Genomic DNA, 71,032 nt, shown 5'->3' on the forward strand with positions numbered 1-71,032 from the left:
CTTGAACTTTAGATGGCTCATTTCTCCTTAACAATTGTACCTACCTGGGGAGAAGACCCTAAAGTGTCCCTTTATAGATTTTTTTTTGTTTTGCAATGGAGATGGGGAAGCCATCTCCCTGTGGTAGAAGGCCCATCCAGGATTTGTCCTGTCATTGCCAGGTGCTGGTCTGTTTTTAGTAACCCCTTTCTGTGGTCCAGGAGCTGTCTACCTGTCCATATCTGTGAGATTTTGGACAACAGTGGGACAGAAGTGACCTATCTTTAATTTTCAGTGACCACACAAAAGATACCATTTCCCCAACCCCTTCATCTCCATCCTCCTGGCCTTGGTGCCAAATCACTTTTCCTTTGTGGTGCTTTTAAAAATGTAGCAAATTTTTGTGGGACCCAAAAGAGTCCATACCAGGATCTCTTGGCAACCACAGCAGTTTAAAAGAAACTGAGAAGACAAGCTTCTTTCTGTTTAAACAGCTTTCCTAGGCAGGTATCAGACCTTTCTGTTTGAATGCAGCCCTGCTTTGTGGCCACAGATGATATCTGGAGGCCTGTTCAGTCCTGGACACTTGCCCTGAAACTTGCTTCATGTCAGAAGACTTGTGTTCTTATCCCAGTGACCCATCAGCTTGGATAACTGTGACTGGGGTTTTCTATCCTTCCCCCTACCTCACAGGCCTATTTGGAGGCTGACAAAGCTAGTGCCTGTGCAGTACGAATTGCCCTTAGGAAAATTGTAGAAATGTGTAGGTTATAGGGGACCAGTCTTAGTGGAGGCCTTCGTATTACTCTGATATTAAGTCTTAATCTGAGAAGTCAGTCTCCTGCCAGTTGACCCTTTCTGTCTACTCCACCCTCCCCTGAGAGCTCCCTAATGCCAGAGGTGCTGACCAGGGTGGTACTCCCAACTTTCCTTTCTTCCTTTTTTCCTCCCTCTGGATCCCTAGCACTACACTTCTACCCTTCCTCATGAAGGCATTTTTGGCCTAGAAAGCTCCTGCTTTTTTCATGATGGAGCCAAGAGTCAATCCTATTTGGCCATGTTGGAGGATGTTGGGAAGCCTGAAACTCTGAGGCCAGGCCCTGCTCTCCCAGCATTCCCTTGGACAGGAGTCTCTGTGTGACCTGGGAGAAGACACTTACTCCTATGTGTTTGCTCTCCACTGAGCAGAGACTGAGGCATGGGCCCCAGCAACCACAGCCAAGGAACATCTACTTCCTTTGGCGTCTGCTGAGCCATTCCCTGTTGAGCTTCCAGGTAGTTTGCAGGTGGATGGAGACAGGGTAGATATGGAAGGAGGAACCTGGCCCAATGGAGGGAAGCACGTGTCCTCTAGGCACTAAGCACAGGCCTGTGGGGAGAGCTCATCAGAGGCAGTTCCTTAAGACCCTGTGCTCTCTGGTTTAGGTGCTTCACAGCATTCTTATGGGTGCGGTTGCCCCCATGGTCTCTGGGATGTTTCTTGCAGTATATTGTAGAAAAAGACTGTACAATCCACAATTGTCATTCCTTGCGGTGCATATTTGGCTTTTACGAATGCTCTGTACATATCTTTCAAACTCTGTCTTTGTATGGACATTGATTTGATACAATGTTAACGCTGCAGTAGCCACATTTTTGTTGTTTGTGGACTTGTGTGTATATGTGTGTGTATGTGTGTATACACTTGTGCACGTTGCCTTTTCTCACATGCTTATCTGAACAATAGCTGGTGTGTAGCTATATTTATACCAGGAAGGAGGGTTCCTGCCTGAAGGGAGGAGTGTTCCCTCCCAGGGCTGGGCAGCCTGATGACAGGGCCCTGTGTGAGGAAACCTGTGATTTGCTGTTGTAGCCCCCCAAAGTTGCCACCTTTTGCCCCCTCACAAAAGGCTTTGAAGAAAATGAAGCAGCTCCATCCTGGGGGCCTCCGCCTGCTAGGACCCCAACTCACATGTCCTTTTCATTTGGTGTCTCTGGCCTTGGCTCCTGTTCTATGGGTGTCAGCAGCTGGAAGAAATCTGAGCACTCCTGAGACTTTTTATTTATTTATTTTTTTAGGTGGAAAGATGTGTGACCGTCGACTTTGGGAGTGGTGGGACTAGTTATTATTTTTCATTAAAAAAGAAAGGCTTTAAAATGTCCTTGAAATATGATTGTCACTTGTTTTCAACCAAACACGTTCTAAGAATTTTTAAAACAGGAGTTGCTATCTTGTCCCTCCATGCTGCTCCCCATAGTCCAGAGTTTTCAAAACGGAAGCACAAGAAAAAGAGTGGAGCGCACAGACACCCAGTGTGTGTGCGCAGCATCAGTGTTGTGCCCTGGCTGATAGAAATGCAACATGGAGCAACTGAAGGCCAGGAGCCTCTTGTTCTACTTGCCAATCCCACTGCCATTAGTGTGAATTCTTTAGGGTGCTTAGGAAAACAGGAATCTGCCTGATTTGTTGGATGTTGTCTTTTTTGTAGCCTGAATATAAAAAATTCAGGACAAGAAACTGGACTGGAACCAGATGGTTCCTCTTTGGCTGGTGTTTAATCTTTTGACACCCAATGGCATCCCAGGAGAATAAAAAACAACACTGCCTCTAGATTGTTCTTTTATCCGAGAGAGGTCATCGGGAGAGACTCTTACCTGTGCTCTATCTTTCTAGGAGTATGCGCTTATGTTATGTCTCATGTGGGTGCCCTCACATTGAAGGCCAAGATGGACAGCTGGGCAGCAGAGCTGCTGATGTAGGGTGCTTTTCAGCTTAACAAGTAATGAAACTCCACCTTAGGACTCCATTGTTTCAGAAACAAGCACATCCTCCCCACTGAACTCTCATCATACTAATTAGTTTAACTAGTTAATTTAACAGTACTGTAATCAGACTGCCTGCAACTATGATAAACACCCATTAACTTGAAGCCCACTAATTCAGAATTTAGAGAAAAGTCACAACTTAAGGTAATTCACAGTATATGCGATCCTTGCTTCATAGAAATAGTTGAAATACTTTTCCCTTTAGTCAGTTTTCAGGGTCATATGTGTAACAGGGATCTAGTATAAAATGAGTGCCCTTTTCAGATAAAAGGATCAAGATATTAAGGATCCCTGCACCGTGCCTTCAGCTTTGGAGTTCAGCAATTCTCATATGTAAGGTTCTTTCTGTACTGGATGATCTCTTGTTCTCTCTCCATTGTGGGGATGTTGGGTATTGCACCTTTTCATTCTCCTTTATATATCCTAGGAATAACAGATTTTGTGAAGTAGACTGCAATGTAAAGTAATATAACTCTGTATATTGCTAAATATTCTGTAAAGCAGATGTTTTGCTATCAGACTGGCCACTCCTATCTATCATTTGTTCCCAAATATTCAAACGTAGGTAGTGGTTTTTGTTGTTTGTTTGTTTGTTTTTTTCTCACAGGATGTGGGCAGTTGAGTCTCTCTCTAGCAAGAATTTCTCTGACAAAGATATCCAAACACAAATCCCTTCGGGTTCAATGCTTCAACAGTTGTTCCACTATACTGAGATATCTGCCTGTTGAATAGTGCCTGCCCTTCTTCACCCCCAGCTCAAGCATTAAGACAGATATTCAAGATTGGGACAAATCCCACAGCTGCTTTTGCCTTCAAATCCATCTCCTCTTATGGATGCCACTTTCCCAGGCCTGAGCACACCTGCTGTTTCACTTTATGATTGTGAATTTTTGATAGTGGAAACCCTGATATGTGCAAATGAGCTTATAGACATGAATACTGTGAAATGGATTAATTTTGGTACCACTTTAAACTCATATTCATGTGTTCATATTCATGTGTTAAACCATGTCAGCTGGGGAATCTGCACTCAGTAACAGATCAGAATTTCACTGGAACCTGGGGGCAACAAACAAACAAACTTGCTTCTAATCTCTCATTGTAATTATTGAGTTAAGCTGTTAAATTTTGTCTCTTTCTGTATAAAATAATGAATAATTATAAAGAGCAAATATTATTTACTTGTGTCCTGTCCTCATCTATTTTGGATCCCCAGACTTCCATGGGTCATACACAGTTGTGGGCCAAACTGTTTTTTTTTTCCAAAAGTCAGACTATATATGAGGAAACAGCCCAAACCAGTTTGGAAGCAGGAAGCAGAGATTTCTTGGGTTCTGATGTTTGTCTCCATGTGTGTAAGATGATCTTCTGACCCACCACTCCCACACACACGCACACACCCACCCCAGGATGAAGTGAGTAAGCTCTGTCACAAATCACTTCAGCAACTTTCCCGTCACCTGATCCCTGGTTACTAACAGAAGTGTCTCTTGCTAGAAGAATGACCGAGTTCATTTCAGAGCTGGGGGAGGAGCTGGAAGGAAGGTTTTCCCTGTGCCCTTTGTAGGTGGGACATGATACTCAGACTTCACCCTGGCTCAGCTTCCTGAAATTTGAGGATAAGAGTCAGAGACTATTTAGAGGGCAATAACGTCCTCCCTTCTCCTTGGTGGAAGTGTGCTCTTAACCCCAAACACTCTCAGCTGTTGGTGTGGAATGAGATAAAGCCATGATACATTGCTGGCACAAGTTGGGCCAATCTCTAGCAGTGAAAGTAATGTGCTCTTTAATAGGAAAAATCATAACAGTGATGAAACAATAACAATAAAATTAAAGGCCTCCTTTAAGGGTTGAATGTAAAGCTAAATGCCAGGAATGACAGCCAGAGGCCTTGAGTTCCATTCTTGTCCAAGTCTGGCTTGTTGAGTCATGCCAACTTTCTGGGGATGCTGGGAAGTCAAATGAAGACTCAAGCAGATTCTATGACACAGATGGGTTTGGAATTTTAGGCTCATTTTCAGAAATAAGCATTCTAGACAGTGACATAAGATCCTAGGCTAGCCTGACCAGGAGGTGGCGCAGTATTTACAGCATGGGACTGGGATGTGGAAGACCCAAGTTCGAGAACCCGAGGTCGCCAGCTTGAGCCTGGGCTCATGTGGTTTGAGCAAGGCTCACCAGCTTGGGCCCAAGGTCGCTGGCTTGAGCAAAGGGTCACTCAGTCTGCTGTAGCCCCACGGTCAAGGCACATATGAGAAAGCAATCAATGAACAACTAAGGTGTCGCAACAAAAAAAACTGATGATTGATGCTTCTCATCTCTCTCTGTTCTTGTCTTTCTGTCCCTATCTATCCCTCTCTCTGATTCTCGCTGTCTCTGTAAAAAAAAAAAAAAAGATTCTAGGCTAGCCCATGCAAGGAAGGTAACGCATAAAGGAGGCCCCAGGTTTTCAAAGTTTCCCCTTGGGATAGTACTGTCCAAAAAACTGAACCTTCCTTTCTTATCTGACAGCTGAATCATAAGACCATAGATTCTAAGGCCAAGGCAATTGTATTACTTGCAGAGAGTGAGAGCAAGTTAGGGGCATGAAGAGACTTAAATGGGTGATGATGAGGAAAAATGGTCCCACCCCAGTCTTTCCCAGTCCTTGCTGGAGCAGACATAGGGAATCAGGTAAGGGACAAGGAGTATTCTTCAGGGGTGTGGCTTGGAAATGTGGGACCCCTCTTCTCACCCTTTCCTCATTACCACACCCTTATAACAGTTGGCCTGAGGCTGCATGAAGTGAAGGGACAGTGGGGAGGATCCATGAGTTGTGCTTGGAATGGGGACTGCCAAAAGAAGCCTCCTTGAGGAAGCCATGCACAACTTAAAGGCCGAAGGATGGATAAAATTCAGTTAGGCAAAAAGCATGAAAGACGATTAAATCAAGCAGAGGTGCATACTGTGAGGAGGCCTGGAGTCCTTCAAGGCCATCATGTTTTTAAGGAAACAGAAGAAACCAGAGTAGCATAAGGAGAAAAATTTGTGCAAGCTGAGATTGGAAAGGTAGAGGGAAGACTATGAAGAGCTGCCTAGATGACACTCAAAGCTACACTCTTTTATTCTAGTAATAGTGGGAGGCCACTGAGGAGTTCTTATTTAAAGTAGCAAGATGGCATGACTAGGCCCGTTATGTTTAAAATAATCTCTCTACCTACTATGTGAAGAATGGACTAGAGGAGCCATGAAAGGGTCAAATATTTAAGGTAGGAGGCTATTGCAGTCATTCAGGCAAAAGATGGTTATGAGATTAGCTAGGTTGGTGACAGAAGAGACAAAAATGTAGACTACAGAGAAGATTTTTGCTCAAACACTGAATTATGTATGTATGTATTAGGGTTCCTCAGAGACATAGAATCAATAGGATGAATATGAAGGGAGAAAGAAAGAAAGAAAAAGAAAGAAAGAAAGAAAGAAGAAAGAAAGAAAGAAAGAAAGAAAGAAAAAAGGAAGGAAAGAAAGAAAGAAAGAACGAAAGAAAGAAAAAAAGGAAGGAAGGAAAGAAAGAAAGAAAGAAAGAAAGAAAGAAAGAAAGAAAGAAAGAAAGAAAGAAAGAAAGAAAGAAAAAGATGGAGAAAGAAAGAAAGAGAGGGAAAGATGAAATAGAGATATACAGATATATCTATGTATAGTTCTTTAAACCCTTAAAGAACATGGGTTTGAACTGTGTGGGTGCATTTATACATAGAAGTTTTTTTCTTTCTATTTTCTTTTATTCGTTTTAGAGAGGAGAGGGAGGGGGGAGAGAGAGAGAGAGAGACAGACAGACAGACAGAGAGAAGGGGGGAGAAGCTGGAAGCATCAACTCCCATATATGCCTTGACCAGGCAAACCCAGGGTTTCGAACCGGCGACCTCAGCATTCCAGGTCGACGCTTTATCCACTGCGCCACCACAGGTCAGGCCTAGAAGTTTTTTTCAATAAATATTCACTTAGCCCTTCATATCCCCAGGTTTTGCACCAACAGATTCAATCTTGGATCAAAAACAGTACCTTTGATCTGCATCTGGGAATCCATGGATATGAAGGACCAACTGTATGCTTTGTTTTATGCCATTTTATATAAGGGATTTGAGCATCCATGGATTTTGGTATCTGTGGGGGTGGGGACAGGGTGCAGTCCTCAAATCAATCCCTAGTGGATACCAAAGAACTGTAGTTAAATTATTGGTGAGTTAAATGTTATACATGGATTTTCAACTGTGTGGAAGTTAGCACCCAAACCATGCATTATTATTGGTTCATCTATCTATTATCTATCTATCTATCTATCTATCTATCTATCTATCTATCTATCATCTATCTATCATCTATCTAAATATCGTCTATATATCTATAAAGAGATTGATTTATCATAGAGAATGAGTTCATGCAATTGCAATTATGGAGGCTGAGAAGTTCTACAATCTGCCCTCTGCAAGCTGGTGACTCAGGAAAGCCAGTGGTGTAGTTTCAGTCAGAATCCAAAGACCTGAGAACTAGAGAACCAATGGTGTAAGTTCCAGTTTAAAGATAGGAGAAGATTATTGTCACAGTTTAAGTAGTCAGGAATAGAGATAGAGAGAGAGAAAACAAACTCAGTCTTTATCTGCCCTTTTGTTCTATTCTGGCCCTTAATGGAGTGTATGACACCCACCCACATTGGGGAGCACCATCTGTTTTACTTAGTCCACCCATTCAAATGTTGATCTCATCTAGAGGTACCCTCATAGACACATCCGGAAATAATTGACTAAATATCTAAGTATCTTGTGACTCAGTCAATTTGACATATAAAATTAATGATCACAGATGCCGTAGAACCATGCACAGTGACTAATCTCATTGGGAGGGAGTGGGAAGGAGTCCTAGATGATTTTCAGGTTTGGGGGTGAAGACAGTGGGATAGATGGTAGGACCATTCACTAAGAAGGGTCACATTGGAGGAGGAACAGTTTGGGGGAGAGCATATTGAGTATGGAGTGTGTCTAAGGGAAACAAAGCAGGGAGGACTAGGCTGAAGCAGTGATATCAGAGTTGCTTAAGTCCAGTGGTGGGATTCAGCCAGTTTGCACAGGTTTGGCAGAACGGATACCTAATTTTTTGTTAAGTTCAGTGAACCAGTTGTTAAAATGGCACTTGTAACCAGGGTTCTCTCTAAGATGGGCACCTGGGCAGCTGCCCAATGTGGAAATGACAAATTTACATTCCTTGCTCTTTTTTTTTTTTTTTTTTTAATAAATTTTTATTAATGGTAATGGGATGACATTAATAAATCAGGGTACATATATTCAAAGAAAACATGTCTAGGTTATTTTGTCATCAAATTATGTTGCAAACCCCTCGCCCAAAGTCAGATTGTCCTCCGCCACCCTCTATCTAGTTCTCTGTGCCCCTCCCCCTCCCCCTAACTCTCCCTCCCTCCCTCCCATGTCCTCCCTCCCCCCCACCCTTGGTAACCACCACACTCTTGTCCATGTCTCTTAGTCTCATTTTTATGTTCCACCAATGTATGGAATCATGTAGTTCTTGTTTTTTTCTGATTTGCTTATTTCACTCCTTATAATGTTATCAAGATCCCACCATTTTGCTGTAAATGATCTGATGTCATCATTTCTTATGGCTGAGTAGTATTCCATAGTGTATATGTGCCACATCTTCTTTATCCAGTCTTCTATTGAAGGGCTTTTTGGTTGTTTCCATGTCTTGGCCACTGTGAACAGTGCTGCAATGAACATGGGGCTACATGTGTCTTCACGTATCAATGTTTCTGAGGTTTTACCTTGCTCTTTTTTAAAGTTCATCTGTGCAAAATCGTATCCTAAGTGCCCATAGTAATGTTTATTCTGTCCATAGGTAAAAAAAAAATTGATGGAACTATGCTTGTAGTATTTATTTATTCCATAAAACTCATTATGCCTTAGATGAAATACTACATTTTAATTCTTTCCTGTTTGTTACTTCGGTAAACAAACATATAACGGAAAGAGAAAAAGTGCCAAACAACCAGCTGTCATTGGAAATGTCTTAAATATAAGACTTTTATTGTTTTATGTCAGGTATTACTTAATATTTTCTCATTAATATTTTTAAATTCTTTCTTGTAACAATTTTGTTTTGTGTACCTCTTTTATTGTTCTTATTTCATTCTTAAATGCATGTAACAATAAACTACCTTTTGGTATATCAGTTTTTTATACTTAAAATGGTCATTAGGACAGAGAACCGGTTGTTAAACTATTTGAATCCCACAACTATTTGAACCCCACAACTGCTTAAGTCATCATAAAGATGATAAGTGAAGTCTCAGGTATGGACTCAATGGGCCAGGAGAGAAGCCAGACAGGCAGGGGAAAAACTATGGAAGTATGGAGTCCTGAAAGCCAAGAGAGGAAAGTGTTTCTTTAAGAAGAGAGAGGACAATGATGTGAAATGTTTCCCAGAAGTCAAGTAAGATAAAGAGTAAAGTGGATTCACTGTATTAGGCTGCCAGGAGGTCACTGGTGACCTGGGCCTGGGGCTTTTCAGTTGACTAGTGGATGATAAAGCTAGACTCAAATGAGGAGAAGAATGGGAGGTAAAAGAGTGGAGGCAATGTGCATGGTGGGAGTGACACTATCAAGGAGTTCAAGGGGGGAAATAGCATGAGTGAGTACAGTTAAAACAATATTCAGGTAATTTTAATTCAGCAATTAATCAATGGGCTCCTATCATGATTCAAGCACTGTGCTATGTGCAGGGGACAGAAGCCATCAAGGTGCTGGAGAAGATGTGACAATGTTTCCATGCAGGAGAAAATCATGTGGTGAAACGAGGAGCTGAAGGTCCAGGAGAATGCAGAGAGATCAATGAGAGAGCTGGAGCTAGAGCTTGAGAACAAGGGCCACCAGCATTACTAGTGGCATGGATAGTCAATCTTTTGTAAAGGTAAGGTGACCAACTTTTTTACAATGAAAAGGAGGACAAAAATAAATTGAAGAAAACAATATCTTAAATAAAAGAAACATTTTATTCATTGCAACAATAATACACTATAATATGATAAATACATAATACAAACATTTTTAATATTTTATATTGTAATTATGCTTACATGCCTATCAATTTTTAATAATAATTGTAAGAAAAAAGTACTCATTTAGATACAAATATATCACATCACACGCAATGGATTGACTCTGCATGGATCAAATATGGACATTTACAGATTAGCCTTCCACTATCAAAAAGGAGGACATGTAGGAGGACACTTTTCAAGGGAAGACAGAATTTACAAAAGGGGGACGATTGGTCACCTTAGTAAAGGGCAAGTGGGAAGGCCTTATGGACTGTGGGAAAATCCTAGCAACTTGGGCTTTAATCACTACTTCTGCTAAGAGCTGAGTGTTTCACATTCCTTGAGCTCTTCTCTGCCTTTCCTAGGTCGAATCACTGAGGCACATTGCCTCAGGTCACCCAGCTAAATGAGGAGCTAGGATTCAAATCCCATGGTAGAAGATACAGAACTGCAGAGTTGTGCTTTGATCCACCCCATGCTCCCTAGTGTGCACTGCTTTGTTATGACCTGCCTGCTGGCTTTGTCCTATAAAAGTAAAGGCACCTCAGAGTAGGATTATCTGGAGAATACTTGCTGAAACTATCTTGAGTAAGTTCCTTCCTGAGACCTCCCCCTGTTCTAGCAAGGACCCTGGATTGCCAGTTTGAAGACACTGGTTTACATCTAAACCTTGCCACTGAATTGTTAAGTGAAGTGAATCATGCCTCAGCCCTCTATGAACCCCAGCTTGTCCTTCTATAAAATGGGGGATACTGGGAAGAAAGTCTACTTCATTGATGGGAAGACTTGTGTTGATCAAATAAGTTTGTAAATATGATACATATGTTTGCTCGCTTATACTGTAGTTTGCATTGGGTGTGAGGGACAGGCTGTAAGCAGGCAGGGCTGTTATAGCCCAAGGCTTAGTTTTAAGACTAAGCTTTTCCCACACCCTTGAGTGTTGCATGATGTGGGGTGGTGCACTCTTATGAGGAATCCCATTCATGCCTCAGATAAGTGATTTTGTATCAGAGACTTCCTTGTTTGTATATTGGATTAAAGGTTTTGATTTCTACACTATAAAATGGGGCAGAGGAGCCCATGCTGGAGGAGAGGAGAGCAGAGAAAGGCCACCTGGAGGAGAGGAGAAGCAGCCAAGATGGCAGAGTGCTAAAGGAGAAGTCAGTTTGTGTAGAGAGAAGGAGATGGGGAACAGAGGTGAATGAGGCTGATGAGATAGAAACACTTGATTCTAGGAATCTCGGATGAGTCAGTGGCTTTGGGAGCCCTGAATGGAAAGGTGTTGGTCAAATAAGTTTGTAAATATAATATATATGTATTTTCTTGCTTATAGTTTGCATTGTGTGTGGGGAACAGGCCATAAGCAGGTGGGGTTGTTATAGCCTAAGTCTTAGTTTTAAAACTAAGCTTTTCCCCACACCCTTGACTGTTGCATGATGGGGGTGGTGCACTCTCATGAGGAATCCCATTATGCCTCAGATAAGTGACTTGGTATCAGAGACTTCCTTGTTTGTATATTGGATTAAAGGTTTTGATTTCTACATTATAAAACGGGGCAGAGGAGCCCATGCTAGAGGAAAGCAGAGAAAGGCCACATGGAGGAGAGGAAAAGCAGCCAAGATGGCAGAATGTTGAAGGAGAAGCCAGTTTGTGCAGAGAGAAGGAGATGGGGAACAGAGGTGAATAAGGCTGGTGAGGTACAAACTTTCAATCCTAGAAAAACTCAGATAAGTCAGTGGCTTTGGGAGCCCTGAATGAAAAGGGAAGTGTTTTCCCACTGTGTGTATTTCTTGCCTGCCAGGTGAAAGCTAGGATTAAAGCTAATGGCCCACCAGTCTTGGCTCCGTTGTTTCATTACCATCTCTCCGAATCAAATGCAACCTGCATGGGCCAGGAGGCTGTGATGGTTGCTGTGGCTACTGGCTTTACAAAAGGGAAGCGTTTTCCCACTGTGTGTATTTCTTGCCCGCTGCGTGCAAGCTAGGATTAAAGCTAACAGCTCACCAGTTCTTGGCTCCATTGTTTCATTACTGTCTATCCGAATCAAATGCGAACCTGCATGGGCCAGGAGGCTGTGATATTGGCCGTACCTACTGGCCTTGCAACTTGTCACTAGTTTCTTGTCTGAGAAAACATGCAGATTCTCAAACCTGTTTCTCCCTTCCTCCATGTCTTTCTCCAGCTACAGCTTCTGCTTTTGCGTTTGTCAGTGTCTAAGACTTTACTACTTTTTCCGCCTACTCATTATTGTAGGCCATTTTCCTTTGGCCTCTTGCTCCCCTGATTTTTACATACTTATCACATTTCAGTCATTGGACATGGAAACAATTGAAGACAGTTACATTTTGATCTGAGGAGTTACTCCCTGGTCAAAACTTATGGCTCTATAAAGTCACCTTGTATAAGCCCCTCCCTTGGGATCAGGAAAGATGTACTTTCCAACCTGCTTCAAGGATTCCCTGTACATGAAGCAAAGTTGACTATATAGACAAGTCATTAAACCCTCTGAATTTCAAAATTTGCTGCCAGCTTTTTGGAGAAGAGATTCTTGTTCTAGTAGAGAGCAAAAGGGAACAGCAGGAACATACTTCGTGGCATGGAGTAAGCTGTCCCTTTTTTGCTCTTTGGTGCTGCTGTTACCTCCACACACAGGGCTATCCTGAGTTATCCATTGGATTATCATCCAGAAACAATTATCCTAAACTCATTTAGCTCCACCTCAGTTGTTCAGGTAGCCTGTCCCTGCAGAGGGAAACTTTAGTGGCTGATCTGAAGGAACCCAGAGGAACATAGCATCTCAGCAATCATGGATGTGCCTGTAGGTTTGTAAGACAGGGCTGTGGCTCTGTGCTGGCTTTTTTAACCCACCTCTTCTGGAGCTGCTCCCCACAGATTGGAACAGAGTTCAGGGGGACATGAACAGAACTTCCGTCCAATGTGGAAAATACATTTCTACCAATCTCAGCCTCCTTGAGAGGTAGTGAGTTATCTTGGAAGTATGCAGTGAGAGGGTGCAGGTGCTGCTAGGGAAAATGTTCAGGTCCTCCCTCTTAGGTTGACAGAGCTCTAGGGAACCATCACACTCTCAAGGAGGCAGAGTATGGCATGATTAAAGACAGGGCCACCATAAAAACATCCCCTGCTACTGTCCACTCAGACACATGAGCTTTCTGCCCATTCATTTGCTTCTATCTGCCCTCTAAAGCATTAAGTCTATTAAGATAGGGACCTTGCCCTTACCTCCAGTGCCTCGCATTCAGTCAGTCTTGATTCAAGATGGCCATACTGAATGAGAGAAGCCTGTGCATGGAAATCAAGGTACTTCCTGTAACCTCCTACTAGTTGCTTTGTTCTTGAGTCCCAAGGACTACCCCAGGTGGTCCTGCCACTTATTTCTCTCTCTCTGCTCTTGAGGTGACTCTCCTACAGTTCCTGAAGTTGGCGTCTCTGTACTTCCTGTCTCTTTAAGGAAAGGAAAGATAGCTACAAGGCCCTGCTAAGCCCCCCTTTTCCCTTTCCCTCTGGCTGGAGAAGGGCCTGGGGCTCCAGGGATGACCTCAGTACCAGCTGCTTCTAGAAACAGGAAGAAAAATTGTTTACAGATATATAAGTTTTATTATCACATAAAAAGGAAGCTCTCAGAAACCTATGAAATCTGAGTGTGCAACCAAAACCAGACTTGCTTATTTGGGCTTGGGATTATAGCTGCCTAAGGCAGAACTCTGAGCAGAGGAGGCAGCAAACAATTGTACCCACTAGCTTTTAATTTTTTTCTCTTTCTTTTTTATTTTTTTTACTGAAAATCAGTTTATTAATAACCTGCAATTAAAATTTGATAAAATGAAATCAAAGGATTTTATAGAGCTACAGTACAATATTATTTCATGTAAAAATTGTTTCTAGTTTTATTTATTTATTCATTCATTTAAATTCAATATTAGTTTCAGGTGTACAGCATAGTGGTCAGATAATCATATACTTACTTTACAGAGTTTTCCCCAATATTTCCAGTACTCACCTGGCACCATACATAGTTATTACAGTATTATTGACTGTATTCCCTGTGCTGTCCATTACAACCCCATGATTAATTTGTACTTACTTCTTCCTCCCTTCAGCTTTTTTACCTAGTTCTTCAATCTCCTTCTCCTTTGGCAACTATCAGTCTATCTTCTGTATCTGTGAGTCTGTTTCTGTTTTTCTGTTTTGTTTGTTCATTTGTTTTGTTTTTTAGGTTCCACATATAACTGTAATCATATGGTATTTGTCTTTCTCTAACTGACTTATTTCACTTAGCATAATATCCTCTACATCCATCCATGCTGTCACAAATGGTAAGATTTCATTCTTTCTTATGTCAACTATTATTTCATTACATATTTCTACCCCAACTTTTTCATCCACTCATTTACATGCTCATTGACTTTTAATGCCTTTTTTCATAGAATATCAGTATAAGAAAGTGAGGAAGTCAGTACTGCTCTAGGAGAAAAGAGTCTTCTCTGGAATCTGCTATGAAGCACAGGTATCCCCAATACACCTCCCTGAAACCAGGAAACACAAATTGAAAGAGGATTCTAGCCCAATATTCCATGTGAAGATGGGTTACTGAAGCTCAAAGCAGGGAAAGCAATTTGCCTAAGATGATTCAGTGTTAGAGTTAATAGACAATCCCAGGTATACTGACCCTGGACTTGGTCTCTGTCATCTTTCACTGTTGTTGCAAGGAAGACGGGAGAAGGTAGCACACAGACCTCAAGCTGGTAGAGTATGTAAGTAGAGCACATGGCTAGTTAAACAGCTGGAAAAGTCCAGTGGTAGGACGGCATTGATGAAGGGAGGTGCTGTGGCAGGCAAAGTGACAGACACAGACAAGGGCAGACAGGCAAATAGAAAGGCAAGACCTTCTGTGTTGCACACCTGCTCTGTGGGAGCTTGAATGCCCTGTAGATTTCAGCACAAACTTAGATGCAATTAACTGAATTTGTTTGGTTCTCTGGGGGCTCTGTGCTCACAATCACTTTTATGGAAAATAATGATATGTTTTCTTCAGAGATGCTTAACTTGAAGGGAAGGAGAACTTTTGCCCCTATCCTTTTCTGTTAATAACATCATTCTTATATTAACAAAAATCCAAGCCTTCCAGCAGACAGTTCACAGGAAAGGAACAGAGATCAATAAATATGTGAAAATGGATCTGGTTTATTCATAATTAATAAATGTAATAAATATCTGCATACTTCACCCATCATAAAGATGTTTTTTAGAAAATTTCATAATACATTATCTTGATAAGGCTGTGAAGAACCCATCACTTTCTTCCCTTTGGTGAGGTCTCACTTGGCCTCTCTTCAGAGAGAACATTTGATAGGATCAATATTGGTCAAAATTGTCAACATCTCATATTCTAGGAACACACAATACTTCTATGCACCTTCTCTACGAAATCATTTACCCATGTGTGTAGAGGCATGGCTAGTAAAGCTTACTACAAAATTGTTATAAATTTGCAAAGCTCTAGACACCTAAAATGTCCATGAGTAGGTCAATAAAAAGGGGCGTACATGTGCAAAAAATACTCTACTATGTTTAAAAGATGTGAGGTACATTTGTTCTGACATGGAAGATATTCAAAACACACAGTTTCCTTAAAAAACTAGTTGCATAACAGCACATATCTCAAATGTATAATCTCATTTGTGTAAAACACTGCAAACACACACACACACAGACACACACACACACACACATCTAAGCCAGATGTTCTCTAGATCCCTCCCTCTCTTTCCCAGAAACACCTGTCTAATCTCTGGGCTGAGAAAAGCTTTAGGTTCCCTGGTCTTCTCTTTTACTCTGAGAGCCTTCCATCAGTGTCTAGGTCTCTGCAGCCCATCACTTACACTTGGCCACAGGCTATCTTACTGGCCTCCATAGGCCTGGCAGATCTCTTTATATCCATGATGATCTAGCCCTTCAGGTCTCTGAGGCTGACATACCAGACAGTAAGAGTTTTTCAGAATGTTTAGAATTAGAGTTTGGGGCAATTTCTGAAGAAAGTTATGTTGGAGGGAAAAGTCAAGCATGATAGAGACATGTTGAGGGAAAAGTTCAAGCCTCTTCTTCTTTCTACCATTAAAGGAGCCATACGTTTTCTGCACTCTTTGGTCAGTTTGACTTCATCAGTGCACCTGTTATGTCCCTGCTCTTTTCCAACCCAAATATCCCCCACCAAAAAAGGAGTGAAACAGCATGCAAATTTTGTCTTCCACTGCCCAGCCATCCTTAGTGTCCAATGTGAAATGCCAGGGTTTTGGGGTCACACTGGGAGATTAGAAGGGAAGTCTCCTTATCTATTTTCCTTGGTTTTAGGGGGTTGACTCCTTTGCCACGAGGGGGCAGTGCCTCTCCATGCATGTGCCTTAGTGCTCCAGTGCCCAGGAAGCCCCAATTGGTCAAGGCTAGTTGGTGGTCACAGGGTAATCTAATTTGAGGTTAATGATGCAAAGTCCTGCTTGTGCTTGCCCACACTGTATTGATTCTGGTAACTTGAGTGCTCTGCCAACCCAGTCACCCTGTAGGGAGAGGATTGTTAGGTTCATCAGCCAATGAAGAGACTGAGGCTTCAAGAAAGGAAATACTAGTTCAAGGTCAAATCTTGAGATCATGGCAAGGATGGGCAGAGCATAAGGTTGTCAGATAAAACACAGAATATTCAGTTCAATATGAATGTCAAATAAATCATGAATAATTTTTAGTGTAAGTATATCACTTATGTTACATGGAGCATACTTACATTAAAATTTATTTGAAATTCAAATTAATTTAATTGGCATCTTGTATATTTTTTTTCCTCAACCTGGCAACCCTGGTCTGGCAGAAACCCATGGCTCCTGCTTACCAAGTTCCTGAGTCCCACAGAGCACACTTCTCTGCCTGAAAGGTGCCCTCCAGAAAGTTCAGATTTCATGGCAGAGCTCAGGTTTCATGGCAGCTGCTCTGATGGAGCTGGGAAGACTTCTTCAAAGGCACTCAGGAATGCAGGAAGGGCTTATGTCGGCTCTTCTTCACAGAGCTCAGTCCTAGAACTGGACAAGTGGGGCCAGGGAGGGGCTCAGGCAGCCAAAACCATGCCACTCTGTCTAAGCAAGTTCTGGTCCCTCCCTTTCTTCTCTTTTTCCCTTTCCTTCCTCCCTTCCTCCTTCCACACCCCGCCCCATCTTTTCCTCTCACTGGGCTCCAAGTGTACTTGGTTCTTTTTTCAAATAGTGTCCTCTTCCCCCAGAGGCTCTGAGGCTGTTCCTAAGAGCTGAGGATTCCAAGCACTGACTCACACAACCTTTGGTGGTTGTATTTACCAGGGTTCCTCAGAGAAAAAGAACTAATAAATGAATGAATGTATATGCACATGCATATGTGTATGTATATAGACATTTACATTAAGGAATCGGCTTATGCCATTGTGAGGCTAGGCAAGACCAAAATTTGCAGGGCAGGCTGACAAGGTAGAATCTTAAGCAGCAGTTGATACTGCAGTCTTGAGACAGAATTTTTCTCTGGGAAACTTCAGTATTTGCTGTTAAGGCCTTCCAACTGGTTGGATGAGGCCCACCCACATTATCGACGGTTAGTAGTTTTCTTTCCTTAAAGTATATTGATTGTAAATTTTAACCACAGCTACAAAACATCTTCACAGCAACACCCAGACTAGTTTTTGGTGAAATAACTGAGGACTCTAGGCTACTCAAGTGCCCACATAAACCTCACAGCAGTCTAATCAGTAGGGACAGCTGAGGGAGAATTTGAACTTAGATCAGAGTGTGCAGGACCTGGGTACCCTGGAGGCTCCAGTGTTGACAGGAGGTTCCCCTTATCCTGCTTTTTTTTCTTTTGTTCTCATTGTTCTTGAATAGGCTGACTCAGGGCATCTAAAGACTATTTTTCTTGCCTGGGAACTCCATAATGGTAGAGGTGAGACATACTCTGTAGTAGAGGATGCCTCTAACCTAAGCTGGGCTTGCTGAAGCCACGACAGGCCTGCGATCTAACCCTGCTTTGGCCAATGGCTGATTCTGGGGTCTTGTGCCAGTCCTAGACTCTATCTAAAAATGATCGAGGGTGGACATCATCTGTACTCCAAAGGGCCAAACCCAGTGACCTGAGAGCCAGGGAAGTTCTCACAGGCAAAGGTTCTGAGCCTTATCTCTTCTATGTTGCTTACAGAATTGCAGGGGAGAAGATTACTAACCCAGCCAACAAGATATAGTAGGAACAGAAGGTGCTGGTTCAAGGCTTAAGTCCAAATGGGAGTCTGGCTCCTCCCCTGTGCAAGGATATATATTCCTTGAGTTCTGGCTCCTCAAATAACTTATTTTCTGAGTGCTTCCTCTCTTCCTTGATCCCTGTGTGTCCGTGGCCATAGCTTGCAAGCTAACAACTGGTTGTGATGGCCGGAGCCCCCTCTGGCATCGAGGAGGAGATAGAAATGTCTATGGACGAAGAACTGGATTCTGATAGCCATGGGCAAAATCAAGACCACCTGATGATAGCAGGTGAGGGTCCTCTTTCCTTGGGTGTTTGCACTTGTGCATGTGTGTTAGAAACAGTGTATGTGTGGCTAGGCAGACGCTCATATACCGTATTTCCCCATGTATAAGATGCAAACTTTTTCAAAAAATTTGGGGTCTAAAAACTAGGTGCGTCTTATACAGTGATTGTCAAGTCATTTAAGAAGTGTGGCATTTTAAAAGCCATAGATGGAACTGAGGACGAGGCAATATATGAAGACAGTGATTTGTCATCAGACACAGATGAAGACAAGCTAATAGATAGGAGTTTTGACAGTGATGAGGAGTTGTATGAATTTTATGAGGAATAAAACTTGAGTTCAATAACTTTATGTAATACATTTTTTTTTCAAATTTCGGGCCCCAAAATTAAGGTGTGTCTTATACATGAGAGCGTCATATATGATACATGGGGAAATATGGTATATACATGAATGCATGTGTGGGTATGTGCAATTGTCTGTGCTTTTCTGTGCACATACATGTGATCTGTACCTGAGTGGCAGGAAGCTAAGGGAAAAGAATTGATTTGAACATTTTGCAGTCCATGAGAGAGGTGGGTGGGAGCATGAGATGTGGTTCCTTGGTTTCCCCTTTGTCCAAGCCACCACTGTATTATTGCAAAACATTCAGAGGATTCAATTTTTAAGATAAATCAGATCAATTTTTCTTCTTACCCTTCCAATGCCTTCTCCTGCCTTTTAGAGTGAAATCTAAACTCCTTATTATGATCTACAAGATCTGATCAAGTTTACCTCCTCAACCTATTTCATGTTGTGGCATAGTGACCCACTCCACTCTACATTTTTTCTTGTCCTTATAACACTCCAAGACTGGTTCTTTCTCACAGCCCTTGTGCTAGCTTTTCCTACTGCCAGAAATGCCATTTATTTAGATTTTCCATGGCTGGGCTTTTTTTCTTGTTCGTGTCTCTGTCTCAATGTTGTCTCTGACTTTTCTAGAAGTTACGTTGTCCTGTATTTTTTTAAAAATAACTTTGGAAACATATGTCTCTTGATTTGAATCTTATCCCCCTTGTGTACACACAGGTAGTTTCTTGGTTGCTGTGATCTTGGTCTTTTAGTCATTGATCTCTTTTCAGTTATTTAACACAGAACTTGGCCTTAAGTACTTGCTAATCTTTTGAACAGATTAAAAAACTGAGAGGCCTTCAGTTGGCCACTGCATAGCAGTGAATGGGTGTTGAACAATTCCAAAGAAGTTTGGGGACCTAACTACTTTCTAGTGTGTCTTGTTCCCATGAAGCCTTGGTAAAGCTTCTATGAGTGTTCCTAGGGCCTTTATTCTTCTCTCCAGATATACTAGACCGTGGAACATGGTCCCTGGGTGTCCCTCAGAGGCGACAGAATTTGGAATCAAAGGCTGCTGGCGCTGCTGCAGGCCAATCAGTTTGGAGTATGACTGCCACCCGGCCCAAGAAAATGGTACTCTTTGGGGGCTCTTGGCATGTGGTAGCTGGGTTGAGGTTGGGAGTGCTGGTTATAGGGGCTTAAGAGTAATGATGGTAGCTTGAGCAGGAGGGATGTTGACTTCGGGGGAAGAAAAAGCAGATAAATGAGAGCACTGGCATTCAGCAAGAGATCAGAGCCATCTTTTGGTAGGATGGGAGTTCAACCTTGAGAGTCCTGAAGAACATATTGCTTGGGGAGTACATTTACACTCTGTTCTGAAAAACTCCATTGTGTGTGAAAAGACACTTCCCTTTATTAAAAAATAAATATATTGCTCTCTCTATATCTAAATATACCTATACTTCTATATTTATATTTTATATATTATATAAAAATATATTTCTACATATAAATATATAAATATAAATATTTAAAAATATAAATGTATTTAAAAAATTATATATCTTAGGGCTGGGACAAAATAAAGCAAGTGAGGTTTCTGTGATTCCTAGCTATTAGGAAATCCAGTCGAAGAATAGTCTAGAAAAAAATAGTGGCCATATTGTTGCAAAAGATACTGGGAAAAAGCAGCTGTTTTGGAGAGGAGAAAGATCTGTTTGTTCTAGGGAATCTCTGAGTCCAGTATTTTTGTAGCCAATTCTGTTAGTTACATTCACTGTGAGTGGGCGCAGGTTTCAGAACAAAAGGTTGTTACACTATTTCAAAGGTTACTGAAGAAAACAAGGTTGGAGAGCAGGAAGACCTAAATGTTCTAGGGAATAGATTAAGATAAATGCCGAAATGATTACACTCCCAATGAATAAAGAGAAAAAAAGCACCTAAGTCAGAGAATGCTTGAGAATAAAAATAAGCTAGAAATATTGTATTAACATCTTGCATCCAAAGGCTGAAGCTAAATCAAACTGCTCCAACAGGTTAGTTTCCACGCAGCAAGCCACTCACGCCCCTAAAACTGAGGGGTTGGTGGTTGTGATATAACCTCTGGATTAATTAAATTTACTTCTTAGGACCAAAGAAGTACACTTCAAAAAATAAGTTTAGATATTTAAAATTAAGAAAATTAATTTAACAGTTTTACTTATTTGCCCATTGTTTTGCTATTTTAAAAAATAGAACTGTTACTGCATCTGAGAGAACCACAACCAGTCCCTCACCCTTATTTTGTCTTAAAAAAATCTCATAAAACTTTCTGTCCTTCTGATGCTAATCTTTAGGAAAATCAAAGGGATGATGTGGAAATTGTTCTAGGAGACACTGTCAATCATTTTCCCCTTTAGAGTCCTGCTGGGGTCTTCTTGACACCCATTGTCCTTTTAATATTTTTGAAGTTTCTGAAGAAGAAGAGGAAAATAAATAAGCATGAGTGTGAAGTACTGTTCATACAAAAAATGTCACACCACTGGTATCTATATGCACTTTTGAGAAAGATATAGTTTGCACTATTACAACAAATAGAGCTTAATGACAGAGTTCCCATGAAAATCGTTCATACAGAAGTTGTTCCAGCCTGCAGTTTAATGCTTTTCTTAAGAACAGAGGAGGGCTGCAGATCTCTCTCAGGTGACAGGAGACTTGGGATGTCTACTTTCTTTTTAAGAATGAGGCAAATAGAAGGGCCTTCCCAGGACTCTGAGCTTTGGTGAGGCCTGTCAGATGGCAGATTTTTCTTCAACAGAGGGGGCAGGTGAGGAACTAGTTTTTACACTGGGGTATCCTTAAATGCAAGAATGAAGAGGTTTCTACTTTGCAGCACTACCACCTCTGCTTTCTAGTTAATTTAGTTCAGGTTTGGGATTGAAAGTAAGTTCCTGGCTGCTAGCCAGTTTGGGTGGAGGGGTAGATAATATACCTGTTAATGCCCCTGTTTTCCACCCTAATCCTCAAGATTAGTGTCCCAGTAGCCTCCAAGTCCAGACTCTATCGGGGCACTGCCAGGTAGCATCCCTCCTCAGCTTCACACCCTCCTCTGGGCCACATTGAAGGTTGTTTCACTCACTTCCACTTTCTTTACTTGCATTTTTTGCATTCTACAATCTTGTTGAGCTCTTTCATTCCCCGTTGCTTTTTCTATTATCCTCTTCCTTGTGGGCTTATATCATTTTAAAAGACTTCACTGTTGCTTTAATGGAGTCTTAAGGGGAAGGAACGTCAAGTATGAGACCTATCACAGTGTATTGGTTAAGAGTACAACCTTTGAAACAAAATGTCTTGTGTTCAAATTACTGCTCTACTACTTACCAGTTAGGTGATATGGGCAAGCTATTTGAACTTTCTGTGTCTCACTTTTCCCATATTTCAAAATGGGGTGCTAATAAATAATATATGTTTCAATGAGTCATAATGAAGATTTAATGACTTGATATTGGTAAGGGTTTAGAGGATGACATGGTCCTTGACATGTCATAATTGTGTATGAAGCAAGCATCTTGTAGGATATTTCATCTTGCACTAGAAACTCAGAACTGAGATTTGAACCCAAACAGGTCTGCCACATTTTACTTCTCTAGCTCACACTAGCTCTTGAAGGTATAAGATACCTCTCGCCCCAGAGCTCTGGAAAGAGACATCCACTCCAGAGAGATATTAGCAAATGGATAGAAATGAAAGACACAGAGATGGCTGGGCTCACCCAGAGAAGGAGAAAGAGGCTATGGTTTCCTAGTAGCTAGGCTTCTATTCTGAGTTCTGACACTTACCATTTGTCTTCGGGAAGTGCAATCATCTCTCCAAAAATTAATTTCCTTGACTCTAAAATCAAGGTTTTCCATTCTCCTTCAGTGGTTGCTGAGACTCAACTGATATCTGCATGTGACAGTGCTGGCAGAAGACAGGAACCCTTATTACTGAATCTGAGATGGCCAAGATCTACTGAGGATCATGGTGTGGGTGGAATGGTGGCAAGCAGACAGGCTCCCCTGATATTAGAAAGTTCTAGCCCCTTATTCTGGAAGATCAGACACCATAAGATACCTGGCAGGGGGTGGGGGAGTGGAGGTAGCACTTACTGGTCATGGAGAGTGTGGGGCAGCCACATATATTAGCTGGGACTGAGAAGATTACTTTGACTGATCATTCCTTTACTTAGGGTACTCACCTGCCAATATTCAGAATGCCAAGAGAACAAGGTCATGGAGATGTTCTTTCCCAGGATTATCCCGGAAGCTTCCAAAGCATGAGATTCCATTATGACCGGTAAGATGGATCCCAGAAATCTTGAAAGAGTAAAGGAGGAACTTTTTGGGCAAGGACTAGGGTGGACCAGAAGGTCTGAAAAGCAGACTGGCCAGGAAAGCCTTGTGAGCAGCTGAACATAATGGTTGGGGACCTGTTGCCTCCCCACTACACCCCCTAAACCTCCTGGCTCTTCAACCATTTGAGTTTCTGAGTGCTCTGCAGGTGGGTTGAGCTGGCTTCCAGCTCTCAGGCCCCAGGACTTGTTTACCAAGGAAGGAAAAGACTGGAAACTGACAGAGTCACTGTCTGGAGAAGACCCTGACTTTATCTATTTGCCTTCATGGCCTTCCTGTGCTTTCTGTCAGTAGCTCTGACTTGTTGTCTTTTATTATTTTCTAGCAACCCAGCGACAGATATAATTTCAGATATTGGCCTGGAAGAGCCAAGCCGACTTGAGATGAAAGCCATAAGAAGAGAGGTGAGTGTCTATTGTGCTCGGGATTCACTTAGAAGGTGGAGGCAGAATCATGGTATTTTAGAGGAAGATGGGCCTCACCAGTGATAAATTTATCCTCCTTTCTTGAGGTTGCATAGCCATTCCTGTAATATAGTCACCTTATCCTCTAGCAGCCAAGGTGAGGTCAAGCTCCCCTCTGTTACTTCTAAATCTCTGTGGCTCCGAGTTTAATTTTGCTGCCCAGCCTTAAGCCTGCCTCTCTTCCAAGGTGTGGGAAAGGGAAATGGAAAGAAAAAGATGATGAAGGGGGAACATAAGGGGATAGAAGCGTCTATGCAGAAAAAGTGGCTCTGAGGTCTTAAATAAGGGTATTCTTGGGTGAGCAGAGAGTGCAGCAGCCATTGGTATGGATGTGGACATGAAAGGCTATCAACCTGGTGGCCATATCTGGCTCCTGATTGTCACCCCATCTTGGGACCCTCACTTCACTGTTGCTGCTTTTATCATGCCAGCCCTCCCCAGAATTAAATTTGCACAACTGATCACTTTGCACAACTGGGAAAGGTTAGCCTCATGCAGACACTCAATGTACTCAGAGAAAGGTATAAGACAGCCGAATCTGCCAACACAGGCAGTCCAGCTCACTCCAGACCTCTGGTCTCTTACCCAAAGGCACTTTAGCCTCCAAAAGGGCAGCAAAGCTCTTTCTTCTTCTAATTTCATACTTTTTCCCAATGGTGGGTTATGGGCTTCCCTAGAACAGCTTGGCTCACCAGCCTATTCTTGTTCTTTCTGCAGTTGCGTTTGATCAATGGACGTCTATGTGCTCTGGAAGACCATGCAGCCACCACGCGCCAGAGAGAAGCTGCGTTCCTTACTCTGCTGCTGTCAGTCTTCATCGGCAACATGTGGCTATGGATACGCCAGTAAATCTTTACCTGCCATCCTGCCAATAGAGCTCTCTCCTCCTTCCCCTATTCCTTCCTTTCCCTGAGCCACCCTTGTCTTTCCTTCTATCTTCCAACAACCTCTGGAAGTGGCAGGGTCATATTCCAACTTTGGTTGGACTCTCCGCTGGGGGAAGCCTTAGCTGCTGGGAGTTGCAGGAAGATCTGAATGGGATAAGATACAGTCCTTCGAAGTAAGGAGCAGGGCATAGGGTCCCCACAGTATCATTAGTGGCAGATGCTTCTTGCCTGTTCTTCAGGACTCCACAGTGACCATCTCATCTTTTCTGTTCCATCCTATGGGGCAGGGGCTTGGCTGTGATTTCCTGTTATCTTTCTTACATGTTGTGCACAGGACTTTGCATAGAGATGTTCAATAAAAGTTCAATGATAGAGGCAAACTGTGGTGGCTGAGCTTTTTGAATCCAGAACTCTTGTGGGGCTCTGATTCCCACTTTCCTCTACATGCCATTTTTCCCAGTCAAGGAGGAAGAGCCCTCCTTTGGGGTAGGGTTTTCAGGTACTTCTTGTTGAGCTCAGGTCAGGAAGTCTCTGTGGGAAAATACTTCTGCAACAGCTTGTCTGGGCCATATGTTGCAGAGACTCAATAAAATGAATTATCTTGTAAGGGACCAGAAAACTTTTTATTTGCTCAGGGGAAAATTGGGTCCCAGGGAGGGAAATATAGCCCTGGGATTGTCCAGAAAGACCAGTACAGGTCTGAGTCTAAGATGTTTCTCCTGAGTCCTTCTTCAGACTTGCTGTGGATGAGGCACTGTTGTAAAGTAGCGTACCCCACATGCTGAAAAGTGCTGTACCTCACTTCTGCAGGTTTATGTAGAGAAACCAAGTCCAGATGAATTTTGAAAAGTTTTATTAAAGAAATATATTTATTAAATATGCCGGCCACATATGGCTGACATGGGGCATTTGCAGACCCAAATCATGTGCACCAAATATATCTCAGGGGCTGGTTATATACCCTTGATCACACACGAGCTGAGGAGAGCATGACATCATGGTACAAGCTTACAACATTTGTTTTGGGGATACACAAGAACATTAAGACTTCCAAGGTAACACAATCAAAGACATTTACAATATTTCAGGGTTCATCTTCCCTCCTTTGCCTAGAGGTATGTTATTCTCAGGATTCCAGGAAGGGGGGAGGAAGTACGATCAATGTAGGGTGGTATGCAAATTCTGTCTCCTATTGAAAGAGAATTTTCTCGGTTATCCTTTATTTTAGTTTTAAAACTAAATGACCCACCGTCCTTGCAAGCCAGAAACTTCTACATTTTTCTCCCTCCCCTCCCCAAAGGAAGGGCAGGACAGTAAAGCCTGACCTTTCCTCCTCGAATATCAATATTAATTTTGCAGCTTTTTGGTACCTTACTACAGCACCAACTCATCTCTGAAAGATGAATGGGAGGCTACATAAAGGGGCTTTAAAATTCATTCACCCAGTCCATAGAACTGTAACACTCACTTCAGACAGGATGGATTATTGGGTAGGACAGTGGAACTCAGCCTGAGCAAACAAGAGTATCACTGCTTGGGGCCTAAACACAGGGCACATATATTAGGTGTAAGAAGCCTTTGAAAGAGATGCTATTCCTTCCCTGGGACAAAAAGATAAAAGCATGTCTCCTGGGGGAAGGGACTCAGAACATTATTATTGGTTTTAATGGCTAACCAGACCATCTCCAACGCCCAGAATTTCTCCATTATAAAGAAGAGAGTGTGTTAGTGTAAAGCCAGTAGGCACGGCCACCATCACAGCCACCTGGCCCATGCAGGTTCACATTAAATTCAGGCAGATGGTAATGAAACAACGGAGCCAAGAACTGGTGGGCCATTACCTTTAATCCTAGCTTGTACCTGGTGGGCAAGTAAAAACACAAACCGGGCTTCAAAACCCACTCATTCAGTGCTCACAAAGCTACTGACTTATCCGAGTTTCCTAGAATCAAAGGTTTCTAGCTCACTAGCCTTATTCACCTCTGTTTCCCATCTCCTTCTGTCACACAAACTCTGCACAAACTAGCTTCTCCTTCAGCATTCTGCCATCTTGGCTGCCTCTCCTCTCCTCCACGTGGCCTTTCTCTGCTGTCCTCTAGCATGGGCTCCTCCTAGAACGTAATCACTCTTCTGCTGGAACAAAGTGATCTCTCTTTCTTTTAAAACCCTTTGGCGCAAAAGCCCTCCCCCAACACATATTAACATAATCACGCCCATTCCAAGCAAGAAAGGCAATTAATATAATCACCTGGGTGACAGGCTTCCACTTGGGCAGTGCCATCTTTAACAAAGTGAGCATAATATATTTTATCTGCCCAACAGTTAGTCACAAGATACAAAATAAACATGACTCTGTGTGTGATAGAGACAGAGGAGAGGGAAAAAGAGTGAGTTAAGGAGGGTGAAGGAAGGGAGAGAGGGAGAGACTTGAGTTCTCAACCCTGCTCTGCCTCTCTTCTACCCCCCCCCCCGCTGGTCCTTCATGACCCCTATATAATGATGTGGTTTTTCTACTCCTGATTTTATGGGGCTTGTAATACTTCCAAGAAACAAGAGAAGTGGGAAAAAAAACCTCAATCCTCTCTGTCCCCTCCAAATGAGCCTTAGATCCCCTGGAATCACTGGAGAGCTAGGAGGAAGATGGCAGTACATCTTCGCAAGACATGCCTCCACTCCTGACAGTCTCAGGACAGATCCAACGTGTGGGAACTAATTAAGGGAAGCATCCTAGTGTTCAGGTTCAGTGAGAGGCAGCATGCGTAGCTTCCTGCTACCAACCCCAAACTCCTACTGCTTTTGATGACATGGAAACTAAGCCAAGCAAAGTAGAATTGATTGGAGCTAAGGATGCCAGGAAGCTTGCCCTTGAGTAGCCCTCCTCAAGCTGTCCCATTCTTTTGTTCCATCTGGACCACTAAGGGAAGTTAAGAGGAAGAGAAGGCTATTTTGGGGTAGGGGAAGTCCTGCCTTTGGGACATGGGTGCATATTTGTGAGAATAGACACAAACATGTTTGCAGAAAAAGTCTGGTTGAAAATATGTTGTGAAACAAAGGTTCACCTTTGGGAGCAATTTAGCTGAGATGCAAACAAACAGTGTTGTGGCCCCTTGGAGAGATGCCTCCTGGTCTGGTAGAGCTAAGGAGCAGTCCTTGCTTGGCCCTGGCTGTTTCTCCACCCAGCCTGAAGTGTGACTGGCTGTTCCTAGCCCTTCCTGTCTTCATCTCCAGGGTCCTCCAGAGGGAAACCAGAGTAGAGCTGCCCTATGATGGCCCCCACTGCAGCTGGGGTGACAGGCATTAGGCTCCCTTTTCAGGGATCTGTGAGGGTCTTTATTGTGGTGGCTGGTTCTTCCTGCCTGACTCTCTGGATAGGATCTGTCTGGAATGTCTGCTCCTTCATATTATTTCCCTGCCAAGCTGCCTTGGCTTTGCCCAAGCTTTCTAGCAAGAGTCCAACCTTGTCCCAATAAGCCTAAAATTTACAAATGGACAAGTAAAGGAAGAAGGTCAGACTTATTTATAGTTAAGGGGGTGATAAAGGGGGTTATTCTACAGCATGTTGTTTATTGTTCCTCTGTGAAAGTTCCCATGGGTTGCCCAGGCTTGGTGTTAAAGGGATATAGAGCCAGTCCTCCAATTGGATCAGGAGCTTCTTGAAGGCTGGGGTTAGCTTTCATTGCCTGGCATATCCATAGCACCCAGCAGAAGTAAATTGTTGACCAGAGAGCCTCACTCATACCATGGTCCTCAGAGAACAATTCTGGCCTGATTGCTTCCTGAAGGGCTGGCTTTGCCTTGGTTATACAAGTCTGGCCTTTAGGGCATGCCCTCTGTGGAAAAGTCTTCTGCATAAAAGTCAGTCAATTTTGACCATTACTTTCTCTGGTGCATATACTGTGTGCCATCACATTGCATTTTTTAAAATTTTGGATTGCACAAATATTACTTGATAATTTCCTAAAAAATAGATACATTATAGGTGTAGCTAACAAAGCCCCTTGTCCCCCAAAGTTATGCTGTCCCTGAGCTAACTCTTGTGGTTGGCTTGGTGTGCATCCTTGTGAATTCTTGCTATCATATGCTGATACGTACACCTGTGTGTGCCCTGGGCTTTGTGTACAAGGTCTTATGTAAGCTGCCTCACACAGTCCTCTGAGAAAGCAAGGAGTCCCCCAAACTGTGTATAAGTAGGAAAAAGCTAGCTGTAAGCTTCTGGTCATGCTACCCTGCTGGGAAAACCCCAGACCCCTGCTAGCCCCAGCAGAATCTGAAATTCAAAAATTCAATATTCCAGGTTTTCTCTCTTAGACTGGCTTTACAGAAGGTGGAGGAATGCAGCAAGAAGAATGTGGACATGTGGGTGAGAGAGATGAAGGTGTGTAGAGTGGGACTGTGTTGTATCTGAGAGAAGCCTAAGATCCTGGCTTCTTCAAAAGGAGCCAATGACTCACCATCCAAAAACTCTTGCCCACTTTCCTTTCCCCAACCTCAGCCCTTTTCGGAAGCTAAGTTCAGGGAGCCCTGGAAAATTTCTTCTCATCTCTGCCCCATCCCAGGTACCTCTCAGGTTTCTCAGTGGTTTGCCCTCTGGCCAAGTAGACTGACCAGACTGTGGCCAAAGCTGGAAGGCAGTTGTATGAAAGAAATAAGTTGGTAGCATTGAGTCCCCTGACACAAAGCCCTGAGTGAAGCATGCTCTATGTAAGGGAAGAAGGGGAGGGGTTGGTTACTCCTTAGGGAGCTAGGGAGGGGTTGGTTTCTGGGTCTGAGCAGACAAGCAGCTTTCACAGCTGAGCATTCCAGCATCCAGCCCTCATCTGCTGACAGCCTGGAGTGTGCAAGGTCTACAGTGGAAAGGTCAGTCATCCAGCCATCAGGCAAAATAGCTTCTCTAGTAGGCATTTGCTAACCTGGTCCAGGGCCTTAAGCTTGTCTCAGCCAAGGGCATGAGCTCTTCTGAGTCATTGCCAACCTCTCTGCTGTCATCAGGCAAGGTGGGGAAGCTTTCTGACTGGAAAGTTGCCAGCTGCGTGGGGGGTTCAAATAACCTACTTACTAGCTTAGGGACAGGAATGACAAGTGGTCTCTGCTGGTTCAGGTGTTAATAAGTCCCTAAAGGCTTATCTTTGACTAGATGCTTCACAGACCAATAGATGCTGACTGTGGCCAGGGACATTCTACCTCTGAAGCCCTCTGAGCAGTGAGAAAAGGGGCTGGCAATAGGTTGAGACAGCCACTGACCAAGGGCTTACACATTCCTTTGGCCACAGGCCAATAGTTTTTATGGTGTTGGGGCTGGAGGTAATGAAAATATGTAGGTCTTAGAGCCAGGCTTGACATGGGCCCTCATGTGTCTGGTCTGCCTAGGTTGCTGAAGGAAAGTAATTGTGTGGAGAATGTTTGTCCCTTGTCAAACCAGCCAAATGAAATTCTGGGGGCTCTAGGGGTATGGAGGTAGTATATGTTAAGTTAAGCTTGTCCCAAGGCAGTTGAGCCTTTGTTTTCTCCTGGGAGGGCAGCAGGGTGGGTGGCTGGAGAAGGCTTAAAGCAGAGGGGCTGAGGGGTTACCTGATCAGGCAGGGTTTAGTGAGAAATAAGGAGGAGTCTGTGAGTTTCAGTACTTTTGCTTACCTCCATTGCTTGCCTTCCCAGGGCATTTCTGGGCATCTTAGCTTCAGAGCATGGGGAGTTTGCCACTGGGAGTTCACTGGCTCTCTGCGTATGCAGAGTAACAGAGATAGGAGTGGAGATTTATGTATGCTTCCTCTAGAAAGTCTGCTAGGATTGTGGCTTTTATTTTCAGTCCTTTGAGCTGTGCCCTGGCCTCCTATGGAGAATCTTGAGTAAAAGCACCCACTGAGGTCCTCTTTGGCTTTGGAACCCTGTTCTTTCTGCTATTTAGGCTGATGCATTTTTAGCAAAGCATTTGCAGCTTCTGACTGAAGGAAGATTTTAGCACCAGGCAGCAAGCCTGTGTTGGGGACAGGCTCCCCATTTGGTCTCTGAAGTTGAGCTTGCCCTTCATTTCCACTTGAGCCTAGTCCAGCAGGTGTCGACCATATCCATGTCGGACTGCAGCCATAAGAGGCAGTGCTGAGGTATCCTATTTTTTAGACCCTGCTGATGGAAGAATATAGGCAAAACCCGTAGTACTGCTTGTCAAATGGAGGATTCCAGGGTGGTGGTGCCTTCTTCAGAGGGAGAGACATTAAGTGCTTGCACTGGACACAAGTAGTTTGACATGAACCCCAACAGTGGCTGACAGAATGTGTACCTGATTGGCCCTCAGGTACCATGGTGGCCTCAGAACTACCAGCTCTGGCCACACTCCACCAGTCTCCAACATAAGATGGTTTCACAGGAGATGATACTGCAAATATGAGTCTAGTGAGATCTAGAAGGGATTTGAATGTCCAAGTGCAAAGTTTGGAATTTATCATGTGTATAACAAAAATCTGACACTGTCCTTAGTCTTGGGACCCAGCAGGGAATAAGTCATACCTGTTAACTGCTTACATGGATGTAACTATCTTGTGGGGGACAGATAAAAAGAAAGTAAATATTTTTCAGTACATGATAAGTCTGTGATACAAATAAAGTGGGGGAAAGTAGACATGAAACAATGTGTAGATTTGGGAAAATGCACAGTAAGCTTAGGGAATACATTCATTCATTCACTTTTCAAATATGTACTAACTACCACTGGGTTAGGCTTTGGGGATTAATGATTAAAGAAACAGAAAAGTCCTTGCCTTGAAAAAGTTTATTTCTGGAGGAGGCTATATATCCATCGGTATTAGGACCAGGAGTGACAGACAGAGCAGATGTAGATTTATTGAACTCACCCTGGTGAACAGGAAGGGCTGGGGATATGAAGGCTAAGAAGCAATGAGTCAGAAAACTGTGACAAACTTTGAGGCTAGTCCTAGGGCAGCAACAGTCAGAATGGACAAGGTACTAGAGAGATTTCGGCAGAAGAACCAACAGGATTCGGGGCTTAGTTGTGGGAATCAAGGGTGACTCCTAGGCTCCTGAGTTGAGCACATGTGAGAAGAGATGTGTTTTTCTCAAGATAAGGCATTGGAAAGATAGGAGCTGGGGCAGGAGTGAGAAAGTCATGTCAGTTTAGCAAAGGTTGAGCCCAGGGACCCACTGCCTGCTTAGTGAACGCCAAGCACTCTCTTCATCTCCAGCTGGGAACTGCCTACTTCCAGCTCCTACAACTCTCCTTCACCATGGCTGGGCCCCCTCCAACTGTCCTCCCAGGCCTGGGACACAAGGGAGTCATTGCAGCTTCAGATCCACACTCAAAAGTCAACCCTAAGAGCCTGTGGAGACTGGTACAGTTGTTAACTTTCTTTTTGTTATTGTCCAAGTCCCTGGCTCAGTTCACCTTCCAAACTGGTCCTATGGCTGAGTGTAATTTTGAAGCCAGATTGCTTGTGTGTGAATTTCTACAATTAGGCTAACAATAGTATCAGCCTTGTCAGGTTGTTGTGAGGATTAAATAAGTTAACCTTGGTCAAGTGGTAGCTGCTTAATGAATAAGAGGTTGCTCCTCACACTCAAGATCAATCTTCTTTTTAGCTGTCTTTGCTGCTCTCTGCCTGCCTGCCCATCTTCCTGATTTACCTTCCTGCCTACCCATGATGTGCATGACCCTCCCCTTGCCACCATTCCCTAGGTTGAGAAGACAGAGAAGAGAATCCAAGGAGAACAAGGCATCCAGAGTTTGCAGAATGGAGTACCCAGGAAAAAGTGCCCAGGACGTTTTCAACTGCAGTGGCTAGAACTGAATATCTGGGGAACTAGTTTCTGGATGAGACCTAGAGCCTGCTTCTTTAGGCTGTAAGTTATGGAAGAGTTCCCTTCCTAATCACAGTGGAAAAAATGTGGATGTTATTAACTTGAATCTGAGCCACGATGACCTGGAGTATAAAAGAACTGTGCCACCGGGTCACTTGGAGGGTTTTATGTTCCATCTAGGAAGACACATTGGAGCTAGTCTCTCTTACCAGTAGCTCTGTCTTTTGAGATTCCTCAAAACTGCACCAAAGTCAAACTCTTATATACTCTCTCCCACCCTTTGTATCTTCTTCCTATCCTCTCCCCTTCCTCCCTCCCTCCCTCCCTCCCTCCCTTCTTTCCTTCCTTCCTTCCTTCCTTCCTTCCTTCCTTCCTTCCTTCCTTCCTTCCTTCCTTCCTTCCATCCTTCCTTCTTTCCTTCCTTCCTTCCACCAATATGTATGGAGTGCTTTCCAGGAGCCAGCCACTGTGTTATGTGGGGATGTAATACAAACAATGCAGACACTGATGCTTGTCCTCGGGCAGTGCACAATGTAGTGCAGGAGGGTGCTGACAAAGAAGGGTAGCATAATCTGGACTGAGGTTTTGCCCCAGGACCTTAGAAACTTGGCAGGAAGCTGTGCATAGTCAGAAAGAGCATGGATATGTGCTTCAGAGAAAAGTGCCAAGCTATCCTGAAGGCCAGAAACTAAAGGCTTGAAGCCTCAGTCCATCATAAATGTCTGTCAAAAGAGCCGATGGTGGCAATAAATTAAGTATGATTGGGAACAAAAGGCAGCAAGAGTGTAATGTCCAGGTGGAAGTTGGAAGGAAAGCCTGAAGCTCGGCAGTAAGATGCTGTTATCACCTTCACCTTTATTACTGGATATTGATGTCATACTTACTTTTGTGACTGCATGTAATATGCTTTATTTTTCTGGCTAATTTTAAGATGTTCCTGTTATCAGTGAATTTGTGCAACTTGATCATGATGGACCTCAGTATAGGTTCCTTCATGTTTCTTGTGTTTGGGTGTCATTGAGCTTCTTACATCTGGGGTTTATAGTTTTACCAAATTTGGAAAAATTTTGGCCATAAGTTCTTCAAATATCTTTTTTCTCTCCCCTTCTTTGAGAATGTTAACTACACTTCATTTTAGCTACTTGAAGTTGTGTCACAATTTGCAGTTTGCTCTTTTTTATTTTTAAGTTTTATTTAGAAAATTAACTTTAACAGAATGACATTGATTGATGAGTACATAGGTTTCAGGTGAACATTTCTATGGCATTTGAACTGCTGATTGTATTGTGCACCCATCACCCAAAGTCAAATCATTTTCCGTCACCTTATATTTGTCCCTCTTTATACCCTTCCTCTTACTCCTCCCTCCCTGCACTCCTCCTCCACATCCCCTTCTACCTGATAACCACTTCACTTTTATCTATGTTTATAAGTCTCAGTCTTATATCCCACATATTTGTGAAATCATACCGTTCTTAGCTTTTTCTGATTTACTTATTTCACTCAGTATAGTGTTCTCAAGGTCTATCCATGTTGTCTTAAATGTCTCTATGTCATCATTTCATATGGCTGAGTAGTATTTCATTCTATATATGTACCACATCTTCTTTATCCAATCCTTTATTGAGGGACACTCTGGTTGTTTCCATGTTTTGTTCACTGTGAGCGATGCTGCAATGAACATGTGTTGCGAGCCAGTGCAACTTATAATTTTGTGGGTCTAGAGTGGGAATGGTGGATGATTAGAAAATAAACACAGAAAGAAAAAGGATAGGATTGGTAGGCCTCCTGCCAAGCTGATGGCTTTCAGGAAAGGTCTCCACCACCAAAAACTTTATCTTTATAGTGTAAAGCAAAGTTGTTTTGCAAAACAGAGAGTTCAGATACAAAGTCACATTTCCAAGAGAAATCAAGAATTCTCCCCAGAGACCAAAAAGCCCTCCACCATGCATAACATCTTAACTTCACAAAACAAAGGGTAAAAAGAAAACTGCCTCTAGTCTCTTCCAGGGACATGGGGGATGGGACGAGTAGAAACTACCAAAATCACAGCTAACATGGAGGTGTGGGGGAGGCCATGTAAATTGCCTTTACCAACTTAAATAATCAGAGGTTGTGGGAAAGAGGTTTTAGCTTTTACCAACTTAACCAATCAAGTGAGGTGGGAGGATGAGCAGCAAGGACTCTGTCAGCGTATTGCCAGTTCCCCACACTTCTAACCCCCACAAACCTAAACTGCAAGGATTCTGTCAGTTCGCAGTCCCACTCAAACATGGGGGTGCAAGTGTCCTTACTTACAAAAGTTTTTGAGGTAGATACCCAGTAGAGGGATTGCTGAGTCATATGGTAATTTTATTCTTAAATTTTTGAGGAACCACCAAACTTTCTTTCATAATGGTTGCACTAATTTTCATTCCCACCAACAGTGGATGAGAGTTCCTTTTTCTCCACAGCCTCTCCAGCACTTGTTATTACCTGTCTTGTTGATAACAGCAAGTCTAGCAGGTGTAAAGTGGTATCTCATTGTAGTTTTGATTAGAATTTCTCAAGTTGCTAGTAAAGATGAGCATCTTTTCTTGTATCTGTTGGTCATTTACATGTCCTTTTGAGAGAAGTGTCTGTTCAGGTCCTCAACCCATTTTTTAATAGGATTTTTTGCTTCTTTGCTGCTGAGCTTTGTGAGTTCTTTATATATTATGGATATTAACCTTATATCAGTGCTGTCGTTTGCAAATATCATCTCCCATTTAGTCAGCTGCCTATTTGTTTTGTTGTCAGTTTCTTTTGCTGTGCAGAAGCTTTTTAGTTTGATATACTCTCAAATGCCTTTATTCTCCTTGCATTTGGGGTCAAATGTATAAATTGTTCTCTGTGGCCAATGTCCATGAGCTTAGTACCTATATCTTCTATGTAATTTATTGTTTAGGATCTTATATTTAGGTCTTTGATCCATTTTGAATTAATTTTTGTTCAGGGGGTCAAACTGTAGTCAACTTTCTTTCTTTTTTTTTTTTTTTTTTTGCATGTGGCTTTCCAATTTTCCTAGCACCATTTATTGAAGAGGCTTTCCCATCGACCTGGAATGCTGAGGTTGCAGGTTCGAAACTGTGGGCTTGCCCGGTCAAGGCACATATGGGAGGTGATGCTTCCTGCTCCTTACCCCCCCCCTCTCTTTCTCTCCTCTAAAATGAATAAATAAATAAAATAATTGAAGATTCTTTCTTCTCTCCATTGTGTTTTTTTGACCACTTTGTTGAAGATGATCTATCCATATAAACATGGTTTTATTTCTGTGCTCTCAATTCTGTTTCATTGGTCTGTAAGTCTGATTTTCTGCCAATACCATGCTGTTTTGATTATTGTGGCTCTGTAGTATAATTTCACATCAGGTAGTGTGATACCTACAGCTTCATTCTTTTTCTTCAGGATTGCTTTGGCTATTTAGGTTTTTTCATTGTTCCATACAAACATGGTATTTTTTTGTTCTATTTATTAAAAAAATGACATTGAAATTTTGATGGGGACTGAATTAAATTTGTATATTGCTTTGGGTAATATGGCCATTTTAACTATGTTGATTCTTCCAATCCATGAACATAGAATATTTTTCCATTTCATTGTGTCTTTTTCAATTTCTTTCAATAATGTTTTGTAGTTTTCAGTATATAGGTCCTTCACATCCTTTGTTAAGCTTACTCCTAGTTATTTTATTTTATTTTCTGTTGTTGCAATTGTAAAAGGAATAGTTATTTCAGCTTATTTTTGGATGTTTCATCAATAGCATACAGGAAAGCAGTGAACGTCTGTATATTGACTTTGTATCCTGTGACCTCACTGTATTGGTTTATTTTTTCTAATAGTTTTTTTTTTTCTGGTGGAGTTTTTGGGGTTTTCTACATACAGGATTATGTCATTTTCAAAAAGTGATACAGCCTGACCTGTGGTGGCGCAGTGGATAAAGTGTTGACCTGGAATGCTGAGGTTGTCGTTTCAAAACCCTGGGCTTGCCCGGTCAAGGCACATATGGGAGTTGAAGCTTCCTGCTCCTCCCCCCTTCTCTCTCTCTCTCTCTCTCTCTCTCCTCTAAAATGAATAAATAAATAAAAATAATTTTTAAAAAAGTGATACAATGGCCCTGGCCAGTTGGCTCAGTGGTAGAGCGTCGGCCTGGAGTCCCGGGTTCAATTCCCAGCCAGGGCACACAGGAGAAGCACTCATCTGCTTCTCCACCTCTCCCCCTCTCCTTCCTCTCTGTTACTTTCTTCCCCTCCCGCAGCCAAGGGTCCATTGGAGCAAAGTTGGCCCGGGCGCTGAGGATGGCTCTGTTTGCAACAGAGCGATGCCCCAGATGGGAAGAGCATCGCCCCCTGGTGGGCATGCCGGGTAGATCCTGGTCGGGTGCATGCGGGAGTCTGTCTGACTGCCTCCCATTTCGAACTTCAGAAAAATGCAAAAAAAAAAAAAAAAGTGATACATTTACTTCTTTTTTCCAGATATGAATGCCCTTTATTTCTTTCTCTTGACTGATTGCTCTGACTAAAACTTCCAGAAATATCTTGAATAAGAGTGAAGAGAGTGGGCAGCCTTGTGCTGTTCCTGATTTTAGAGGAAAACCCTTCATTTTTCACCATTTAGTATGATATTAGCTGATGGCTTGTCATACATGGCCTTTGTTAGATTGAATTACTTTCTTTCTATTTCGATGTTATTGAGTGTTTTAAACATAAAGTCATGTTGTATCTTATCAAATGCCTTTTCTGCCTCTATTGAAAGGATCATGTGATATTTGTTCTTTGTTGATGTGGTGTATTAAGTTGATAGATTTCTATATGTTGAACCATCCTTGCGCTCCTGGAATGAATGCCACTTGATCATTATGTATTATATTTTTTAATGTGTTGTATTCAATTTGATAGTATTTTGTTTAGGATATTTGCATCTATATTTGTTAGAGATATTGGTCTGTAGTTCTCTTTTTTTGTGTTGTTCTTGCCAAGTTTTAGTATCAGGGTTACTTTGGTCTCATAAAATGTGTTGGAGAGTAATGCCTCTTCTATTTTTAGGAAGAATTTGAGAAGGACAGGTATCAAATCTTCTTTGAATTTTTGTAGAATTCACTAGTGTAGCCATCTGGTCCTGGATTTTCTTTTTGAGGGGGGGAGGTTTTTGATAATTGTTTCTATTTTCTCCCTGCTTATAGGTCTATTTAAGATTTCCACTTCTTCGTGACTCAGTTTAGGAAGATTGCATTGTTCTAGGAATTTATCTATTTCCTCTAGGTTGTTGATTTGGTGGTATATAATCTCTCATAATATTCTACTATGATCCTTTTTATATCTATGATGTTTGTGGTAATTTCTCCTCTTTCATTTCGAATTTTGTTTATGAGTCCTTCTTCTATTTTCCTTAGTGAGTCAAGACAGGGGTTTGTCAATTACTTTATCTTTTCAAAAAGCCAGCTCTTTATTGTATTTGTTTTTTAATAGTTTCTTTGTTCTCTATTTCATTTAATTCTGCTAAAATTTTTACTATTTCTTTTATTCTACTGACTTTGAATTGCCTTTGTTCTTCCTTTTCTGGTTCCTTAAGGTGTGATGTTAGGTTGTTTTCTTGGAATCTCTCTTGTTTGTTGATATAAACTTGTGTTGATATAAACTTGTAATGATATAAACTTCCCTCTCATTACTGTTTTTGCTGCATACCAGAAATTTTGATATGTCGTGTTGTCATTTTCATTGGTTTGTATATATCTTTTAATCCTGCCTTTATTTCTTTTTTGACTAAGTCATTTTTTAGAAGTATGTTGTTTAATTTCCAGATTTTTGTGAGTTTCTTTACTTCCTTTTCACTGTTAAATTCTAATTTCCAAGCCCTATGAACAGAAAATATGTGTGGTACTATTTCAAACTTCCTGAATTTGTTGATGTTAGTTTTGTGGCCCAACATATGATTTATCCTTGAGAATGTTCCATGTACTTTGGAAAGAATGTCTAATCTGATATTTTGGGATGAAATATCCTATAAATATCTATTATGTCCATTTGGTCTGAGTGTTGTTTAAGGTGGATATTTCTTTATTGATTTTCTGTTTGGATGATCTATCTAAAGATGTCAGTGGTGTGTTGAATACTCCAATTATCATTGTGAGTTTTTTTGTTTTGTTTTTCTTTTGTTTTTCTAATTCAGTGAGTGGAGGGGAGGTAGAGAGACAGACTCTTGCATTTGCCCCAACCGGATTCCACCCAGAAAACCTTTTAGGGGGCTGTCCTCTGCCTATCTGGGGCATTGCTCCATTGCTCAGCAACTGAGCTCTTCTTAGCACCTGAGACAGAGGCTATGGAGCCATTCTCAGTGCTGAGGGCCAAGTCAATCTAATCAAATCATGGCTGCAGAATAGGAAGACACAGAGAGAAAGGCAAGAGGGAAGGAGTGGAGAAGCAGATGGGAACTTCTTTTGTGTTCCCTGACCAAGAATTGAACTCAGGATATCCACATTCCAGTCCAATGATCTACTCCTGAGCCAACTGGCCAGGGCATGATCATGTTTTTGTTTGCTCCTATTTTTAAATCAATTAGTAGATGTTTTCTATATATTGATGCTCTCTGGTTCAGTGCATATATATTTAGAAGTGTTCTGTCTTCTTCACACAATGTTCCCTTTTCATTATGATATGTCCATCTTTGTCTCTGGCTACCTTTGTTGTCTTGAAGTCAGCATTGTCAGATATGAGCATGGCTACACCTGCTTTTCTTTGGATATTATTTGCTTGAAGGATCATTTTCCAACCTTTCACTTTGAGTCTACTTTTGTCCTTACAGCTTAGATGTGTCTCTTAAAGGCAGCATATGGTTGGGTTTTGCTTTTTGATCTAATCTGCTACTCTGTGCATCTTTATTGGTGAATTCAGTCCATTTTCATTTGGGGTAATTATTGACAATTGAGGATTTCCTATAGCCATTTTCTGTTTGATTTTCTGGCAGCTCTGTGTCTGGTTTGGTTCTTCCCTTTTTTGTTCTGTCATTTGTTTTTGTTTGGTGATATTGCATACTTCTTTTCCCTGTTTCTTTTTTTTTAAGCTGTGTGTTTCAGCAGTGGCTTTTTCATGGGTGTTTACCATTAGATTATTAAGAAAACAATGTTGATATGTACAAGAGTCCTTTGTCTTATGAGTGCTTCTGCATTCCATCCTCCTTTGCTACTACAGGTGTTTATTTACTCCTATTTTATGTTATCCTTGTTTTTATTGTGTCCTCTTTGGAGTTTTTACTTGTAGCTTTTATTTATTTATTTATTTTGTTCTTTGTGTTTGGTAAAATAACCTCCCTTGAGTATTCCCTGAATTGGGGGTTTTCCAGTGATAAATTCCCTCAGCTTCTGTATGTTTGTTAAAGTTTTAAAATCTACTTCATATTTGAAGGATAATTTTGATGGATATAGTATTCTTGGCTGGTAATTCCTCTCTTTCAGTTTAGGTCTAATCTCTTCTGGCTTGTAGGATTTCTTCTGAGAAATCTGATAATAACCTAATGGTCTTTCCCTTATGTTATATTCTTCTTTTCCCTAGTTGCCTTGAGGATTCTTTCTTTGTCATTGATTTGTGACAATTTCATTATGATGTGCTTTAGTGTAGGTCTTTTCGGGTTGAGGTAATTTGGCATTCTGTTTGTTTCTTGGATTTGAGGCTCTCTTTCCATAGGCTTGAGAACTACTCATCAATTATTTGTTTGAATAGGCTCTCTATTCCCTTCTCGGTCTTTACTTCTTCTGATATACCCATTATTCTTATATTGCTCTTTCTGATGTAGTCAAACAGTTTTTGTAGAGCTCTCTCAGTTTTTTTATTTCATGAGTCTCTCTCTTTTTCTCTGTGTAGCATCTCCAGTTGCCTGTCCACAATGTCACTGATTCTTTCCTCTATCTGGCTTGTTTTATTAGCTAAACTTGCTACCAGAGTCTTCAATTCACATACTGAGTTCTTCATCTCTTTTTATAACATTTCAATATCATTGGTGAGGTATTCATTTTGTTCATTAATTTGTTTCTGAGCTCATTAAGTTGCCTACTGGTGTCTTCTTGCATCTTGTTGATATTTTAAGAACTTTAATTTTGAATTCTTTATCATTTAACTCTAAGTTTTTCATGTGATTAAGATTTTTTTCTGGAGATTTTTTATTTTATTTCTGAACTACATCTTTGGCTTGTATAGCCATAGTATTAAGTCTCTTCTACCTTGATGGCATTTGAGAGTGGTATTGTTAAGAACTCTAACAAAAAAAAAACAACTGAAAAATATGATAAAAAATTAAAAAAATTATGACAGGTAAAGAAGAAAAACACAAAAATATGTCAGAAACAATAAAAAAATAGAAAAACAAAACACCTACAAAAATAAGAAGAAATATAAAAATGAAAAAAATTAAAAGAGAATAAAGAATAAGAGGGAAAAAAAGAAAACAGGAAAAAAGGGGAAAAATAAATTTTGGTTTTGAGAGGTTTCTTTCAGTAGGTGTCTCTGCATTGCAACTTTTAGATTTGTGAATTTCCTGAGCTGTTGTCCACTTAGATGTTGCTATTGCAATGATATAGGCAGGGTCGCATTGGAGTTGGTGGGTGGGGTATGTTTTTAGGGCTTTATTGCTTCAGGTTTCCGGCTTTATTAATCTAGCAATGGTGATCTCAGGCTTCTGGGCACTCCTTCCCATGGACCAGATGTAGAGCACCTCTGTTCTTCAATGGAGGAAGTGATTTTGGAGGGGTTGCTGTGAGGTTTGTCTCTGCCATTCTTGGTACCATGAGGCGAGGGAGGCAGGATCTGGGAGGTTGGGAGACTGCATCTTAGCTTTCACTGTTTCTGCCGAATGTGGGCTGCTGGCATACCATACAATCACTGGCTGTGACCCTGCACTCTGGTTGCTTTGATTTACCTCCCTCTCTGCCCCTCTATCTCACTGCTCCTCTCAGCAGAAGGAGACCCAGTAACTCCGAGTTTCCCTCTCTGTACCCCTCAGACAAAATCTAGAGAGCCTAAGCTTCCTTCTTCCCCATAGTCCAGCAGAGAGAAAAAAAATCATAGTCACTCCATGTTTGTCTCCACTCCCCTCTGAAGCCCTCTGTGAATGCATTTTATCTTCCACCTCCCCTTTTCACCCCGCCCCACCTTTAGTCCATTCTGTGCGTGAATTTTTCACGTGCACTTGTGAGCCCAGCTGGTATTCCTTTATTACATTATAATTGTTCATCTTGTTGAAATTTTAAGAGGAGAGATCAGAAATATCTCTCACGCTACCATTACTCTGACATATGCTCTTTCTTTGTATGATTTGTTTTATTCTATGTGTTTTATTTTGGGTAGTTTTAACTTGTCATCTTAAAGTTTACTAATCTTGTCTTCTTAAATATCTATTTTTTTAAGTCTCAAAATATGTAGTTTTTATCTTTTGAAGCTTGATTTGTGTCTTTTAATATATTCCATAACCTTATTTAACTTTCTGAATATATAGAATACAGTTATATTCAGTGTTTTAATGCCCTTATCTAATGATTTTATATTTGTATCAGTTCTGGTTTTATTTTGATTGATAGATTTCTTCTTCTTTATTATGAAGAAATTAGGTGAATGCCTGTTAGTTTTTGTATGGGTATACTGAGTTTTCTCTTGTTGAATACTGGATACATTTTTATTTCTAAAAATATTTTTAAAAATAAAATAAACATCTCTGAGATTTGTTCCCATTATAGATGCAAGACACTTCTGGATACACTATTCAGTATCCCATGAATCATTGCATTTTATATTCTCAAGTGCTATTTCAAGTACTGTGTTAGGGATGGGGACACTAAGCTCTAACTTTTGAGATGGTTCTTTCCCCAGTCATGGATAACTTCTTCATAGTGTGCACTGATAAATACTTGGTTGCATACTTGTGAGGGACTCTCTGCAGATATCCAGAGTTCTCTTTCTGTGCATCTTTATCTTCTCCAGTACTCTGCTCTGCAAACACTAGGTGTGTTGATCTCTTCGGATTCTCTTCTGTCATTTCAACTTAGGGAATCTATTACAGTCCACATGCATTTTCCCTCACTGTGTCATGGCTTGGAAACTCTCATGACAGAGTAATCTAGAGCAATTGCAGGGATCACCTCATTTGTTTCCCGTTTCTTAGGAATCATTGCTCATTGTTACCTAATGTCTAACATCTTGAAAACTGCTGTTTCATATATGTAAGGCCAGAAGCCACAGCCATCATCACAGCCACCTGGCCCATGGTTCACTTTTGATTAGGACAGACGGTAATGAAAGAACTGAGCCAAAAACTAGTGGGCCATCACCTTTAATCCTAACTCACACCCAGTGGGCAAGAAATACACACAGAGGGAAAACATTTCCCTTTCTATATAGGGCTCCCAAAGCCACTGACTTATCTGAGTATTCCTAGAATCAATGGTTTCTACCTTACCAGCCTTATTCACCTCTGTTCTCCATCTCCTTCTCTCTGCACAAACTCTGCACAAACTGGCTTCTTCTTTAGCACTCCACCATCTTGGCTGTTTCTCCTCTGCAATGCTAATTGCAGTAACCTAAAGAGAGCCCCTGGTCTCCCTTATTTTATAGTGTAGAAATTAAAGCCTTTTAAGCCAGTATACAAATAAGGAAGTTTCTGATACAAAACCACTTACCTGAGGCATAAGTGGGATTGCTCATAAGAGTGCACCACCCCATGTCATGCAACAGTCAAGAGTGTGGGGAAAATCTGAGTGTTGAGAAGATCTTAGTATTAAAAGGGTGGGAAAGGCTTAGTCTTAAAACTAAGCCTTAGGCTATAAGGACCCTGCTTGCTTACAGCCTATCCCCCACACTCAATGCAAACTATAAGTGAGCAAACATATACATCATATTTGCAAACTTATTTGACCCACAGTATATTTTTTCTAGGTTTGGTTATTTCATTCTAAAGGGTATATCTGGTCCCTATTACTCTGTCTTGTCCATATGTAGAGTGTTGCATATTCCTTTAAAATCAACTAATTGATATAGTGCAGGCCTAAGTTGAGTAATAGAAGTAGAAAGAGAGGAAGTAATGGACTGGGAAAGGTGAAGATATTATTCATTGACTATTTATGTAAAACTTACTAATTGAGCATCTACCATGTGCCAAGCATTAAGAAAAAGTGGTATTTTGGACTTAAGTATAAATGGTGAAGATAGTGAAAAATGATTGGATACAGGGTATATTTTGAAGATAAAGTTCACATAATTTATATATGTAGAGTGTGGGAATATGAAAGAAAAAAAGGAGGCAAGGATGACTTTGAGGTTTTTGACTCTAATAAATGGGAGAATGATATTACCTTTGTTAAGATGCAGGTGTGTGTGGGAGGATAAGGTTTAGACAGGAAGATTAAGAAATCAATTTTGGACATATTCAGGATGAGATTCCTATTAAACATCTTAGTGGTAATGTAAGAGAAGCAAACTGTAGTTCATGGAGAAACTGGACTGGTGTTATAAATTTGAAAGTCATTAGCATACAGATGTGTTTGAAGCCACAAAACTGGATAAGGAAATGATTAAGACATACAAGATAAGAATTTCATCCAAAGACTGAGTTCAGGATACTCCAAACTTTATAGTTAAGAAAAAGGAGGGATTTTTTTCAGAGAACATTATGAAGAATGGCCAGTGAATTTGGAGGAAAACCAGGAGAGTGAAACCATTATTTCAAGAAGGAGAGTGTGGATAAGCTGTGTCAACTGCTATGGAGAAATAGAATAGAGGTTGACAAACAAATGACTCTGAGAATGAATTGTGTTCCAGACTGTTTTCTCTTTCATTCTAGCACACCGAGGATTGCCAGATTCATCTCCCTAACCTTAGCACCTAGCACTGACCTGGTGGTGTATAGCAGGTACCTTGGGAATATGTATGGGTTACTTGAATGAAAAAAAGAGTACTGGGCAGCAGTGAACATTCGAAAGTGCCACAAACTGGAAGTTAACAGTCCTTGCTTCTATCTTTGACTAGACTACCTTGTCCCTTTTGTCTTTGACTTAGCACCTCTAAAAGAATTGTTCTCAGATGTTTTCAACCAGGGCCCAAGACACTTCTTGAACCAGGCTGGATTTTCTATAAAAGTCTTGAGCTTGTTGTTTAACTTGTGGGTGAGGATAAAAGAGTCCCAGAAGTATACTATGATTGATATTGGGCTTACAGAATCATTGTGCCTTACTCTTGTTTTAAAAATCTCCCTCCTTGAGTGTCCCTATTTCTATCTAGGACCTCTACCAGTCTCTCCTCTTTTTGTCAACAACACTGTCTGATGTCTTCTTTACCCATCCCATCCTGCCCTCACAATTGTTCAGTTTTCCTTATGCATCCCTGCAGCAGGTATTGCAAACCTCCTGCTCACTTCCAAAGTCTATATCTATTGCTGCCTGATGCCTCTCTTGTTGCAGTGAGAATGCTGAGGTTTTGTAAGAATGAGGCTCTTTAACTGTTTCTTACTGTATTCCACTCCCAAGTAAAATGTTGGTCTATCACCCTTTTCCTTCCTTGCCTGTTCATTGGTGGCCCCTTCCACTGTGTGCTTGATAAGTCTCTCTCTCCAACACTCATACCTGGACCCACCCATTATATCCATATTTCAAGAACTCTAACTTTAACTGGGGTTGTTCAAAGCATATATATTTTAATTATCTACTGAATCCCTCCTCAAAACCTTTACAGTTACTTTAATAATTCCTTTCTGTAAAAGGATAAAAACAATAGCAGCACAGAGAATCTTTCTCAACCCCGTATGTGCCAGTGCTCACGTTATAGCTCTCTCTTCTCTCTCAGTCAAGATTCAGGAAAGAGTTAGATACTTTCTTTATCTATTGTTCTTCTCCTCCTACTAATTCTGAAACATTGAAAAAATATGCCTTATTTTCCCACCACTTCTGAGGCTGCTCTGGATATGTTCACCAGTGAGGTCACTGTTGGTGGTTGCAGGACTCCTCCAATTCTTATCTCAGGGAGAAGAAAATGAAGGCTTTATAGACAGACCTCCTCTTCCTGACATGTGGTGTTGGCCCTAAAGACTCCTTCTTTCCTGAGACTCTGCCTTCCCTGAGTCTTGTACTCTGTCTCATCCAATTGGTCAGTTCTTTAAGCCATCTGTCACTTTTGCAGCTCTTCAGAACTCTTCCTTCAGCCTCTTTCTCTGTTCTTATGCTATGGAGGGGCATGGTGACTCATCTCCTTCAGAGACCTTTAATTCCTAGAAAACCCTAATGGTGTCCATGTTTTCCCTCTATTCTAGTTCCCAGTGAGTTCTGGGCCAGTCAGTGTCAGTTGCAACAAGTCTGCAGTGACAGTGAATGTTAGAGACCAGAACAAGGCTTTCAACACAAATAGCAGTAGTTGGACAGATCTTTCAGAATTTGTGGGACAACTGACTGATGACAGATGCTACTTGCATGTGATAATTAAAGAAAACAAGAAGTATGGTTGAAATTCAGGTTTCTGGCTTGGCTGACTGGGTAGAAGGCAGACCCCTCTATGAGCTGGGTAAACTGTTGAGAAGACAATTTGTAGTTAAGGGTGTCAAGTTCAGTTTTAGCTATATCGGGTTTAAAGTGCCTCAAAAGAGAAACAGTTGGAGATATGAGTGAAAAGCTTGGGATAGACACCTTGTTTGGAACATGATGATAACTGAAGATTTTGGAATAGCAGAGATTTCTTGGAGAGAGTATGAAAACCACTGGTTTGTTTCCTGGCAAGTGATCTGAGGGTACAGTTCCAATGTAGGTTACTGTGTTTGGCAGAGCAGCTGCCTCTGGGCAGCCTGACTCAGGAAATGGCTTGTTTCTGGAAGAAAAAGTTTAGAGATCACAGGAAAGGACTCTGTCTTGGTGCTAGAACCTTAGAGAGGGTTCTATTGTCATGGCCACTGGGCTAACCTCTTGTAGGCTCAGAGTTAATCTTATTAGGGATTATCAGTAAGGAGGGGAGGAGTCCAAATTGTGGAAGGCAAAGCCTGCAGTCTCTCTGTCAGCAAGAGGCTGTAGTGAGTTTTTTGCGTGGTATTTGCAGCCTCCCTAGGCTGTCCTTGGCCTACTTTGTCTTATTCTTGTAAACACAGCTCAGTCCCTTGTCCAGACCAAGATTCCCCACAACAGTGTCTCCTCTATCCCTGAAAAGGATGGACTTTCACTATTCCCCTTCTATCCCTGCCCTTCATTCACTGTATTATAGTAACTTTTAATATTCAGGCTTCCAGGAGGCCAGCCTTGAAACCCGATCAGTATGAGTGGCCCGGGTTTGTTTGTGTTGCTTGGAAGTTTCTGTCTCCATGGTCTGCTTTCTCTAGGGTCCAAGCAGGTCCTTCTTCCTCAGGTGACCTTATTAGCATCCCAGTGCTGTATGTAGTCCCACAGAGAGCACCAGGTGAGCATCTCTGAGGTTGTTATACTTACCAAAGAGGTTGGCATGCCTTCTATCACCATTGTAACAACTCCAGAAAGTGGAACAAGATTAGAGAAGGTGCTCCAGCAGTAGAGGCCACAAGGAATCTAGTGAGTGCCCTGACCATTTCTGACTAAAACTGGAGTAGGGGGCCATACCAGTCAGCTTCAGCAGGGAAGAACTGCTCTAAGTCTCCCTTGCCCAAGCCCCCCTGACTTTATGGCAGACACTGTGGAACACTATTTCCTGTCTCTTGAATTTTTCTGTCTCAACCTACTCTTTATGTCTACTTTATAGACACTTCCTACTTCACTCAACTCTTAAATGTTGGTGTTCTTTGGGGCTCTGACCTGAACCTTCACTCTGTATATTGTTTCTGCATGACTCCACCCTCTTGCTCTCCCCAATCTTTCTTGGAGTCCTCTTCATTTTCCTTCCTAAATAGTTCTGCATTCTTCCCTGTCTCATGCTTCAGTGGCACCATCTTCTACAGCCTTCTTCCAACCACCAGCTTTCTGTTCTTGCTCCCCCTATAGTCCAGTCTTCATCTAACAGATATAAAGATCTTTCTAGAATATAATGCTGTATGTGCCATGTTCTTGATCAACCTTTCCAAGACTCTTCATAGCCCAAAAGAGAGAGTCTTGACTTGGACCACTGCCTATGGAGTCTGTTAGAGTTCTTTCTTCTCTCCTCCTCCCTCCCTTCCTCACCCATGAAGCTTTTCTTTGTTCTTCAGCTTAAGCGACAGTATTTGACAGTGCTGGAGCAAATGCAACTTTACCTGAAAAGAAGAAACTCCAGAGACAGTGCCCTTGGTTGAAAAAAATCAATGAGAGATGGGACTCCAACTTGAGGATCATGAGCTCTGGGATGCTGTTGGGTTAGGAGAACCACAGAGCTAGGGTTTAAGTGGCAGCTGCTTTGAGCCAAGGAGATAAATCTCCTTCCATGGGGCAGGGTTTTGGGGACAGTGGTGGCTTTGGTGGTGCTCAGCAGCCTAGGCGTGTGCCACACATCTGCAAATCAGGGCACCAGAAGATGGCTTAAACAATTTTTTGTTTTACATTAGCTCTGATACTTCATATGTCAAAAATTTCACTGGAGTAAAAAGAAACACATTTTATAATTTAACACCAGTTGCCTTTTAAATTACCTATCAGGTAAGGAGAGCACTATCATCTTCTTGGTGCTTGGAGCCTTGCATTTAGGTAATGTTGTGCTAGTGTTTGCCAAGTAAGCTTTGGATCTCTTCTCACTGTTCACCTGCAGCTCTCATGATTTATGAAGGTTCCAGGGTCCTCTGTGACCTTCCTCTTTATCTTTTCTAACAGGTGAGGGTCCCTGATGTAAATGGAGAATGACAGAAAAATCTAATGGTGTGAAAAGCTCTCCAGCCAATAATCACAACCATTGTACTCCTCCTGCCATCAAAGCCAATGGAAAAGATGACCACAGGACTAGTAGCAGGTGAGTCTGCTGAGGCTGAGTCATTTCAGAGATAGCCTGGAGGCTGCTACTTCCTCCAAGCTTGGCCTCATTGTCACAGAGTAAAGAATATTGGACTCAAGAACATTCTCCAAAGGAACCTTGTGATGTCTAGTAATCTCACAGGAAGAGATAATGTTGATAAGACACAAGATATGCTCAGAGAACCCTCAGTCAACTGTTTTTCCCTCTGCAGGCCACAGTCTGCACCTGAAGATGACACCTCTTCAGAACTGCAGAGGCTGGCAGAGATGGATGTCCCCCAGCAGGGAAAGGGTGGTTTCCACAGGTAGGTTCTATCATGGCCCTGCTGTTACACAATCTTGCCCATGAAGACTTTTAAAGTGGATACCATGGCAATCCTTGTCTCAGTCCCATTGGACCTTTCCACCAAGACATCTTGCAAGTACTGTCAGTGCAATCTTAGCTCAACTCTTACCTTGTGAGGAGGCTCCTCTGAAAAAGGTGGGAGTGACCAGTGGAGGCTTCCCTTTAGACTTGCCTGTCTAGATGTCAGGGAGAAGGAATCCTTTCTAGCAGAAGGGACTACATAAAGGACCCTGATGTCTGTCACCCAGAGCTGTAGATTTCATAGGGAAATCAGGAAATTTGGGATACCCTTCTTCCTGGCCTATTCTCTCTTAACACAACCTCCATCTTGTTTTGGAGATCTCCTTTTTGTTCTTAACAATCAACTGAGATGGCACATCCTAAAATAAGTCTTACTTGTCCTCTCTAGCTGCATTTTGAGTCTTGCCTGAGCCCTAGTTTCCTTCCCTCAGCACTGGCTTTGATCTCAGTTCTTAACACTGGTAAATAATGACTTGTCTTGTTTCCCATCTTCCTCATCAGCCACCGATCTCCCAGACACATGTTCTGAATACACAGTTCTCTCAGGCTCATGATTCTCCTTTCACATCTAGAATCATCCACCTGGTGAGGATCATTCGAGAGTGGGCTAACAAGAATTTCCATGAAGAGGAACTTAGACCTGACTCATTCCTTGAGCGTTTCCATGGTCCTGAGCTCCAGACAGTGACAACACAGCAAGGGAAAGGCAAAGACGACAAGGACGGCGAGGACAAGGGCACTAAGTATAGCTGTTTAGCCTGTACTTGTGGGTCTGGAAGAGCTCCCAAGCATCCAATCAGAGGGTTCAGTGGGGTTTCTTATGCCACCATCATAGGAAGAGTAGGGTCTACACAATGCCCTGCCATGTCAGGGGAAGGAGTGGGAAGAAGAGACTTGTTATAGTTTTAACTCTAGAATATTTCCATTTTCCTGGCCAACAACCTTTACAACAGTGAGTGGCTCACTTGCTATAGGAAACTTTAATGGCTTTTCTCACATAAGCTGCCTCTTGCCAAATGTTGTATTTTTCTCATAAAACAAGTAGCAAGGAAACCTGAATGTGGGCAGGGGGATGACTCAATTGTAGCTTCTGTTCCAGCAGTCAGTAAATGTAGAAGAGGAAGCAATTAGGAAGTGCTATTTAGAGTGTGTTCATACTACTGCCAATATGGGTATGTGGGTGCAGAGATGGGCTTTTTTTTTTTAAAGAGAGAGAGGTAGAGATAAGAGAAGCATCAACTCATAGTTGAGTCACTTTAGTTGTTCATTGATTGCTTCTCATACATGCCTTGGCCGGGGAGCTCCAGCCAAGTCAGTGACTCCTTGCTCAAGGTAGCAAACTAGGGTTTCAAGCCAGAAAACTTTGGGCTCAGGCCAGTGAACATGGGCTCATGTCTATGATTCTAAGCAAAGATGGGCTTTTGAAGAGGCCATGCTGCAGACTTGCTGTCAAGGAAGGTCCAGGAACAATTAAGCAAGAGTTGATGGGGAAACACAGAAGGCAGAGTTGGAAAGTCTGTTTTCAGAGGAATGAGTAGGCGACTGCAGATATCTGGCCAAGCCGACATTCCCTACCTCTACCTAGTGTTGGATAAAAGTTATTGCCAAAGCAGGCGGCAGCATCTGGGAAAGTGATTTGGAAGCTGGAGGCCAGACAGCAAATGGGGTGGGGTTTCGGGGTGGGCAGGAAGCAGGTGACACTCACTTGCTTGGAGTTCCTCTCTCTTCATGGGAGGTTTGTAAGAACAGGTCTTGAGCCCTCATTACCATCCTATGGAAGTACTTCCTCAGAATCTGAGGCCCACCCTGATAAAAACACTGTCCCATGTCATTTTCTCTGGGAAAGGGGCCTCCAGAGAGCATAGAAGTTAATTGGCTTATGGAGGGGTTAAAATAGGAAAAAAAGTATCTTTTGCCCATCTTAGCTCTACTCAGATACTTAGTACCAGGTTGTGTCTCCCTGAAAAGCAGGGCCTTAAACCAACTAACTCTCACCCCATAAATTCCAGTTTGTGGGGTATTGCCTTTTAAGGAAATCTGGCCCCGGGAGTAGAGGTGTTGCTACACTGGGGGTCTGGTCCCCAAACCTGACCTCTTGTCTGCCTCCTCAGAAAGGCATTTGAACTATTTGTCTTGGACCCTGCTGGGGATTGGTACTACCGCTGGTTGTTTGTCATTGCCATGCCTGTCCTCTACAACTGGTGCCTGCTGGTGGCCAGGTGAGTGAGTAGAAACAGTCTGGGGACAGGTAGCCAAAGCAGCCTAGTTCACTGGCCCTGGAGTTGGGAGCATATTAGTCTTACTTGTGGATACAGAGTGTACCCATGCTAGTCCTCATTCTGGATTCCCTGATTGCCAATGACACCTACCTTATTAAAGTCCCCCACTCCCCCAATTTAATATGCTATCAAAGCTTCATGTCTATCTTTTTATGCTTTTTCATGGTGTTTGTAATCTGTTTCTACTTCTCCATCCATCCTACCCACTTCTCTCCTTGGCACAACTACAACAGCCCCACACCCATTCTTTGCAACACTCTTGCTTCCTCTGGCTCATCTTCCACACTTACAACTAGTGTGGCTGGTAGAAATTGGGATTTGATTATGTCACTCTCCTAACAAGCCCCTCAATGGCTCCATATTGCCCACAGGATAAAGTTCAAGTTTTCAGCATGGCTTTTAAGACCCTCTGGACCTTGTCTTCTCTCTAGCTCCACCTTTTGGACACACCCACCTAAGCACTTACTATTTTTGGATCATATCATGGTATTTCCTCAAGAGAAAAGTTCTTCTCCACATTTTCAACCTATAGTGATTCTTCTTGCAGTCTCAGTTCCAAAGCTTTCACTGACAGCATTTCCTACCCTAACCTAGTCATTCATTCAGCAAAGATTTGACTGAGCATCAGGCTGACTGTGATGCTCATTCATCAGTTCTCCTGCTAACCACCTCACATCCTGCACACATTGGGCACTTAGCTTGGGGCCCTTTTAGGGGACTTTGGCTGGCTTTGAGGGTAAAGCCCAGTACTGTTTTTTTGTAGAGCCTGCTTCAGTGACCTACAGAAAAGCTACTACCTAGTGTGGCTGGTGCTGGACTACTTCTCAGACGTGGTCTATATTGCAGATCTTTTCATCCGATTGCGCACAGGTAAGTGAACAACTGAGATTCACAGGCAGGATCATGACCAATATGTTCAAAGCTGCAGTCCAAAATTTTTTTTTTGCATTTTTCCAAAGCTGGAAACGGGAAGGCAGTCAGACAGACTCCCGCATGCGCCTGACTGGGATCCACCTGGCATGCCCACCAGGGGGCAATGCCCTGCCCATCTGGGGCGTCTCTCCGCTGCATCCAGAGCCATCCCAGCACCTGAGGCAGAGGCTACAGAGCCATCCTCAGTGCCCAGGCCATCTTTGCTCCAATGGAGCCTTGGCTGCGGGAGGGGAAGAGAGAGACAGAGAGGAAGGAGAGGGGGAGGGGTGGAGAAGCAGATGGGCGCATCTCCTGTGTGCCCTGGCCGGGAATCGAACCCAGGACTCCTGCATGCCAGGCCGACACTCTACCACTGAGCCAACTGGCCAGGGCACTGCAGTCCAAAATTTTAGGAAGCCATTTCAACACAGTGTTAGACTCAATTGCCTGGCTGGGACTTGGGTTGGTACCTGACCCTTTTTGAACCTCATGGTTCTCACAGGCTTAGTGAGGTACAGACCAGGGGTGCTCCCTTAGGGTTCTTTTAGCCAGCCCTGCTATATTATTTTCCTATACCATTTCTTGGGAAAGAGGGTTCAGTGCGTATTTGTCACTTTTTTGAGTGTTAGCCTATTGGGAGGGAGAGGCCTGAAGGCAGAGATGATATGTTGGCTTCCATCTCTACTAGGTTTCTTAGAGCAGGGGCTGTTGGTCAAAGATCCCAAGAAGTTACGGGACAACTACATCCATACTCTGCAGTTCAAGCTAGATATGGCTTCTATCATCCCCACAGACCTGGTCTATTTTGCTGTGGGCATCCACATCCCTGAAGTGCGCTTCAACCGCCTGCTACACTTTGCCCGCATGTTTGAATTCTTTGACCGCACTGAGACACGCACCAGTTACCCTAACATCTTCCGCATCAGTAATTTGCTTCTCTACATCTTGATCATCATCCACTGGAATGCCTGCATCTACTATGCCATCTCCAAGTCCATTGGCTTTGGTGTTGACACCTGGGTTTATCCTAACATCACTGACCCTGAGTATGGCTACCTGGCTAGGGAATACATCTACTGCCTTTACTGGTCTACACTGACCCTCACTACTATTGGGGAGACGCCACCACCTGTAAAAGATGAAGAGTTCCTATTTGTCATCTTTGACTTCCTGATTGGTGTCCTCATCTTTGCCACCATTGTGGGAAATGTGGGCTCCATGATCTCCAACATGAATGCCACCCGGGCTGAGTTCCAGGCCAAGATTGATGCAGTCAAACATTACATGCAATTCCGCAAGGTCAGCAAGGAGATGGAAGCCAAAGTCATTAAGTGGTTTGACTACTTGTGGACCAATAAGAAATCTGTGGATGAGCGGGAAGTTCTCAAAAACCTGCCAGCTAAGCTGAGGGCTGAAATAGCCATCAATGTCCACCTATCCACACTCAAGAAAGTGCGCATCTTCCAGGATTGTGAGGCTGGCTTGCTGGTGGAGCTGGTATTGAAGCTTCGTCCTCAGGTCTTCAGCCCTGGGGATTACATTTGTCGCAAGGGGGATATTGGCAAGGAGATGTACATAATTAAGGAGGGAAAATTGGCCGTGGTGGCTGATGATGGTGTCACTCAGTATGCCCTGCTCTTGGCTGGGAGTTGCTTTGGAGAGATCAGTATCCTTAACATTAAGGGAAGCAGAATGGGCAATCGACGGACAGCCAATATCCGCAGCCTGGGCTACTCAGATCTCTTTTGTTTGTCTAAGGATGATCTTATGGAAGCTGTGACTGAGTACCCTGATGCCAAGAAGATATTGGAAGAGAGGGGCCGAGAGATCCTGATGAAGGAAGGGCTGCTAGATGAAAATGAGGTGGCAACCAGCATGGAGGTAGATGTGCAGGAGAAGATGGAACAGCTGGAGATCAACATGGAGACCTTGTACACTCGTTTTGGCCGCCTGCTGACCGAATACACAGGGGCGCAGCAGAAGCTCAAGCAGCGCATCACGGTTCTGGAAACCAAGATGAAGCAGAGCAATGAAGAAGATTATCTTTCTGATGGGATGAACAGCCCTGAGCCAGATGCTGCTGAAAAGCCATAAGAGCTTGGGCATAACTGCCTCTACAATGTTGGTCTTGTCACCAGGAGCTAGAAGAACTGTGGAGAACTTCACATTTGAATACATTATCCCATATCACCTTGAATTTTCCTCAAAGCCTCTCTTCACCAGGTTTTTGGCTCAATCACCCAGGAGCCCTTCTCTAAGTCTAGCTAACAGCTAAGCTTTTGCACAGTGTGGACCGTGTTGGGTTGCCTTTTATGAGCTTCAGCCACTCTGTCAGCAGAAGGAAGAAGTGAGAAACTGAACTGTCTTTAAGGGGTCTCTCTTGGGACTGGGAGCCTAGGTAATGATCTGCTCTGAAGAAAGCCATCTACAGACAGAATGATGTGTACTCTGTTACAGTACTACCTTATCTCTGGGCACCTTTGCTCCTAGTCACTTCCCACTTGGTTCTGGCCCTTCCTTTTTCTAACGTATGTTCTGAATATTACCATTTTCATGCATATGCATTTAATTCAAACACTGGTTGAAGACATTTAGCACAGGTACCCAGTGTCTGTCTCCCAAGTCAGGTAAACTGTATAGAAGGGGACAAGGAGGAAGGCACTCACTCAGCGATGCCTCTCTATTGCAGGCACTCCAACTTCTGCTCTGTTGATCTGTCTGTTTGCTAGTCGAGGGAGAATCTCTGCACTCTTCTCTGGATCAAAAATATGATGATGCTTCTAGCTTCTGGTCTATTCCAGGGCAGAGAGTGAGGAGCAAGGTAACTGGCAGTCATGCAGCAGGCAATGCAACTGAGAGAAGGAGGTGGTCAGGAGCTCAGGCAATCATCCTTCCATGTAGAACATTTCTGAAGAGGCCCTAAATACTGATGGTAGGTGGGAGAGTCTTCAAGTTAATATCTGTGATAGAGTTACTTACAAGTTAATAAATTCCTTTGAACCATTTGTGGTTTTGTTCAGCTCTGCTATTCACATTATTTTCTTTCCTCTCTCAACCTATTTCCCATACTTCTCTTTCCCTCCTATCCAGGACTCACCTAGAATACATTCTGCTGTCTTCTTCTGCCTGCCTAAGCTTTACTGGTCTTTCAGGACTCAGCTCAGGTACCACCTTCTCTTAGAAATTTCCCTTGACTGCACTTGCTCCTATGTTTTGTAGTCAGTCACCTTCTCTGTAAGCATTTACAGTGCTCATTGGCTCATATCACACTATGTGGTTGGTTTTGAATGATTTGTTTTTCCTTGCAGACTGTGGCCTCTGAGAGCAGTGCCAAGACAGTTTTCTTCACTGCTCTGTCTGCATTCTTGGCACAGAGGATCATGTTTATTTGCTGCAGCAGTAATAAAAAACACCAGAACTCCTTTGCTTTTATTTGCCAGCAGACATGTCTTGACAGAAACACTGGCTATTCTGGAAAGTTGGGGAGGATCTCCTGGAGGAACAGACATTTGAATGGGTACCACCAGATGATCAGGAATCTAAAGGACAAGTGCTAATTAGTGGACAAGGAGATCTAGGTGCAGAATCAGATGCTTTTGTGCATGCCAGTTCTCTCCCTCTTAACTGTGGTATATAATACACATAAAGTTTACCATCTTGAATATTTTTAAGTGTACAGTGCAGTAAAGTACATTTACATTGCTGTGAAACAAATTTTCAGAACTTTTTTATCTTCCCAAACTAAAACTCTGTCCCTATTAAATAATTCTCCTTCCCTCACCATCCCAGTCTTTGGCACCCAGCATTCTATTTCTGTCTCTATGAACTTGACTACTTTAGCATCCTCATAAAAATAATATCACACATTATTTATCTTTTTGTGGCTGGCTTATTTTACTTAATATAATGTTCTTAAAGTTAATCCATGTTGTAGTATGTATCAGATTTAAGGCTGAATAATATTCCATTGTTTTAAACCACATCATGTTTAGATATTCATCCATAAATAGGCATTTAGGTTGTTTCCATCTTTTGGCTACTGTGATTAATGCTGCTATACACATGAGTGTACAAGAATCTGTTTAGGTTTATGCGTTCACTTCTTTGTGTATATACCCAGAAGTAAAATTGCTGCATCATATAATAATTCTATTTATAATATCTTAAGGAACCATCATACTGCTTTCTATAGCAAGGGCTCCATTTTTCATTCACATCAACAAGTGCACAAGCTTTTGGTTTTTCTACATCCTCAACACTTGTTTTCTTTTTTCCCCCTAATAAATGTCTTTTATAAAACGAGTGAGGTGGTATTTCATTATAGTTTTGACATTAATTTCCCTGATAACTGGACACTTCTTCAGAAGGTATCTATTTAGTCTTTTGCTCATTTTTAATTGTTGTTTTGGGGGGGTGTTAAATGGGAAGAGTTTTGCATATATTCTGGATATGAACTCATATCAGTTATATGACTTGCAATTTTCCCCATTCCATAGGTTGTCTTTTACTCTATTGATTGTGTTCTTTGATACAGTTTTAAGTTTTGATGTCCAATTTATCTATTTTTACTGTTGATGCCTAGATTTTGGTATAGCCATTCATTTTTATTGGAATGCATTTTTCTAGGTTTCTTTTAAGTTTCATGTAATTTCTTGGGCTGTTCCCTAGCTTATAATAATAAATCTTAACCAGGAGCAGACTCACTTGTTACAGAAGGAATCTGTAACATTACCCATGCTTAGGCCCTGGTTCCTGAGAGTGGTAGCAGTAGGAAGGCAGCATTCATGATGGAACAGCGTTCTGTGTATGCTTTCTCTTTGCATGTTGGATTGTAAGAAATTACTCCAAACCCCTTTACTGCAAGAGAGTTTGAGCCAAAAAAAAGTGGAGTCCTTGGAGACCCAGCCAAGTGCTTGCTCAGATGCTCTTTGCTAAAGGCACACTAAGAGTTTCAGTTTTTATCATGTGCTAGAACTTGGAGTAGATGTTAGTGCCAACCCTAGGATGGCACTGTGCCCAGAGGCAGAGGTATAATAGTATTGAAATATGTTGCCTTAGTTTCAACAAGAAATCTGAAGCATTTTTTTCCAGAGCCTGGATCAGCCTCAGTCCAGGCCCAAAGGGTGCCTGATTTCCAGCCTGCTACAATTGTATGGACATTGTACCTTGAATCTGGTGTACCCAGGGCAAAGCAGGTAGCTCATGTGCATCACATGGGGAACCCAATGGTTTGGGACGCAGACTTTAGTCTCAAGCTTTCACCATCTCCTAGCTTCCCTTTCCCCAGGCATCCTGGGGTCCAATCACCCGCAGCTTTTTGTGGTGCTTTGTATTTTTATGTTATTTTAAGCCACAAGGACTTTTCTCATGCTGTTTGCACTGTCTGAATCACCATTTTCTGTCTTTTCTTCCTATGAAACTCAGTTCAGAGGCCCCTGCTCTGAGCTTCACCACACCTTTCATGCAAAACCCCCTTGCACACTGGACTGTAAGTGTCTGTTTAGTAATTGGTTTATTCTTAAACAAACACTATTCATTGAGAAAAAGATAAAGAAGTGACAGAAGAACTATCCATATAGCCTGGTGTGTGTGTGTGTGAGGGGGAGGGATTTATGTGTGTGTGCAAGTCTGTGTGGACACCTGTGTGGATGTGGTGTGGATGTGGTGTGGATGCTTGTCTGAGCACCTGAAAGTCAGCCTAGGCAGACAGTGTTTATCTCTGCTGCCTTTCTCCCAGCACCCTTCCTGGTTGCTCTCTCTGCAGGCATGTGACTTTCTCCTGCCTGTCTGGAACTGCCAGCCCCACTTCTCTTCCATTAGTGGCTGTAATATAAGAACTGAAGTACATTTTCCATTATGTGTTGTATTTATTAAGCAGTGCCTGATGTTCCTTGTTCTTCATGTAAAAATGTTTCAATTGGAGTGTTTTTTGTTTTCCTTTGAAAATATCCACCTAAGGTATATAGCCCTATTTGTATATGGCCATCAATTTCCTTTTCTATGCATTGGTAAGCTTTTATAGAAAACAAAAGCCCCTCCTCTTACCAACCACTCTGGGTCCCCTTTGCATCTGACCCTCGGTAGCCACTGCTTGTCTTGGAGACTGCTGCCCCTACCTCCACCCAGGCTGACTCCCATATTCAGCAGCATGTATCCGTCCCTCAGTCTGGATCTTAAAGCTAGTCTGACCTCCTGTCCCTCCCCTTCTCAGGGGAGGCCAAGACAGATGGTCCTTCTCTTTTTTGTAGCCTGAGAAGGAGCTCAGAAGTTCTCAGTCCACAGAAACAGGGAACCTAGCCACCAGAGGGTGCATGAACCTAATAAAAGGGTGATGACTTATGTTCTTCTGTGAGTACCCCCTCTCCTCCTACGATGAAGCAGAGAGCTGAACAGACCCCACTGAAGCAGTTAAGTGGCTGCTTCTAAGTCCCCACAGAGCTGTAGGACCAGGTTTGTCTCCCTGAATGTACCACCATTATCCCTTTGAATTCTCTCAGAGGCTCTTGGGAGTCAAAGATGCTCAATTCAAATATGTGTGTGCTAGGACTGCTGGTGCATAAACTGCTGCAGATTGGGGATTGAGTAAACATCAGGATTGAGTTGTAAGGAGATGTAGGAACTATGGTTGTCATTATTTATTTTAATGTGTATTTAGAAAAACAACTAGGAGTCCACAAAATCCTTGATGTTATGGATATTATTGTTTAAAACGGAACTAAAGAAAAAAGGTGATACAATTTAATGTTGATTAAAAAATTATTTTTGCAAATAATTGTTCCAATGGCACATGAAGGTAGTGCACAAATAATGGTGAATATCCCAATGCCTACCTGATACCACCATAGTATTTCAAAATTAATACTGTTGTAACTCAGTTCTTGATTGATTTTGTCCCAAAATGATCCCCTCCCATCTTCACCATGTCAGTAATGGTATTGTCCACATTTCCAGTTGCTTAGGCCCAAACTTATTAAGTCATCTTTGACTCTTCTTTAACATCAACAATCATATCCAATCAACCAGGAAATACTCCTTGTTTAATTTTTTAAAGTAAAATAAAAAGCCATGATCCTCCCAGCTCTATTGACCCCACTCAGGTCTAGGTCATGGCCAGCTTCTCTTTTGGATGGCTGCAATCATGTCTACACTGGTGTCTTTGCTTTTACCTTCCTCTCTGCAATCCTCTCGACTCAAGCACCAGGGTTTTTCTTTTCTTAATGTAAATCTTGTCACATCACTCTCCTGCTTAAAACCTCCCAGTGGTTTCCCATTATTCTTATAATAATGTCCAAACTGATGACCATGGTCTCCAGGTTCTATCTGTTATGTCCCCTGCCTGAGTCTCTGATCCCATCCATTCTTTCTCTCCTCCTTCTTCTTTCCACCCAGGCCCTTCAGTCTCCATTTAACTCCTTGCATATGCCCACTAAGCTTTGTCCTGTGTTAGTGGTCTGGCACTAGTCCCTCTGCCTTGATCCTTCTTACTCTGGACCTTGACATGGCTGGCTTCTTATCTTCAGGGTTTCAAAGGGGCTTGTGCAGAGATTCACATAAAAAATAATCCCCTTCTCCTCTATCACCATTGTCTCATTACCCTGTTTGACTTTCCTTTATAGTATCATTATTTTTTTGCAATAATCTTGTTCGTTTCCTTGTTTATTGTCTTTTTTTCCCATTTGTCTATCAACACCTTGAGGCCAACATTATTGCTGGTTCCCCATTATATTGCTAGCACCTAGAACAGCCACTGGCATGTCACAGTGCTCTTCGTTTTCTTTTATTACACTTAATCTTAGCCAGAAGGCTGAGAAGAGATACTTTTTATTTTCTTTTAATTTTTAAAAATTTAAAGGTCTAATGTTGGGAGCTTCTTGAGTAACTGGCTTTCTCCTCTCTCTCTAATGAGTTAGATCACATTTCCTCAACTTTATCTTCCTTTGTCCAATTGCATATGCCCTGAGAGTGCTATAGCCTTACAAGACTCTTTGACATTTCATAAACTACCAGGGACTGTCCCACAGAGAATTCAACTTATATCATCCTCTTCCCTCAAATTTCTTCCTACAGCATTTTCCTCATCCTTCAAATTAGCTCTAATATTACCTCCTCCCTGAAGCTTTCTTTGATTTCTTACAAACAGGTACATTATCCTTTTTCCCACTACTCATTTATACTTATGTCTTCTTTCTCCTTCCTCCTGAGGAGAAGTGTGCATGAGAGTCATATTGCCTTTCCTATAACCAAAGCTACTTGGAGCTGGGGGTATGGACACCAAAGCTACTTGGGGCTGGGGGTGTGGGTGGGGACTTGGCCTCTAGAGAGTCTTGTGAAGGCAGAGATGCACAAACTCAGCAAAGAGCTGGAACAGGCAGGCCATCTGTGATACCATCTGGTCCTAGCGGGAGGAATGGCTTGCCATACTGGCTGTGGGTTCAGTTGCAGGTCACCTCCTCCCTGGCATGGATTAAGATGCCACATACCAAGTAATTTTGCTTCTCTCCAAGGCATACATTTCTCTACAAGGATAATCTAGCCCTGATTTAGGGCCCAACACCAAGCCATCTACAACTAGCTCCAGTTGGAAGGGTGATGAAAATGCATTTCCAGCTGAAAGGTTTGCTAAGCACAGGCCAAAACAGGATCAGTGTTGTGGATAGGACCAGGGCTATGTGAGCGAGGTCCTGTCAGGGACTCTGGCTTAGGGGAACAGGAACATAAACTGGATTTTGTTCCACCTTGTTTATTGGGGACTTGGAAATTTCTGCCCTCAGAAACCTGAAGATATAGCATAGTGGGGGAGTTGGGGAAGAAGACATTTTATTTATTTCCAGTCCAACCATATTTTTTGAGTCCTCTAGGCTTGGCAGACCCCTGTTCTATTCCAGCAGTTTCCACCTAGTTATACTCACACGACTAAAAGTGGGCAGTACTATAAGGGGGTCAGAACAAGTTGCTGCTTTGCCCTCCATGGACAGATTTGTCCCTGAGAATCTCATGTTTTCCCAGAATGTTTAAAGATTCAGAGGAGTGTCTGGGTAAGCAGAGTGGAGTGCCAGGTCCAAGGAGTCAATTGGGTAAAGATATTGAAGAACATGGCCAAGGGCCCCAGTCTGGCTGGAGTGGAGCATCAGCCAAATGCTCTCTTTAGCTTTACAGACTCTGTAATTAATTTGTCCTCGTTGACTGAATTTAGATAAGTTTTTTTCTCTTTTAGTTTCAGTTTCCCACTTATTTTAAAGACAAAGTTTCCCAGGATCCTTTTCAGCTCTCTTGGAGGGGTGGAAGGAGAATGAATTTATCTTATGTGAACTCATACTTTTGTGTCACTCAAGTTTGTCGAGTCACTAACTTCTGGGCAGACTTCCAGATTTGCCAGTTTCTATGGATCAGTGCAATTAATTAGATGGGTTTTCTTGTTTCTCTTTTATTGGATCAAGTATGCAAATTAAATTGGGTAATTTGTTGTTAAGTCATTTAAATGTTAACTTGGTATTATAACCTGGGCTTGTGCCCAGGTCTTTCACATCCAAGTCTTTTTAATTTCATCCCAGACTGGTAGATTCAGAGGTCAGTTGTAGGGACCGATAGGTTGATCACCTGAATTTTGAGGGTCTGAATTCAGGGGCATAGCCAGAACTCTTTTCAGGTTTAAGAAGGCAATGTTGAGATGATAATAATCAGAAGTTCCCCATGAACAAAGATCTGTCTTGAATTTTCAGCCTCTGTTTTAATATCTGTATAGTAGATCTCTGAAGACTTCTGTTCTGGGTTTTAGGGCTCTTAGTCTCTGGGGAAGTGGGAATTGACTCCCACTATTGGAGGGATACACATCCTTTGGGACCCAGGTAGTGCAGGCCAAGTGAGATGTGGTGGGCATGAGCAGCAGCCTGGAAAGGGGTCTGGGAGGCACCAACTTGCCAGGCTGTCTCTGGCTCAAGACATCTCTCCCAGCTGCTGTTCCATTTCTTGCCACAGAACAGAGTGGGGGGGTGCTCTTGCGTCGCAAACAGAGTGCGGCATTGCGCTTTCCAAGCCCTTGTCCACCTGCCACGTAGTGTAGCGGAATACCTTTTGTGGAACCTGTACTTCAGGCCTCAGGGGCACTCTAGTAACCCTGGCAGAGGAAGGGTTTTGGCGCGGTTAGAATTGCTGCTACTAGAGCAGGGCACAGCAGGAGGAGGCTATCCAGATGCTTGTCCTTGGTTTCCCCATCCCCTCTGTGGAGCCAGCAACTTTTACCCTCTCCTGTCACGGCTGGGGATGTGACCACATCTGCCAGCAGCATAGTACCAGGCTGCAGATTCATTGCTATTTCCTTTATTGACTGAGTAAAGTCAGGAGGGGTATAGCTGTGGATCATACTCTGGAACATTCTTTGAGAAAAAGTGGGGCTGGGGTCACTAAACTATCTTCCTGGTTCTTTTTTTTAATTGAATAAATTGGAGTGACATAGTTTAATAAAATTATATAGGTGTCAGGTGTACAATTCTATAATATGTCTTTTGTATACTGTATTGTGTAGTCACCACTCCAAGTCAGATTTCCTTCCATCATCAATTATCCCATTTTACTTAATTCTACTTCCCCACCCCCGTCCTGTTTCTTAGAACCACAAAAGTGAAGCAAGTCTATAGTCAGGCTGCCTAGATCTGTTGAATTCAGGAAGATAGTGATAGGATATAAAAGAAATACAAGAACAATGGCCAGAGGGCTCTAACAAGGGCTAAGGGTAGGCTTTTAGGGTATAACGTTAATATGGAGACCCTGAGGCCCAGGCTTGCTCAACATCACTGTAGATTTGCTTCTGGCCCCAGTTCTTGGACTGCCTAAATGTATAGCCTTATCTGACCCCCCCATGTTCCCTGTACAAGAAGGTTGAGACCATGTTTGTGCATCCATTCTCACTCCTGTTTCCCTTGGGTACTCTACAAGTCACCAGAATGCCATTGTCTTCTGGCAAGCTATGGTGCTATGACACAAATTCACCCAGTGGGTGATCTGTGCGTTGCATTTCCAAGGACTACCCTGGGCCTGGTGGGCTACCTTTGTAAATGGCAATGTCCTTATTTGGAATGTTACTGGGGAGGATTGATAGCTTTTACTGCTCTCATGCAGAGCTCATTGTGTGATTGGGTTGTGCTTATGTCTCTGCCACCTTCAGGAATTGCTCTCAACTGCACTGCCTTCTTTATGATAACCCCAGTGATTTCCCAAAGAGGCATTCCCTACTGCCCCACAGCTGACAGGGAGCAGAGGGACAGAGTACCCAACTGGACAGAGAATTAGGCAACCTGGAAATAAAGAACCAGGACATAGGCCTCAGGGCTGAGAGGCACAAGCCAGGGTAATGAGCAGCTAAGTGTGCAGGTGATAGGCAGGATGGCCATGTCCTATGAGAAGAGTCTGGATGTAGGATCAGACAGCCAAGGCAGTTCCAAGAGGAAGACAAAAGCGTCATCTTACATGAGATCTTCTTGGGGCTCAGATCATGACCTTGCTCTCTCACAGATAGGTCATCACTGGAAGTGCCCATCAGAAGCAGCTGTCATTGATCATATACTGACTAGAACCTACTGATGTCTAGGAGCCTTTGCAGATGTGTGTTGTTATTGTCCAGGTGGGTATCAGCAATCTCACTGGACATGTAACCTCAGAGTTAGGATTCTACCCCAGCATGCCTGATTCTGTGGGCTTGCCCCTCTCCCTGCCTATTAGAGATTCTCCTGAATTTTGCTTCATAAAGAAGGGCTTAGGGAAGTTGAGGGAGTAAGGCTAAGGCTGAAAGATAGTTTCCAGGTTCTCGGGCTCAGTAAAAACTCCATCAGGGCAAAATCCTCAATAGCAGGTGAAATTCCAAGATGGTGACTGAGTAGGTAAATATTTCAACTGCCACCTCCCAGGACCAAATTGGATTACAACTTAATTTAAGAACAATCATCTTGAAAAACCAACTTTGTACTAAACAAAGAAGACTCTATAACCAAGGATCATAGAAGAAGCCACACTGAGACTGGTAGGAAGGGTGGAGACACGGAAAGGGCTGCCCCGCTCTCAGGAGCAAGGGGCAACTGAGGGTCTGGAGGAACTCTCACTGTAGGGAGGGTCACCCTAAGAGGTGTGTATGCTTAGCCCCAGGCCTAGAGCCCCAGAATAGAGGCCCAGAGCCTAGAAGAGGCACCTAGCCAGAATTTGGCAATGAAAAGAGTCCAGTTTCTGTCTGTGAGAAAGACAGCTTTCTGAGATGCAAACTCCATCTTAAAGGGCCCACAAAGAAAATCTCGTTCACAGCCACTTATCTGGGGTTCTGAAGGAGGGAGAGCTGAGAAGATTGGAGTTGCATGAGAAAAGTGTAAAATTAGAGGCCCAGGGAGAGACACACTAGGGGACAGCCACTGGAACCCCTGTGCTGAATCATTCTTCAATACTGAGGTCACCACCTTTCTTGGGTAGAGCAATCCCCTCTGAGTGGCATCAACCTGGGGAAAAGAAACTGATCTGCCCTCAGGAGTGTCTCCTCCTTCAGTAAGGTGAAGGGTTGTTCTGAGAGTCCAGGAAGCAGGGGGTGCATCTGGGACTCAGTTTTCTGGTGCTGAGGCCAGAGCTACCCCTGCTCCAATACTCCTAAGTCTAAGACTGGTCCTTCCACCTCACAGGAGACTCAATTCAAACTGTGGGAGGGCAGACCACACTTCTAGGTCTCAGAGGCCACACCCACTGATCTCCTGGGGCCACACCAAACTGAGGTCTGTGAAAAACTCTGGACAGACTTACACCTGCGGCTGAGGGGCAGAGCCACACCAACCACCCTTCCTAATCACTGAATTGCCACAGGCTCTAGACTCTACCAGAGGTTTATTCAGTGGCCAAGACCAACAAGCAGCCAGCAGGCAGAGGCTACAGAAGGACAGACTCAGGGAACCTTGGCCTTTTAAATGGACTTTCTGCCAAACTCAGTGTGGGTAAAAGACAGCCTAAGTGTGTAGCTGGTATTTACATGTACACCTGGGTCCAGCAGAGGCAGCCAGAAACTCTGAATTGCTTGTAGCTCCAAGAAGGTAGCTGAAGGCCAGTTGCAGGCATGTCTTCCACTGGTCTGCACCAGGTTTCTGCCAGAAAGGCCCAGGGCTGGACAATCTAGTGGCCAGCTGCAGAGAGCATTGGTTCAGGTTCTACCAACCGTTGCTAAAATGGTATCCTAAAAAGGGCTCCTCATACCTGGTCCAGATGAGGTGAGTTCTGCTCTGTCTGGTCAGCACTGGCACAGTGGCTTATGTGTACTGGAAAAGGTGAAGTTTCATGTCAGCTAGCCTGGGTGCTGGATATCTTATCCTGCTGAGATAGATTCTAAAGAGGGAAAGGAGAGAGGCTTGGAGCTAGGACATTCAAAGTGTCGGTACCTGTGCGCTTATTGTTGGGTCTGGTCTAGTGACTTAGCCACTGTCTCAGGGGCATAGTCAGCCCCAGGAGAGGACTTTCTCAGTCTTCCTCCTTGAGACCAGGGTCTCATCAGCTGTAAGAACTTCTGCAGAGGGGACTATTGGCCCCACTCAGTCTGAAACTGCTGTTCTTCTTTTGGGCAGAAAAAAATAGGAGTATCAAGCACTGGCTGAGGGATTAGGCTCTGGAGTAGGGGCCACAATCCTTGTTCTGAGCTCCTGAGCAAGAGACCCCTGAAGTATAAGGTGTTGTATTTCCAACCTCAGCTGCCCTAACCCAACAAGCTGGCAACCTGTAGAAGGATTAGTTAGGTGAAGCCAATCTGAGTCCACACTACATACTTTCTACAGAAGACTCTATCTAGAAAGAGATGCAAGAGGAGGTGGAGTAGCTGAAAGTACAGATAAATCTTACTGAGCTTGGGGCTTTTACAGTGCTGCTGTCAACTCTAAGCAGGAGGAAGTTGATCCTTATACACAGGTTGGCCCCTCCAATGTACATAAGCACAGAAAACACAGACACAAACAGCAAAAAGAGTGGTAGCTGCAGACAAGTACCCCATAGCAGGTTACAAACAACAGCTGACACCAACCTAAGAAGATCTAGAACCAACACAACTGGTATCTGGTAGCAGGTAGCACCAAACCTTGATTCAGCTAGCTACGCAAGCAGCACATCTAAAGGAAGAGTCTATACACAGACAAAATTGTTAGACAAAGAAATGTTACCCAATGAATCAGAAGAGAAATCCCCAGAAAAAGAACTAAATGAAATTGAAGTAACCAAACAACCAGATGCAGTTTAAAATGATGATTTTTAGAATGCTCAAAAATCTTAGAGCAACAATGGATGAACATGATGAGCACCTAAATAAAGAGATAGCAAGCAATATAAAGGGCATCAAAATCATAAAAAAGAACCAGTCAGAAATGACAAATAGAATATCTGAAATAAAGACTGCACTAGGAGAAATCAACAGCAGGCTGGATGAAGCAGAAGATTGAATCAGCGACTTAGAAGACAAGATAAAAATAAGCACAGAAGTAGAGCAGCATAACAAGAAGAGCACAAAAACACTGAGGAAATTCTAAGAGACCTCCGTGACAACATGAAGAGAAACAACATCAGCATCATAGGGATTCCTGAAGGAGAAGAGAATAAACAAGGGCTACAGAACATGTTTGAAGAGATCATAGCTGAAAACTTCCCTAAATTGATGTAACAAATAGTCACAGAAGTTCAAGAAACACAGAGAGTTCCATTAAAGGAGAACCTAAGGAGGATTACACAAAGAAAAATCATAATTTTAGTGCCAAATTTAAGAGACAAAGAAAGAATACTAAATGTTGCAAGAGAAAAGCAGTTAATTACCAACAGAGGAGCACCCATAAAGTTGACATTCAACTGCTCAACAGAAACACTTGAGGCCAGAAGGGATTGGCAAAAAATATTCAAAGTGATGCAAAATAAGAAATTACAACCAAGACTATTTTATTCAACAAAGCTATCATTTAAAATTGAAGAAGAAGACCCTCGCCAGTTGGCTCAGCAGTAGAGCATGAGCTCAGCATGTGAAAGTCCCAGGTTCGATTTCTGACCAGAGTACACAGGAGAAGTGCCCATCTGCTTCTCCTTCCATCCTCCTCTCCTTTCTCTCTCTCACTTTCTCTCCCACAGCCAAGGCTCCATTGGAGCAAAGGTAGCCCAGGCACTGAGAATGGCTCCATGGCTTCTGCCTCAGGAGTTAGAATGGCTCCAATTGCAGTAAACCCATGCCCCAGAAGGGCCTAGCATAAACCCCTGGTGGGCATGCCAGGTGGAACTCGGTTGGGTACATGCAGGCATTTGTCTGTCTGCCTCCCTTCCGGTTCTCACTTAAAAAATAAAAAAAAATTTAAGGAGAAATAAAAAATTCCCAAGACAAAAAAGAGTCAAGCAATCCATTACAATCCAACCAGTGCTGCAGGAAATGTTAAGGGGCCTATTGTAAAAAAAAGCAAAGGAAAATAAAAAGAAATCCTAAAAAACAGGAATGTAGATTTAAAGAATAAAATGGCAATAAATAAGTACATGTCAGTAAAAACGTTAAATGTAAATGGATCAAATGCTCTAATTAAAACATAGGGTAACTGCATGAATAAGAAAACAGGACCCATACATATGCTGTCTACAGGAGACTCATCTTCGAAAAAAAGATACACATAGAACTGAAAGTGTGTAGAGATGGAAAAAAGTGTGTAGAGATGGAAAAACGTTCTTCACGCAAATGGATATGAAAAAAAAAAAAAGCTGGGGTAGCAATAATTATACATGATAAAATAGCCTTTAAAACAACGGCAATAGTAAGGTATAAAGAAGGTTACTACATAATGATAAAGGGAGCAATCTACCAGGAGGATATAACTATTGTAAATATTTACGCACCTAATGTAGAAGCACCCAAATATATAAAGCAGAATTTTTTTAAAAGATTTTATTTATTCATCTTGGGGGGGGGGAGAGAGGGTCAGGGGGAGGAGCAGAAAGCGTCAACTACCATATGTGCCTTGACCACGCAAGCCCAGGGTTTCAAACAGGCAACCTCAGGGTTCCAGGTTGAAGTTTTATTCACTGTGCCACCAGAGGTCAGGCCTAAAGCAGATTTTGATGGGCATAAAGGATGAGATCAACAACAATACTATAATAGTAGGGATTTTAATACTCCAATAACATCAATGGCTAGATCTGCTTGACAGAAATTAACAAATAAATAGCAGCCTTAAAAGACACACTAGATCAACTGAATTTAATAGATATCTTCAGAAACTTTCACCCCAAAGCAGCAGAATATACATTCTTTCAAGTGTTCATGGTACATTGTTTAGGATAAACCACCTGTTAGGACACAAAATGAGTCTAAATAAATTTAAGAAGATAGAAATCATATCAAGCACCTTCTGTGATTACAATGACATGAAACTAGAATCAACTACAATAGAAAAACTGAAAACCATTCAAACACTTGGAGGCTAAATACCCTGTTATTAAATAACAAATTGGTTACCAACAAAACCAAGAAAGAAATAAAAAATTTCCTTGAAACAAATGAAAATGAACATACAACAACTCAAAATTTATGGGACACAGCAAAAGCAGTTCAGAGAGGGAAGTTCATAGCATTACAGGCATACCTTAAGAAGCTGGAAAAAGCTCAAATAAACAACTTAACTCTGTATCTAGAAGCACTAGAAAAAGGCCAACAAATGAAGCCAGAGAAATTAGAAGGAAAAAATAATAAAGATCAGAGCAGAAATAAATGACATAGAGGCTAAGAAAACAATATAGAAAATCAATCAAACCAAGAGCTGGTTCTTTGAAAAAGTAAACAAGATTGATGAACCTTTAATCAGACTCATCAAGAAAAAAAGAGAAAGAACTCAAATAAATAAAATTAGAAATAAAAGTGGAGAAGTATCAACTGACACCGAAGAAATACAAAGGATTGTAAGAAAATACTATGAAAATCTATATGCCAAAAAAGTGGACAACCTAGGTGAAATGGACAAATTCCTAGAAACATACAACCTTCCAAAACTCAATCTGGAAGAATCATAAGACATAAACAGATAATTACAACAAATGAAATTGAAACAGTTATCAAAAAAACTCCCAGCAAACAGAAGTCCTGGACCTGATGGCTTCATAGCTGAATTTTACCAAACATTCAAAAAAGAACTAACAACTATCTTTCTCAAACTATTTCAGAAAATTCACAAGGAGGGAAGACTTCCATCTCCTTTTATGAGGTAAGCATTATCCTCATTTCAAAACCAGGTAAAGACACTACAAAGAAAGAAAACTATAGGCCAATATCCCTGATGAAATTAGATGCTAAAATTCTCAACAAAGTATTAGCAAACCAGATCCAACAATAGATTAAAAAAATTGGGATGGCTCTGTGGCCTCTGCCTCAGGCACTAGAATGGCTCTGGACGCAGCAGAGCAATGCTCCAGAGGGGCAGAGCATCGCCCCCTGGTGGGCATGCGGGGGTCTGTCTGACTGTGTCCCCGTTTCCAGCTTCGGAAACAAGTATCTTAGAAGAAAACATAGGCAGTAAGCTCTTTGACATCTCTCGCAGCAATATATTTGCTGATTATCTCCACAGTCAAGTTAAATAAAAGACAGGATAAAAAATGGGACTATATCAAACTAAAAAGCTTCTGCCTAGCTAAAGACAATAAGAACAGAATAAAAAGACAAACTACACAATGGATAATATATTTGACAATATGTCTGATAAGGGGTTAATAACCAAAATTTATAAAGAACTTTTAAAACTCAATACCAGGAAGAGAAACAATCCAATCAAAAATGGGAAAAAGAAATGAATAGACACTTCTCCAAAGAGGACATACAGATGGCCAATAGGCATATGCAAATATGCTCAACATCACTAATCATTAGAGAAATGCAAATTAAAACCACAGGAAGATATCACCTCATGCCAATTAGAATGGCGCTCATCAACAAAACAACACAGAAGAAGTGCTGGCGAGGATGTGGAGAAAAGGGAACCCTCTTGCACTGCTGGTGGGAATGCAGACTGGTGCAGCCACTGTGGAAAACAGTATGGAGATTCCTCAAGAATTTAGAAATCAAAATGCCTTTTGACCCAGCTATACCACTTTTAGTAATATACCCCAAGAACAAGATAGCACTATTTGAAAAGAAGAAATGCACACCCATGTTTATAGCAGCATTGTTCACAATAGTGAAGGTCTGGAAACAGTCCAAGTGTCCGTCAGTGGACGAGTGGATTAGAAAGCTTTGGTACATATATACTATGGAATACTACTCAGCCATAAGAAATGATGACATTGGATCATTTACAACAACATGGATGGACCTTGATAACATTATACTGAGCGAAATAAGTAAATCAGAAAAAACTAAGAACTGTATGATTCCATACTGTGGTGGGACAGAAAAATGAGACTCAGAGACATGGACAAGAGTGTGGGGGTTATGGGAATGGGGGGAGGAGATTGAGAGGGTTGAGGGAGGGGAGGGGCCCAAAGAAAACCAGTTAGAAGGTGACAGAAGACAATGGGACTTTGGATGATGGGAATGCAGCATAATCAAATGTCAAAATTAACTAGAGATATTTTCTCTGAACATATGTACCCTGATTTATCAATGTAACCCCATTAAAATTAATTTAAAAAATAAATAAATAAATAAAAATGGAGCTACCTTTTGACCCAACTATCCAACTATTAGGAATATATTGTAAGAATACCAATTCACTAATTCAAAAGAAGATATGCACCCCCATGTTTATTGCAGCATGGTTCACAATAGCCAAGATCTGGAAATAACCCAAGTGTCTGTCAGTGGATGAATGGATTAAAAAGCAGTGGTTCATATACACAATGGAATACTATGTGGCCATGAAAAAGAAGGAACTCTTACCTTTTGAGATGGCATGGATGGATGTGAAGACTATTATGCTAAGTGAAATAAGCCACGCAGAGAAAGACAAATATCATTTGATCTCACTTATATGTGGAATCTAATGAACCAAGTGAACTGAGGAATGGAATAGAGGCAGAGGCAGAGTCACAGTGACCAGAGGGAGAGCTATCAGAGGGTATGGGGATGAGGGTGTGGGATCAGAGGAGGTGAAGAAATAAGTGAAATTATTTATAGATAACAGAGCAATTCAGATAACAAAACAGAAAATTCCCAAGGAAAGGGGGGTGGGAGCTGGGTGGGCAAAATAGATTTAAATAGGTACATAGCAGAAGGGGATGAGGGTGTTATATTCAGTGAGACTTTTGAATTCATGTTAACACAATAAATTAAATTTAATAAAAC

The 71,032-nt window shown here is 42.3% G+C and overlaps 3 protein-coding genes across 11 annotated transcripts in view; all 3 read left to right on the forward strand.

Annotated features, from left to right (window-relative positions):
* Positions 1-3,947, forward strand: part of PRRG3 (proline rich and Gla domain 3) — a 10,570-nt gene extending 6,623 nt beyond the window's left edge. For all 6 annotated transcript variants that reach the window (XM_066249503.1, XM_066249504.1, XM_066249507.1 and 3 more), the window contains one exon: positions 1-3,947. This exon is cut by the window's left edge and continues 1,600 nt beyond it. The gene's annotated coding sequence lies outside the window, so the exon portion shown is untranslated.
* Positions 3,948-18,302: 14,355 nt separating this feature from the next.
* Positions 18,303-24,814, forward strand: FATE1 (fetal and adult testis expressed 1). Its single transcript, XM_066250105.1, has 5 exons — positions 18,303-18,411; positions 19,744-19,871; positions 22,945-23,051; positions 23,433-23,511; positions 24,289-24,814. Exons 1-5 carry the CDS (start codon positions 18,306-18,308, stop codon positions 24,418-24,420), a joined length of 552 nt encoding a protein of 183 aa, XP_066106202.1. The 5' UTR covers positions 18,303-18,305; the 3' UTR covers positions 24,421-24,814.
* A 4,425-nt stretch (positions 24,815-29,239) lies between these two features.
* On the forward strand, positions 29,240-56,003 carry CNGA2 (cyclic nucleotide gated channel subunit alpha 2). 4 transcript variants are annotated; one of them, XR_010727804.1, is made up of 10 exons: positions 29,240-29,315; positions 32,143-32,306; positions 44,103-44,171; positions 48,043-48,178; positions 48,393-48,485; positions 49,120-49,290; positions 50,659-50,766; positions 51,590-51,696; positions 52,427-54,670; positions 55,047-56,003. XR_010727804.1 is itself a non-coding variant. In XM_066248968.1 (9 exons), the coding sequence occupies exons 4-9, from the start codon at positions 48,069-48,071 to the stop codon at positions 53,830-53,832; spliced, it is 1,995 nt and encodes a 664-aa protein (XP_066105065.1). In that variant the 5' UTR covers positions 29,240-29,315; positions 32,143-32,306; positions 44,103-44,171; positions 48,043-48,068; the 3' UTR covers positions 53,833-56,003. The 4 variants fall into 4 exon arrangements, 3 of the variants coding, with proteins under 3 accessions (XP_066105065.1, XP_066105068.1, XP_066105067.1); XM_066248968.1 differs by having other exon boundaries at positions 52,427-56,003; XM_066248971.1 differs by having other exon boundaries at positions 52,532-56,003.
* Positions 56,004-71,032: the final 15,029 nt, after the last annotated feature.

Source organism: Saccopteryx bilineata, chromosome X (genome assembly GCF_036850765.1).
Source record: "Saccopteryx bilineata isolate mSacBil1 chromosome X, mSacBil1_pri_phased_curated, whole genome shotgun sequence".
Taxonomy (NCBI): Eukaryota; Metazoa; Chordata; class Mammalia; order Chiroptera; family Emballonuridae; genus Saccopteryx; species Saccopteryx bilineata.

Bases quoted from the DNA above. Each gene is read 5' to 3' on its own strand.
- CNGA2 (XM_066248968.1), top strand. From the start codon at position 48,069: ATGACAGAAAAATCTAATGGTGTGAAAAGCTCTCCAGCCAATAATCAC. The intron at 48,486-49,119 runs GTAGGTTCTATC...TTTCACATCTAG, and splicing joins GGAAAGGGTGGTTTCCACAG to AATCATCCACCTGGTGAGGA. The intron at 50,767-51,589 runs GTGAGTGAGTAG...GTTTTTTTGTAG, and splicing joins TGGTGCCTGCTGGTGGCCAG to AGCCTGCTTCAGTGACCTAC.
- FATE1 (XM_066250105.1), top strand. From the start codon at position 18,306: ATGGCCGGAGCCCCCTCTGGCATCGAGGAGGAGATAGAAATGTCTATG. The intron at 18,412-19,743 runs GTGAGGGTCCTC...TCTTCTCTCCAG, and splicing joins AGACCACCTGATGATAGCAG to ATATACTAGACCGTGGAACA. The intron at 23,512-24,288 runs GTGAGTGTCTAT...TTCTTTCTGCAG, and splicing joins TGAAAGCCATAAGAAGAGAG to TTGCGTTTGATCAATGGACG.